This window comes from Jatropha curcas, chromosome 11, assembly GCF_041381405.1.
Source record: "Jatropha curcas cultivar XTBG-Jc1 chromosome 11, XTBG_Jcur_1.0, whole genome shotgun sequence".
Classification (NCBI taxonomy): domain Eukaryota; kingdom Viridiplantae; phylum Streptophyta; class Magnoliopsida; order Malpighiales; family Euphorbiaceae; genus Jatropha; species Jatropha curcas.
The window spans coordinates 23,127,973-23,200,061 of record NC_143161.1 but is presented as its reverse complement, the minus strand read 5'-3'; the positions used below and the strand labels follow the sequence as shown (position 1 = coordinate 23,200,061).

Below are 72,089 nucleotides of genomic sequence, written 5' to 3'. Positions count from 1 at the left end.
TAGAGGAAAGAGTCCATGATCAGTTTCTAAGATCGATCTTTTTAACCTGCACTGCTTTGCACATAGACAACATATTAACATGGGACCCCTTATTTATGAGCATATTGTCACCACCGTATTTGATAACCGGGCTATGATAGCAATTAGCGGTCTAGTAACAGCTTTAGCGACAGGACTGACTGAGTTTGATATCACGGATCCATCCTATCCACCTATTGAGAGTAATACTAGATTGGATATTGAAACTTTGAAACAGATGGGTATGATTCAATAGATTTCGTCGAGTTTTACCAATCCCTGAGGATGGAGATCCACTTTAGAGCCTCGGAGGAGGAGGAGAGAATGATTTAGAAGACCCTGGTAGAGCAGATATTTCTCTTGCAATAGTATAGATCACCAAGCGACTCGACCACCTAGAGTCTGGCCAGACTAATATTTTACGAGTCCTCGAGAGTCAGAGACAATAACAAATGGAGATTTATCGACTGCTCTGATAGCCCCATCCTATGTCTGCTAGTGAACCTTTGATATTCTTCCCTCCGTAGACCCACCACCACCTTGCACCACCTGATGCTTAGGACTATCTTCTACATATTTTGATTTTTCTTTATGTATCGTACTATTTATTTTTATTTGCATGTTTAGAACTTATTTCTATTTAATGTTGTGCTTTTATAACAAACATAGTACTTTTATATAAAGAATATTTTTATTTAATCCTTTTTTAGTTGCTCCTGCACTTAATTCAAATTTATTTTTACGATCAACATCGGCACCATGAGATATGATTCTCTCTCACCCTTAATTATTCTCTGATTAAAGACATTGGGGACAATGTCTGATTTAAGCATGGGGAGGGCAACATAAATTTAGAATTTCAAAAAATTTCAAAAATTTCAAAAATTTCGCTTAATACTTGTTACTTTTCCTAAAAAATATTGTGAAAAATTCTTTCTTTTTTTCAATAAATCAAGTAAATTAATTATTTTAAGGATAGAACTCAAAATTTTATTTTTTATTTCCAAAGAAGAAATAAACTTTCTTTCAGTAATTAACTCCGAAAATATTGATTATGCATCATTATTTCTTGTGGTTAATTCCAAAGAATTGGTCGTAATAGGTTGATTAGCTAGTAGGAAAATATTCACTCCTTTAGATTCTAGAACCTTCTTTATGAGTCTTTGAGGCGAAATAAAAAAGAATTTTGTGTATCCTTAAGAAAACGATGTAGGCATTCTTTGAATAAGTTACACCAAGGACCGTTAAAATTTTTCCTACCATTTGAATATTAATCCCTTGATAAGCCCTTTTCAATCTTAAAAATCCGAATTCTTTCTTAAGGAAATCGAAAAATATAAATCACCAAGCCTAAAAGCCTTTATCTACCCTTTTTATGTGAATTATATTTTCTGGTTAAAAATCAAAACTGAAAATGATAGGAATTCAAAATTTTTGAGAAAGAAAATTGATTCCCTGAAGATATCCAAAAACCAAAGGGAAATTCAAAGAAAAAGAAAAAGAAAGAAGAAAAAGAAGAACAAGAAGAAAAAATTCAAGTTCCCAAAAATGACAAGGGAATAAATAAAAGAAAGAAATTCAGGAAAATATATGAAGAGGGAAAGTGAGAAAATGTTATTGAAAAGGAAAGAAGAACTGTCAAAATATATTTTAACTAGAAATATCAATCACATATTACTTGAGCTTAAAATAAATCCATTTTTTTAGTAACCTCAAATTTTTCAAGAGCCCTATTATAACCCTGGAAAAGACCTGTTAATTATAAGGGATGCACAAATTCTTAATTAGTGGAGAAGAGTTCTTAAGGAAAGGCTTATGAAATCCAAAAAGGAGTTTACACCTAAAAACGTATTCCTATGAACTAACTACTTGTTATGGCCATTCTTTAAATTTTTTTTTGCAGTATTTATGATATCAGCATAGAGGAATTGAATATTGCATAAATTTTTATTCTTCTTAGGAATTGGGCTTAACAGATTGAGTTCTTGAATTTAATATTTAATTTGCAGGATTTTAAGAAAGAGAAAAGAATAGAGCTTAATTGCTTGAGGACAAGCAGCAATTTAAGCATGGGGAAATTTGATACGATGTAAATACTTATATATTTTTACATCAAAATCCCCTAAATTAACCAATAAAATGGCTATATTTATGCACTTATCTTAGAAATTTGTAGAATTATAGTTTTACGCAGAAAGGAACCTCGAAATTAAAAAAGCTATATTCTTCATAAAATCTGCGAAAATATTGGCAATTGGACCCGAAAAGTTCAATTTGAGAGCTAATATTACAAGCCCATTTTACAAGCCCAAATTGAAGTTGATTTGTGGAGAAAAGAAGCCCACAAACCAAACCTAGAAGGAGAAAAGCCCAAGTTCAACAAAAGTGTGAACTTAGGCTATCGCCTAAGTCATGGAAAAAGAGAAGAATGGACTTAGGCTATCGCCTAAGCCAAGAAGAGGAGGCTAGGAGACCACCTATATTCATTAGGCGATCTTCTATGCCCAAACCTACATTCAAGCAATCTCCTAAGGCCAACTTGTCTCCCAGGTGATCTCCTAAGGCTGTCTTAGCCCCAGGCGACCTCCTATAGGTAAGAGACCATTCAAGCAATCTCTTAAGGTACTAGACGATCTCCTATGATCAGGCTTATACTCAGGTGATCTTTTATGGGTGAAACACTACTCCAAGCGGTCTCGTACGGATGCTAGGTGATCTTCTACATGCCAAAGCCAAATCAAGCGATCGCCTACACTAGTTCCAAGGCTAAAAATCCCCATTCATTGAACGATAGATCATGCTTAGCTGTAATCTGATTGGACGTAGCCCATTTGCTCCACTTGTCAAATTACGCAGAGAAGAGTAGCCTCCAAGCATCTGAGTTCTATAAGTACCAATATAAATCAACAGAGATAGAGGCTGGCAAAAAAAAAATAGTATATTACTCTGTAAATATTTAGCGTAGTTTCATTTTCTGTTCGTAATCTTAGAGGTCAAGAGAGGACAGTTGTGTGACAGAGTCTCAGACTCAAATAGAAGCCATACCTTATCCATCATTCTCCTCTATTATTATCTGTTATCTTTATGTTCTTTGTTTTGTTATTATTTTTATAAAAAGAAACCTTTTTGTAACTCTGTTCCTTTTCTCTCAATAAAAGATATGGATTACTATTTAGTTGTTTACATTATTTTATCTAAAATGAGTGAGTAAACCAGCCATTCTAGGGATGAATTAATATCTGTTACCTTCGGAATGCTAGGCAGCTTTATTAAAAATTGAATCATCTATAATGTGATATAGATTTCTAGTTCAATTTATGCAAGACAAACTCTTGTAAAATAAAGCTGGATCCCTTTATTTACTTGACATTAGGTAGGCAAGCGAAGGATCAAAAGATGAAGTTCAAGCACCTGAACAACATAAATTGAGCATTGGTTTCATATCTAGAAATAGAATAAAGTCAATGTAAAAAGGGGAAAGCTTATTATGTATGCAACGTACGAAAGGCGTCATACGATTGTTATAGTTGACTATCTCAAAAGAGGAGATACTAACTAGAACACTTCGCCATTCAGAAAATATATCACCGGTGCTAACTTCACTGTCGCCCACTTCCAGATGGTAATGGATCAATCCTCACCATAATACTTTCTCATTTATCAATTCAAAAAGAAAAAAAATATATATTTCTAACTACTAACTTCTAACTGCTAACCTCTAACTACTAATTGCTAACTTTTATTTTATGTTATTTACTTTCTTTTAATTTTTACTCTTTTACTTTACTGCATTATAATTTCCTACAATTTACTTTATCACACTTTTATTTCATCGCATTTTACTTTTACGCACCTTTATTTTATTTAAATTCCAGTCATTTATTTTTCTGCTAATTAAATTTCTATTATTTTATTTTTCACATAACTCATCCCTCTTATTGATTTTGCCTGATAATTAAGTATTCTAAAGATTTTAGTACTCAATCCTTCCAATCCCAGTGGATACGATATTTTATATACTGCTTGTACGACCCGTTAATACTTGCAGTATAATCTCACCGCTAGTTATTAGCTGCGGGGGTGATCAAACCTCCCAACTCGGTTAATAATGAAATACTTTTGCTTCTAATTCTTCAAAGAAGATATCTTGGACGCCTTGTAAAAAAGGTTGCAGTCTTTCCTCGTCTGAAGGAAGTAGTGATCCTCAGTCGTTCGATGATGTATGCGGTAGAGCTCTTCCACCCCTCGAGCTGTTAAGTTTGTCTCATTGAGGCAAGCTAAAGCAACTATTCCACATAAAAGCCTCAAACAATTGGGATGCAATTGGCTAATAGTAATCCCATACGCGTTGAAAAATAACCTTGAAAAATAACCATAAGAGTGTTCATCTGCATGTTCGACTCGGGGTGAATCAACTTGTACTCTGGTGCAAGGCCATACTTAGCGGCTATAGTAAGCAACTCGCCCTCACTTATATCAGAAGGAATGTCAGCGAATCTTATGTTCTTCGATATACTCTTTGCTTCGCCACCCCGGACTCGTTCTCATCCCCAGACCCATTCGCCTCCATATTCTCATCCTCAGACTGCTCGACCAAAATGTCTACGTCTTCGTCACTAAACCAACCCATAATCTCACCTCAATAATAAATAAAAGAAGAACACAAGAAAAACTTACTGAGAAATTTTAGAGAGAAAAGCTCTGAAATTCTAGAGAAGGAAGCTCTGGAAATAATTTAGAGAGAAAAGCTCTAAAGAGAGAAAATGAGGATGTAGGACAAAATGAAGATAAAATGACCTCTATATATATATACAGAGGGGCGAGACATTAAAAAGACACACCCCTTAAAGACCACTTAAATATTCCTCGGCAATCGAACCAACGCCTCGTTTCCTATAAAAAAATGAGTTGTCCTTTTTTATGAAAAAAGCAAAGGAAAGATCTCGCATAGAAAAAAGCGCTACAAATAATATAAGTGTAAAAAAAAGCAATAAATGCACTTAATCAACACTCTTTTAGACATAAATAACCACCTAACTAAGAGGGACTACTGAAAATATACAATAGTAATATATAAAAGAATAATATAAAAAGATATTAGACTCTTAAATAAGCTCTAACTAACAGATAACATAAAATTCTCACAATCCTTATCCTAATAGAATTTATCTTGACTCCAATATATATAACCCAAATCTACTCTAAGCAGGGACTAATACACAATTCACCCATTACTCAATTTTTGAGAACATAACAAAATATAAATATACGTATATATATAGTATGTGGTTTGATTTAAGCGATTTTGGCCCTAAAACTATAATTCAAATGCATCGATTGAATTTTCAGCAGTTCATAGAAAACCCTTGATTTCTTTTATAGATGAGGAGTAAGGGTAGGGATGGCAATATGACCCGATCCGGCGAGCACCCGAAAACCCTTTATTTCTTTTATAGATGAGGAGTAAGGGTAGGGATGGCAATATGACCCGATTTGGCAAGCACCTGACCTGATTCTTATGGATTTGGGTAGTGTTTAAATGAGTTTGGATAGTAATCAAATTCGACGAGCACCCAACCAGATTTTTATGGATTTAATAGTGTTTAAACGAGTTTGGGACAGATTTAGGTAGTAATCGGATTCGGATACAGGAGGTTGGGTACCCCTTAAATTTAAAGCAAAACATTATAATAAAGAGTGGAATGACAATTGAACCCACTACCTCCAAACCATAAATGGATCACCTTACCACTACGGTACTTGGCATTCTTAATTGTATGTTACACCTAAGATTAAATATATAAATTATTTGTAACTGTAGTTATTTATATTTTTAAATTTTATTAATAAATAAAATAATATTCGTTTTGTCTTCCTTTATTTTAGTTTTATTTTTTTTATAAACTTAGCGAATCCACGTATAAAATATTATAAAGGTTAATATTAATATTAATTATAAAGATCAATATTATTAAGACAATAAATTCATTGAAGACAATAAATTCATGGTTACGTTTTCACATCATATTGGACAGTAATATAATTTTATTCATAACTAAAATTTAATAAAATTACATACATTCAATTATAATATCTTAATAATTTAAATTTAGTTTTTTTAAATAAAATATATTATAGTATTGTGTCTTAGTAATTTAATTGAATTTTTTGTAGTTTGATAATTAGGAAAAATTATTAACCATTAAAAAAAGTTTAATTCTTGATTTTTTTTATTTCGTTCTCCATTTATTTTTTCTTTCGTTCTCCTTCGTCCCTTTTCTTTTTTATTTTTATTTTTATTTTTTATATAAATACATATAAACACACGAGGAGGAGGAATTGTTGAATATATTATTGAATTAATTTGTGGGTTCAGCCGAGAAATATATGTTTGTTGTTTTATTTTTTTTCATTTGTGGATTTTGTGGATGTTTTATTTGTTATTTTCCATCTAAAATGATTCACTTTTTAGATGAAATTATTATATTATATCCTAGATGAAACAGGAGCTCTATTTGTTGAATTTATCTTCACTTTCTTTCTCCTCAGATTGTAAGAATCTAAATCTTGGAATCTGATAAGGCATTTTCAGGTTCAAAGAGACCCTGTTGTTCTTGCTTTTAAGTTTAAACTTGTTTATTCTCAGTATTAAAATAGACTTAATTAGATCTAAGGAACATGTATTATTTTACAATTTGTGTTATCTTGATGATAGTTTTTTTCTTTGTTATTGTCTCTAAACTCGGCTATAGGCTTCAACTAGTTTAATTTGATTATGTTGGTTGTTAATCAAATTATTATAATATCAAAGTTGTTATTTATTTATTTTGCAGATTCTTGTTCAAGTGTGGAGTCAAATGTTTTCTTGTGCAGAAGAAGATGATGTTGATTGTTAATTCTTGCAATCTTGGTTCTTGGAAAAATGCGAGTTCAAGAATTATGTTTATATTAATATTACTAGTATTGTTGTTTTAGAATGTTACAGTTGAATTATTTTACTATTTCATGTTGAATTTTACTGTATTTTTTACATTTTTTTTTTGAATGAATTTGTTATTAACCGGTTCGAGTAGTATGCGAGTAATTAAAAATGGATTTGGGTATTGTTAGTTTATTGCTTAACGGATTCGGGTAGTTGATTTCTAGCGAGTACCCGTCCTGTTGCCATCCCTAATTAGGGGTAAGCAAAAATTGGTTAAAATCGAAAAATTGATCTGAACCCATCTAGTCTAGTTATAATTTGGTTTGATTTAAGCGACTTTAGTCCTAAAACCATAATTTAAATAGATAGATTGAATTTTCAGTGATTTAACCCCTGATTTCTTATATAGATTAGGAATATGTAAGCAAAAATAGTTAAAAAATCAAGGAACGATATGAACCGATCTAATTTAATTTTCTAGTTTAGGTATTTTCGATATTCGAAGTGGTTTTGGTTTGAATTTTTAAATAACTATAATTTTAATTTTATGAGTGATTTTCATCCAAAACCAATCGAATTAATCAAATTGACCTAAAATAAAGTGAATCAATTCGGTTCGATTTCAAATAAACTGTAGTGCACTTCAATTTAAGAAAAAAAGAGAAATTGGGTCTCCAATTTTAAATTTGTTTTAAAACCAAACCTTCCATTTGCACAGCTCAGTTAGAGAGTTGTTTCATTGTATAAAAGAATTTACCTTAGATGCAATCCGACTCTACATATTCTACATATCCCCATATATCTAGGTTAACAATTTACTTGACTTTCTTTTTCCATTAAGAAAAATAAAAATAATACTGAAAAGGAATTAAAAAAACAAATATTATAATTTTCTTGAAAAGCAAAATTCATATATTTTTCATGCAATTATTCTAATCTCATTAGATTAAAATAGTATACAAGGAAACAAAAATAGAAGTTAGAGCAAAGTATTTTAAATTGCTTTTTTAGGAGGACATGATTTTTAAAATATTTCTAGCATAAATTACTATTTAGTCTTTGAAATATTTCTAGAAAGTACTGTATCCATATTTCTGCAAGAACTCCTATCATAACAATAGATATAGAAATTCAATATTCAAATTGTTTTATTTACAAATCTTGTATAAATTAAAATTTTCTATACTATTTGGTGTTTCAATTTTTTTTATTTACAAAAATAATTAAAAATTATTAAACTTTGAATCAAATCGATTTAATTCAATAATGTACACTACTTAATTTGATTCGATTTTCATCTTAAAATTCTCAATTTATTCGTTTCAATTTATTTGAGCCGAATACACTGTGTGCCTACCTTTATTCTCAACTATGTCCTTAGAACTATAATCGCTGTATCATGCAAAAGTAATCAATATTTTTAACTTTAGGCTCCTAGAAAGGAAGACCAGTTTGAGATGTTGATTGATTAGAAAGAGACAGTGTCGTTCAAACATTCTCTTACTTAATTTTAAATACTCACAATGGATAGAGAAGATGCTCGCTCCAAACACTCTAAATATAGATCGACTTATTGTAAACAAAAAATTTAATCCCAACTGAGTGGGCTAAGATATATACATTTACACTCCATGTAAGAATGCAACATTCGCTCTTAGTGCATCCTATAAAATTTTTACCTTGCTATATGGTTTGTTTAATTAAATTGTCCCGTCTCTTATTTGTATTCCTTATCATGCAGCAATATTTACTAAATTAATCCAATATATATAATCCCACATTTATTATATATGTAATATAATGCAAGTAGCCCACTAAATGGAGGCATTCACATATTACCTAATATTTTGGATGATCTACCTTGGCATTCTACTTGCTGCAAAACATATTAATTACTTACCAATTGCGTCAATTACAAGACCAACAATTTAGCTTTCATACATAACACATAAGCTATAAGCATCTCCTTATTGGTAGGTTTTTCTTTTCTTAGTTTTATATGAAACTTGCATAATTGTATCAATGCATTAGTAACACAATGGTAACTCTTATGGTGCATATCCACCTCCATGGCCACCACCTTCACCGCTCCCACCACCAGCTCCATATCCACCACCAGCACCATAGCCGCCTCCACCACCACCACCAGAGCCACCACCTCCTCCACCACTAGCTCCCCCTGCTCCACCTCCATGACCAGCTCCTTCTCCACCGCCACCGCCATATCCACCTCCATGAGCTCCTCCAACACTAGATCCTGCCCCACCACCTCCACCACTACCTCCACCACCACCACCTCCATATCCTGCACCACCAGCACCACCAGCACCATAGCCTCCTCCAGATCCAGCTCCTTCACCTCCACCATAACCAGCACCACCAACACCGGATCCTGCTCCAGCACCACCACCGGCTCCACCGCCGTCGCCACCGCCGGCTCCTTTGCCTCCTCCTGAACCATATCCAGCACCACCACCTTCACCACCACCATAGCCAGCACCACCAGCACCGGATCCTGCTCCAGCACCACCACCGGCTCCTCCGCCGCCGCCACCACCAGCTCCTTTGCCTCCTCCTGATCCATATCCAGCACCACCACCTTCACCACCACCACTACCATATCCCGCACCACCGGCTGCTCCAGCATAACCTGCACCGCCCCCTCCACCATTACCACCACCACCACCACCACCATTGTATCCTATAGCACCACCAGAGCCAGCCCCACCGCCTTCACCACCACCGCTGCCATATCCAGCGGCATTAGCACCTCCAGCATGGGCGCCACCCCCACCAGCTCCACTACCACCACCGCCACCACCACCAACTCCAGTAGCACCACCATATCCAGCACCACCTCCTTCACCCCCACCAGAGGCATATCCAGAACCACTTGCTCCTCCAGCATGAGCGACACCACCCCCAGTGCCGCCACCTCCACCACCTCCACCACCAATTCCAGTGCCACCATATCCAGCACCACTGCCTTCTCCACCACCAACACCAGCTCCATATGCATTAACCCCATTTGCCCCGGAAGATGCATATCCAATACCACCACCACCTCCCGAGCCACCTCCCCCACCAAAACCTCTAGTTACAATACCACCATAAGTGTGTGCTTCAAGAGAAGTTAGGGATCTTCTTGCAGAACATATACCTAAACCTAACAGCACAAAGAGAAGTATCGTTGGAAGAACTCTATTGGTAGCCATGGGAATGTATTTAAGTCCCATAATTTTGGTTTAGAAATGCACGTCGAAGGCAATGGTATTTATAGAAATTGGGGTTATGGTCCAAATGCGCGTTTGATCGGTTGGGATTGGGAAGTGCTTGAAGATTATGAAAAATTTTTGATGACCCCACAATGTGGTCCAATAGACAAACACGCACAAATATACACTCACACTAGTAGACCCACTAGTGTGCTTTTGCTGTCGCCCATAATTCATGTAATTAGTACATTAGGAATTAATTTGTTAGGCATAGCCTTATTGGACCTAATTTTCTTTCAGCGATATTGGCTTAATTAAGAAGATCACTATTTAATATCAACCCTTTTTTCTTTTTTCTTTTTTTTTTTGCCTGTTAATATGCAGTCCGTGAGCCCTAAATATATTTCACTTAAACACAAACGCGTTGTTATGTGGTTTTAAGCACATTTAAATGAGATATGAACAGATCAAATCAAGTACAAGAGTGTTTGGTTGGGCAACTGCACCATAAGGAACGAGAATATCTGTCAAGAAAGAATAGATGAAAGTGATGTGCGTTGAAATGATATAATATGTTGGCAAATATTTCAACACCACTGATAACCTTTGGGCCCTAGTCGTGGGAATATCTATTCATGCCTTTGGGAATCATCCTGCGGCTGGTGTATCTTTAGCTCCACTTTAAACATATAACTTAGGATTTATGTTTATTAAAGAATGAATTACTCTCCCAAGAATGAATTACGTGAAAACAGGCTATTGAAAACATTCTTTAAAAAAAGCTCATTCAGTTTCTCTATCCCTTATCGCACATCCTTTGTGCAAAGAGCTCACAATTATATGAAATGCTTAATTAATAAAACTAATAAATAAATAAATAAAGGCTGAAGAATAGTTTATGCTTTTAGTAGCAGGATGGGTTGTTACTAGAAGGAGTGAGCTACTGTGTCTGTGTAACACATCCACTAGGAGATGAAACAAAAAATGGAAATTGGGGAAATAAAACAAAAACTATAGCACATATTCATATTCAAATAATACTATTCTCTTTTCATACATTATTTTTAATTAATTTGTACCATTTTCTCTTTTGGTTTCGATAATTCAGAGGACAAGGACCACTTCTACATATACAATCTGTTAGCAGATTTATTAGTAATCTATAATATATATTGCTTAGTTGCTTATCCTGATAATTGCTATTATGTATTTGCAAAATCTATGTCATCAAAGCCATCATATTTAGATAATCCCCTTAAAATTAATACTTTCTCCACTCGATTTTGTTCACTTATTATTTCTTTTCTGGATGTCCCAAAATATTTACGAAGTTTCTAAATTTATATATTTAAAAATTATTTTTCTCATGATAATTTTTATAATTGTCTATTAAACGAACGACTTTTATTAATATTTTGAATAATTCGAGGTAAAAAGTGTACACCATCCTCCTCAAAAAAATCAAAGAGAAATAATATATTTAAAAAATTTATTTTAATTTCATTGTAATTAACCAATATAGTCTAATAATAAAATGTTTAATCATATTTTAAAAAATTCAGAACATAATAAATTAATAGAATTTAAGTTTTATTTTCAATAGTTGAATTAAGGTTTTCAATTTATCTCCTAAAAAGCAATATAATATAAGAACATATTATTAAGAATATAAAAAAACTATTAATTATAAAAATCATTGGACAATAATATTACAAAATCAAACAGAGAATATATATATATATATATACATATATATATATTCTCGAATTAAAATGCATAAAAAGTCTAATTAAAAGGATATTCAAAAGCATAAATATAATATATTTTTTCAATTAAAAGACATTAAAAATACAACTAAAAATGATTTTCAAAAGGATAAATAGACTTATTTTCTCCGATTAAAATGCATAAAAAGTTAATTAAAATGATATATTAGGAATTTCAAATTAAGCTAAGGTTATTTTAGAAAATCTCATAATTTCCTCCTCTATTCCCACATGTATATAGATTATAGATTATAAATTTATTTTATTATCTATAAAGTTAAAAGAGAGTAACATAATGTATATAATAAATACATAAATTATGTAATATGTAAAGCTCTACCATTTGATTTAAATTCTAAATTGAACAAAATTAAAAATAGATATAGTAAATAGAAGAATTTTTAATTTTCATGTATAGCCTTATTATATAACATTAAAATAATTAAAAATAAAATATATTTATTAATATAGTTAACGTTAATTATCTATTAAGCATAATATTTAAAATAAAATTTAATTGTTCATCAATAAAATTATTTTAGAACATTTCAAAATTTCATTAAGAATATTATCGGAAATCCCCGTTATTTCGCTTTCATTCCCACCTTTATATGTAATATAGATATGTATATATATGTCGTCAATCAATTATGTTTTAGCTGGTCTTTCAATATCATGTAGAAGATATGTAAAGAGCGGAAGATTTCGAGTTCGAATCATCTCGATCACAAAGGTGAATATATACATACACGTTCCACTCTTACAAGATTAAATGGAAAATATTTTTCAGCCAATAATTCTAAAACTGCATTATGGCGCACTAGCATATCTTATACTATCATTTTCCAGACGAATTCAATTGTAATTATTACACTTTATTGAACACCTCTGTATCGTGATAGTAATTAATTACATTTTTGATTTACAATTTGCTTGTTGATAATTAATTATAACCCAAATCGATAACTCACCATGCAACTTTCTATCTTTTTAGCAGTTGGAGATTTTTTTTTTCTTTCTTTCTAGAAATATCCTCATTTCAATAGAAAGTTTTCTATTATACTATTAGTGTTTATAAGCCAAAAAAAAAATTATTTGAACCATAAATAATTTTATAATTTCCTGAATTTAATGTTTTCTATTATTTTCTTTTCTTTCAATAATAAACTAAATAGAATAATAGAAGATCATTACTATATTAAAATAAATTATACAAAGGATACAGTTCTCTAAGTAGACATATAACATGCATGTATATAGGAAGGAAACTGTGTTGTGGATTTATTGTCAACTGGGCAGGGTTTTAAAATTTAATCTGTTTGCTAGCCTGATACTGGTTTGTAAAAAAAAAAAAAAAAAAATTATTTTCTTTCTCCTGCTTTAATAGCAACATTTTATCTTTTTATACGAATTAATAAAATAATAAACGCATTGATTTTCTAAAAATATATAATAGAATGCCTAAATTGATACTCTTAAAATTAAAAACTCTCTTTTTTAATTTTACTACAAAACCAATACTTATTTTATCTCGTATTAGAACACCACCATTAGAATAATTCTTTTGTTTCATTTGTTTATCCGTTGATACAATGAAAACCTTTTAGTTATCTGTGCAATCAACTACAATTAAAGTAAGGTTAAAAAAGAGAACAATTAATTTAAGCATAAAAATAAATTATATTTAATAAATATGGGTAAAAATCAAAAAAATATTAATATAGTCTTAAAATCTTAAATTAGCGTGTTTTTTTTTTTTTTTTTTTTTGAGAAAAAAATCTTAAATGAGCACTTAAAGTCGAACAAAGTAAAATGCCCGTTTGTTCTGTTAAAGTGAAAGGTAGAGAATATATTGTATAGGTTATAATAGACATTAATTGTGTTCTATTCTATCGTGTTTAATTGCTTCTATCAAACTTGTCACACCAAGTTCACAACTTGGGCAGCTTAATCATGCAGTGGCTAAAAGAACTCTATGGGAGAATCGCCTTTGAAATCATACCACAGTTCTCATATTTTGGCTCTTCAATATATATCTATTTTCTCGTATGTATCTATGCCCACGCACCACAGTAGGGTGCTTAAGCTGCAGCTCAGTTCCGAGAGTAAGCTCACGGTGCTTACACTGTTCAAAGTTCAAAGTTCAAAGTTCTAAAACAGTTGGTTCATAAAATAGCAAGAACAGAATAATTATTTTATAATAAAACAGCACAAAGTTCTTGCGCCCATGTGCACGAAGTAATGAAAAGTCGGCAGGCAGGCAGCAGCAAAGTGCATTACTTAGGTGCAGTCGGCAATCCGCATTTTATCCCCAACAATGCAAGCTAGATACCATTTTTAGATTTAGAACATAACTATAAGCATGTAAAAATATATATATATAGTGGGGAGTCACATGCTCTAGCTTTCTTAGTGGGACTACTCCTTACTTTGCACTTGCATAGCTTTCTTAGTGGCTTCCTTTATTTTTCCTTCTCCACTTCCCTCAGACTGATCAGTCGCTGCATCATTTTTATCAAACTAAATCATTTATGACGTCGCCAAGATATAATATATAAATATACTTAAAACATATGTACAAGATGTCTATGCAAACACTGATCCAACTAAATATTTTTTGAATAAATTTTAATTATAAATACAATCTCTCTCTCTCTCTCTCTCTCTCTCTCTCTCTCTCTCTCTCTCTCTCTCTCTCTCTCTCTCTCTATATATATATATATATATATATATATATATATATTAGTTATACTAATTTTCTATTTAAATCTAAATTCTAGTGAATAAATTAAGATATTTTATTATGTACTAAATATTTTTAAGGATTTTAATTTTATTGGTTGAAAAAATAAAAGATTTTAATATTCATTTCTTATATTATACTATGTAAGATACATATTAAATATGGTAAGAATATAATATTATTTAGTTATTACTTTTAATAAATTTTTAATTTGATTAGTTATAATTATTTCCTACAAGTAATTTATTTTTCAAAAATAAATATAATTTATTATTATGTACTAACGAATATTTATAAGATTTATTAATTTGCAGGAAAATATTTTTTACAATTTTTTATTATTTGGGGCGTTCAGGAAATTAAAAAAAAATATTTTTCTAGTCAAAGGAAAATTAAGTCATAGGAAAATTAAGTCATTTTTTAAGAAACACAACTTCTCATTCTCGAGAGAGTAAAATATTTTCTGGACATTGGCAAATCGTATAATTAAATCCATATTTTTTTAATTTATTAATCATCATAGTCGCTACCACCGGTCACCATTTTCCATCAACTACCACCACCAACCACCACCACCAACCACCGGTAGCTTTCATAATTTATACTTTTTTTTTTGAATTCTTTTCATATTTAACAATAAAATTTTTAAATTATAAAATTTCTATTATTATTAATATTTTTATGGTCTTATGAGATAAATGCTTTAATATATTTAACTAATTTTCAATATTACAACCAAACAATAGAAAATAAGTCATTTGAAAAATATTTTTCAAGGAAAATATGAAAATATTTTCTAGCAAGTTATTTTCCTGCAAGTTATTTTAAGAAAAAAAAAAACAGAGCTTAAATTAAATTATATTTACTTGCAATCATCCATACTATATATAAAATTAAATTAAAAATCAATGAGTACAAACAATGTGTAATGCACTTTCAAGAAAACTAGTCCATCATCCATACTATATATAAAAGTTGGAATAGGGGGATAAAGAGATTTCCTATATTATCCTTATAAAATTTAAAATACTCTAAGATAACCTTAGTGATACCCAATTAAAAAAATTTAACAGAAATATATATATATATAATTTGATTGGATGTTTTTTTATTTTTTTTTAATAGATAAATACATATATATAAGTAGGCATTTGAAAATTTAAAATTTTACTATTATTATCTTATTATGTCTAATTATGTTTTATTTTATTATATTATTATACAAATTATTAATAATAATTTAATAATTTTCATAATTTATTATTATTATTTATTATTTTTATTTACTATTATTGTAATTTATCTTCAACATTATATGAAACTGTAAAATAAAACGTAAAATAACATATATGATGATTTTTATAAATCAATTTGGCACTTAAACAAAAAATAAAAGCATCTAGCGTATAATAAAAACTATATGAACTAATACGTTGAATATAATATAAATAATATATTTGATATTTAAATTGCTATTTTAAAGGGAGAAATAAATAAATATTTTTTTTTTCAATGATATTACGCTGCAAGATATATAATTAAAAAAATATTTTACTATATATATAAAACCCAGTATATTTATTACAATCTAAATAAGAATTTATACTTTAATTATATAAATAAAAAAGCTAAATGAGTATGAAAAATGAACATATAACGAGTATAATCAACGTGCATCACATATCATAAAAGAACTAACATATATAAATGTGAGAAGCAGGGAGAAATAATAGTATTACTAGATTTATCCTTATTGATATTAGAGATAGTCTAAAATATCCTTATCAATGGCCAATTAAAATATTTTAATTTGAAAATCCTAAAATATCCTTCACCATGGCCAATCAAAATATTTGATTAAAATATATTGTTGGTTTAAAGTTGCAATCCATAATATTTTGATAAATAGCAAAATAAATAAACTGGAAATTATTTCTTTGATTAAGTTCAAAATTGCAGAAATTATAATCCAAAGAAGTGAAGCAATAATCCTAAGGATTCAAGATTGAAGATTCAAGGAAGACATCTTGAAGATAATTGAAAATTTTAGGTTAGTGTCTTGGGATTATTAGGCTTTATGTTAAAATAGAAAGATTAAAATGCATCTCTAAGCACATATTATTTTTCAATCTTTCTTTTTTATTTAGTATTTTAAAGTTGATATTTAGAATCTGATATTTTACACTTTGAAATATTAGAGAGAAAAGTATTTCACTAAAAAAGAGTTAAAATTATCTGTCGGCTGTGGTTTAGTTGATAACGTAGGCTGGACATGTGGAAAGAGTTTTCAAATTTGATCCTCAATAAATATACCTGTAGGAAGAGATAAAGAGTCTTAATTGTGACTAGCCTCCGAACCAGTTCAGATACCAGTGGTTTAAAAAAAAAAAAAGAGTTAAAATTAAAACATATGGTGTATTATCTAAAAGCATTTTAGGGGAAATTTCATTGGGCTTTCATTTGACTAAACCTAATTTTCCATTTTCAGTAAAAAGGCCAAGAGCCCATTTTCCCCCTCCTCTTTCTTTCTTTTTTGCTGCCCAGTTCCCTCCTTTTCCGTTGAAATTTCAACGACTCTTTCCTCTATGCAACGGGAAAATAGTGGCTGTGAGTATAAAAGATCCGCTTGATAGAATTGTAATTTGACAGAGAATCTAAGTTCAACTTTCAAAATTTTAAAAAAGTTTTCTTTCATACTTCTTTTCTTCTCTGTTTTTTATTGAAAATCTTTGAGATATTTTTTGAGATTGAAAAGATGATTTCAACAACTTAATTACTTTTGAAGAACAACTTATGAATTTCATCTTATTCTGATTTTTTTTAAATATGTTCTTCATGTGCTTAATCTTGCACTTTTCTCTATACGTTCAAATTCCTCATAATCTTTTCTAGATTAGAGATTTTCAAATTGAAAATCTGGTGTATTTAGCTTTGGATATAAAGCTAGCTGTGAGGGTTATTAAGCAATCTTCTCTTTACTGATATTAATATTTTGAACTGAGTTTTCTGTACTCTGCAAAACAGAAAGGTTGAAGGTTTACTAGAACCTTCAAAAATCTAGTGAGACAAAAGTCAAGTCTCTGTTAGAGATGTATTCCTTGTACTGTTGGTTTGTCTCTTACCCTTTGAAAATAGATGAAATAGTGGAGAACCTCAAGAGCAGTTTTTGAGGAGTGGATGTAGACAGGTTAGTACTGAAACACTATAAACTCTTGTATTCTTTTCTCTTGATATTAGGCTCTGTTTATTTTCGAAAAATAACTTACCTTTGGAAAATATTTTCCAAAGAAAATGTTTTCCTCGAAAAATATTTTGCAAATGATTTGTTTTCCGTAGTTTGATTGTAATTTTGAAAATTATAAGACCATAAAAATAAAAATAATAACAATATAAATTTCGTATTTTTAAAATTGTATCGTTAAATATGAGAATAATGCAAAAAAAAAAAAAAGTAAATTATGAAAGTCGATGTTGGCTGGTGGTGATCGGTAAGTGGTGGTAGTGGCAATCAATGATTAATAAATTAAAAAAATATGAATTTATAAGATTATATAAAGTTTGTCAAAGTTCAGAAAATGTTATACGCTTTTAAAAATGGGAAGTCATTTTCCTTAGAAATAACTTAATTTTCTTTTAACCAGGAAAATATTTTCCATTGTCCTTTTTTCCTGAACACCTCAAACAATGGATGATAGGTGTTATTTTTATAGTATTTTTAATATAGTTTTTATTAGAATTTTTAGTATTTTTAATTACTTTAATTAGTTTTTATTTAGTTTTATTTATATTTTTTGTTCAAAGCTTCCTTAAATCATATTTCATTTGATCTTGAAGAATTTTATAGGATTTTTTTATAGAAAACCAGCCAAAAATGCAGAAAATACTGTACCAAAGCCGTGCCAGATAGCATGGCCGTGTTGAAAACCAGATTTTGCATTGGGCCGAGAATGTCAGTTCCAGCCCATACCGCTTGCATGGACCCGCATGAGATGCTTTTCTGATGTACCAATCAAGTTTAAATCATATTTAGACGTTGGGAGAATCTTAATCGGAAAGAAATACAAAGCATAAACAGTTTCCTATCTCCAAAAGATTTCTTACTAAATAAAGATTCATTTTCTTAAACGAACACGAAGATATTTCAGAAAGTCTATATAAATAGAGAGACTAGCCATAGTCAAAGGGGAGCCATTCATTGTATATTCCATCTCTTGTTCTGTTATTTTCTACATAGTTCTCTCTCTCTCCAAGACTTCAAGCATTCAAGTTAGTGTCAAGATTCAAGGAAGCCGCCTAAGTTTATCGTTGACTAGTTTTTAATTCTAAACTCTCTTTTTGTTTATTATTCTTTATGAGATTATTTACAAGTTTAATTGAGTTTTATTTAATTACTATGTTGAATTAAAACTCTCATATTAGGGATTTGATGTAGCTTAATTTTGATTACAATTTATAATATTAGTTTGCTTTTCCTTGTTCATGATATAATTTATTATTGAACTTAATGCTTCCAGGCAGAGTTTCTCTCCTGGATTGGTTTATTTCATTAATCACTATCGGGAGAAGGGCTTTTGATATGAATAGGGTTATAAATTACATGAGAATAATAACTTGATGCGGAAGCTATATGGTTTGACTCATAGGGGTTTTCATAAGTTAATGATCTTAGGTTATGATTTCATAAACAAACCATAAAATTTAATGATTTAATTCATGTTTGATTGCGCTATTGGAAAATAGATAATTAGACCGGGTTAAAATAGCTAACAATATATCGGGAGAGCTTGTTAGTGATTTTAGGATTGTTTCCCTTACTTGAACAATAAAAATTAATTATCAAACTAATAAAATAAATTGGATAGAATTTAGTGAAGTCAAAATCCCTTGTAGCTTTTAAATTCTTGATTTCTTTTAATCAAAATTTGCCTTGCTTGATTTCTTTTTATTCTCTTTTATTTATTAAAGTTAGTTCTTAAATATAATTCCCTTTATTGCTATCTAAATAATAGTAGGTTAACATAATTTTAGCACTTCGGTATACAATCCCTGTAGAAATGATACTCTACTCATTCTATATTACTTATTGCGATTTTGTACACTTGCGAAACTCACTGTCATTGGAAAATTATGAAAATATTTTTCTGTAAGTTATGTAGAGTTTGGCAGATTTGCAGACATAGATTACGCTCATCGGCCTCAGAATAATATGTACCTTTTTGGTTAGCTCACCTTTTTCTAACATAAGAATCAAGTTCTTATCATTGCAAATATAAAATATGGCATGTGCCATGACTAATATTAAAGGCATTAATTCATTATATACAATTAAATATTAGATGCTTTTACTCACAATATATAGTAAAATGGTATCAAGGCCTGAAAGAGCCTCCTCCTTCAGTTCCTTCTAGGACCCTTTTACCTATATGAATAAGCAAATACCTCAACACTCATTTAGGCATTTAATCAAACACTTAGTGTGCATGACTTAAAATGCTTTAACATTTTTATTTCTCCTTGTATTTTGAACACCCAAAAAATGTAATATATTCTCCAACACTCATTTAACAATCCTATAATCTCAACTCAATCAACTATTCATCAATTAACACCATTAAAATTCATCAAAGATTACAATGAATAATGAATACCTCTTAAGCTCCTTAAACTTCTATAACCATACAAGTATGATAATCTCAATTTAAACAAATTCTTTCCGTTCCAACACTTAATAACATCATTAGAATGCTTAATTAACTAATTAAACTCACTAATTCAAAACAAAATGATCATTTCCATGATCATCTCAAGTTGGTATCCTTAGCCTTAAGTATGATTTTCTCAATTCAATCAAATTGAAGCTCAAATCATCATTGACATAATAAATACTAACTAATTAACACTTTAAATCATGTTTATATCACCTAATTTCATCAAAATCAATCTCCCCTTCAAATTCTCTGTCTAAAACCCTAGCCCAAACTTCTCCATATCATGCCAATGGCACAAACTAAGTAGAGATTTGTTTGCCTTAGTTGATTTTTAGCAAAACCCTTTGAAAATCTTATTGAATCGTTTAGCTCTTAAGTTCTTCTTCTTCTTCTCTTCTTAAGCGTCGGCCTCCTCTCTCTCTTTTCCTTTTTCTTTTGTTCTTTGATTTATGTTAAGTAGTAAGTATTCTTATAAGCTAATAACTCATGTGCAAATCACATGACTTCTTACTTCCTCCTCACTCCTTAAAATTTTGCTTATTTATGTTTTTCCTCACATTTGTTATAACAACTTCTCTTTTATGCTAATCAAGTCCATAATCCTTTATTAACACTTAGTTAATCTTGTTTAAGCCTTAACTAAACATCATAGATAATTTAACGCCAAGTCATTAAGTACTTAATCAAAACACTAATTGAGGTGCTTCACGTGCTAGCTTCTCGTCTGTGACATCTTAGGTGAATCTCACATTGGCTAAGCACAAGGTGTAAGTGAAGTACATAAGGAAGGGGCAAGCCTTAGACTAGCAAGAGGCCTTTTGGCCTATTGAGTAGGTTCTAGCCCAAGAATAAAACCATGCGGGTCTGAGAGGGTTGGTAACAGAGCTGGGATGCCACAGACTTGGTAATAGAGTCAAGCCTTGTCTCTCTGGCTAATGGTGGGGCAAACCTCAACGAGGATGCTGAGTCCCTAAGGGGGGTGGATGTGACATCCTAGGCAAATCCCACATCAGCTAAGCATAAGGTGTAAGTGAACTACAAAAGGAAGGGCAAGCCTTCAACTAGTAAGAGGCCTTTTGGGCTATTGAGTAGGTTCTAGCCCAAGAACAAAACTGTGCAGGCCTGAGTGGTTCGGCCTAAAGCGAACAATATCTTGCTAGGCCTAGGATGCCACATCATCGCTACATCTTGAGCACATTTAACATTATTCTAATTAATCTTCATAATCATTTTCTACTTTAATTAACTTATAATCTTCTGATTCACAATCTCTTACTACATATTAAGGCAGTCTTAATCAATTTAATGATCAAACAGATATAATTTTCCATCATAGTCTTAATTTACTCACTTGAGTGACTCACTCTTGAACACCACATATACAAATGTACTGAGAGCTAAAAGGTGCAATTATATCCTTTGTATCTAAGACAGAGTGGCAAGCTTCTCAGGTCCAGAACTTATTCAAATTCATACATTTGCATATTCACAATCTTATCAGATACTTATGTGCATAGTCTTGATTCAGCATATCATTGCCTAATATTGTCACAGAACAATTGCAAATGCATGTGTATTTACATTCATGTCACATATGTCATGTTCTTAAATATAGATGTATGACCATGATATGGTGTTTCAGGTCCAGGATGTTACAATATTATTCTTCTTTTTCATTATAGAAAAGAATATGCGATATGTTTTTCTCTTGTGTTACACTATAAAATTTTCGGCTATTACCGACGAAAATATCCCTCGTAAAATGAATAATTTGATTAGTAAATAAATTACTGCAGTAATTGCCATCTCGGTAAAAACTTAGCTACCAAAAAATTTCTGCGGTAATTGCCTTCTTGGTAAAAACTTAGCTACCAAAAAAAATTACATTGGTAAATTATCTACAAATTTGGTCGATAATGCTGATTTTGTTGTCGTTAATTTAATGGTTGAATCCTTTTTATATTTTGTGGGGTAATTGATCGCCAAATGTTATGATCGATAATGGCTGAGTATTCCATTGGTAATTGGTCGGTAAAAGGTCGATATTGTGTTGGTAAAATATTTAATTATTATTTTTAATTACTTTTCCATCGGTAATTAATGGGTAATCAGTTAATAAAATTTGCTGAAATTCAATATTTGTTTGTTTTTTCAAATAAAACCCTATTTCGAATTATCTGTAAAAAGACATTCAAATTGTAGATAAGTAAACATGTAAATAAGCTAATTCTTGCATAATATTAAACATAAGTAAACATGAGTCGTAATATTAAACACAAACAAACATAAGTTTCGAATGTATAAAAGTAGTATTATGTTTACTAGAGCCTAAAACAAATATCTAAGGATCCTGTGACTGATCCCCAATCAACTGATCACCAGAAAGACGTACATCTCCAACTGCATCGACATCATCTCTGTAGACAAGATCGTGTATAAGGACAATAGCAGTCTGATATGTAGCTAGAGGATCTGTAGGAGGAGTGGGACTTGATGTGTAAATGTTGATGAATCTTAGTGATCATATGTGATTGTTGAGCAAGCAACTCCAACTGCTGCATCACCAACCTCTCTAGTGTAGCGTATCGCTCTGCAAGAGACTAAACTATATCTGTGGACGTCCATACAAGCATTATATATAAATTGAATTGTATTATCACTTACCGAGTCTCTATAGACATTCCACTTAATAAATGGTAAGTTGCTAACAGCTGCTAGTATTCCATTTTCTTATTTATAAAAGCTTTGCTGGCTAGACAAGTTATTATTCCCAAACATCCTACTAAGTGATTAATTCATTTAAAATACCTTGACCTTGTAAGTTGTAATAATTATACCCTATTTTGACCTTAACCCCCAGGACACCCCTGTTTCAAATGTTTGTTATAATACTAACCTAATATAAAATCATGATTTAAAAAATGAATTAAATAATAGTGAAGACTCAAGGATCAAACTAACCCAAGTGTGGTAAATCAAAATCTAGCATTTCCGTTTGTGTTGAGAAAACTCAATCATGAGCCTCCTCTATGAACAAAACTTGATCCTAATTCCTTTGACCTAATTTCTCAATCTTGCATACAAAGAAGAATATCAGTGAATGGTAAGTAATGTCCATTGCCTTTCCATTTAGGGAATAAAGACTGATCCACGAACACCATCTTAGGGTAAGTAGAGATTGCAAACCCATGGTGAACAAATAAACACTTCTATTTAAATTCATCTTCCCTTTTTATGCTCATCCTTCTTGTATCACACATCTATGGTGATCCACAGCTTTCAATTGCTTTCTCTCCTTCTTTCCTTATTAAACCCACTAAAAAGAAATTGAAGGTGATCATAAATTTAGTGATAACCGGTAATCTAGATAAGGAATTTTGGCTCTTTTAAAAATAAGGTCTGATATGTTTTGAGATTTCAGTATAAATGATCTTTTATGGGAAGAGAATTCCAGGTGATTAATTTTCATTAATAATTAATAAATAAATTTTATTTCCTTGATTTTAATTTTAATTTGGTTTCTTTCTTTTGGAGATTTGAAACTGAAACTATGCAATATCTCTATAATGTTTTTTTCCTTTCTGGGTTTTTTTTTCTTTTAGCCATTTTACAATTTGTACACTCTTAATAAAGATATTACATTTTATTTTGCTTTTCTCTTAGAGCATCTCCAATGCAACCATGGATTGCTTTAATTTATTTGCCATTTCTAAAAAATTGAAAGTTAAAAACAAAAACTTTCTCCAATATATATGGGTCCCTATTTCGTTGCCAGATCAGTCGCTGGTGTATTGCTCTGGTTAGCGCGAAAAAGAGAAATGAATGTCAAGTCGGTCGCTAATATTGCAAAGGTTTCACATTAAGTGTCTATCATGGGCGATCTCTGAGCTATCGCTAAATAGTAATAATGTTGCATCGGTCACTAAATTCGGTAGCTAAAAAGCATTTCTTTTTGTAGTAAATGCTATTGTCTGTTTGGTCTGTGAGTGTAGTGTAAAAAAAAAAAAAAGAGACATTGTCTATCACTCTCTTTATTTTCACAGGGTCTACTAGACAGCGTGACTTAGCTTTTTATTCTTTTTTCCTATTTATTCTTTTTTTTTATTGTCTTTTATCCCTTCTCTTTTATTCGCGAGCGAACTTCTTCTTGCGCTAAAACTGATTTCTTCTTCGTGCATTGGAGAGCCACTTTTAAAATCTAATATCTACAGACAGACATTTAGCCACATCACCATCCACAATTTCTATTTATTAAGACACATCAGCCACAATCCATGGTTGCATTGGAGATGCTCTTAACAAATAACAAAGGCAATTCCCTTTTTTCTTTTTCCTTTTTCCTTTCTAAATTCAGTTTTGTGGAATTGAAAATTTTACATTTTTATTATCTGGGTTTCATTTCATTAATTAATTCAGGCACAATTCAAATGCTTAATTTTATATTTCTTTCCATTCTAATAAAATATATTTATATTTGTTGGTTCTTATTTTAATCTTAATCTTATATGATTAAGGAGAGAGAAAATGAGTTTAGAGCTAGGAAAGAGATGATGTTAATTGGTGAAAGGGGAAGGAGAAGTTAAAAAACGCATTGAAAATAAAACAATAGTGAAACATAACATTTTACTCAATTTCAGCTGGGTTAGAGTTAACCAAGGGTCATGCGTGGGTTCCACTTTGTTATATTTTTATTATTTTTCGAAGCTATAATTTTAGTTGGGTTACAATTATAACATAACTTTGAAATTGGAGTGTCTAACGGGGTTAAATTAGAATTTAGGTACAATTAAAATATAACACAAAGTTATATGCCCGAGATACATAAGGTGAAAGGGGCACCTCAATGTGTGGTGGTGAATGACTTGGCCCTGGTTCAATTTTAATAATTTCATAATAGTCTGAATCCATCAAAGTTAAGTTCATTCTTCTAGATATGCTCCTTGATCTCTATAAGTTGACTATATTTATACGCATTCAACTTTCCAACTTTCCATTAGCATTGGTGGTTTAGATGTAATTACTGTTATATAAATACCCCTTTTACCTCTTTGCTTCACCTGCACTTTATTATTCATTGCACCTTTCAGAAATGTACTTTTACTATTTACACCAATACTCGATTTGTAAATGGATTACTTAACATAGTATATAATCTTCCTTTTTTAGGTCATTGTCCCTACATCCGTTCCTTCATGTTTTATAAGAAAACATGTTGATTATTTCACTATGCAATTTCACCTTCATCTATTAGTGTACATAACAAAGTATACTTATAATATTTCATATTGACTTCCTCCATTAAACATGTTAATACAATTTTACTAATCATACATTTCTAATCTATTCCACAGGATTGAATACATTAGCATTTAATACGATACTTTCATTAATCATAAGGAAAAACCACTTTTTTTTTTTGGTGAAAAAAGAGAGAAAAAAAACAAAATCACACTAGGTGCACATCTTAGAATAAACAATAGCTACAACATCATGCAGCAACCATTCATTCAAACCCTCAGGACACTACTGCAAAACGTGAGTGCCTAACAAAAGGAACTCAACATTTCTGCCAGCCGATCAGCACCAAAGTTCACCTCTCGGTACACATGAGAAATTCAATAATAGCCACCTGCTGTCAAACTAAAGTTGATGGCTCGAACCAGTGGCAGTAGCCCTCCTGACACAGAAATTTGGCCTTGAAGCATCTGAACAACTACTAAGTTGTCACATTCTATCAAAAGACTTGTAACACCACAGCTTCGTGCCAGCTTCAGACCCTCAAAGATAGCCCAAAGCTATGCTTGAAGCACGGAGTAGACCCCTATGTTCATCGCAAAGCCCATTACCCATCTTGAAAAGCTATCCCTGATCAAACCACCTCCATAGCCATGCCCATTTCTAATCGATCCATCCGTATTAAGTTTGAGAGATCCCACTGGAGGGGGAAACCAATGCACCCATTGCTCTGTCTTCAACCCATTCCCATCCATAGCCACTAAAATCGAATCATTCACTATTTTGACCTCCTTAACATAAGATAGTGAGGATATCAGATTTTTCCAACAAAAGGAAAGAATCGAGTCGAACGGGCTTGGTTCATTTTATTTAGTAAATTGATTTTCTTTATTAACCCATTCGTTTATCCTCAAAAAGTGGTTCTCTTATTTTGGTAAGAGTTTTATCAATTTTGGATTCGCCACCCTTATTAGGAAAAATTTCTCGAATTAGTCGATTCTTTGGATCGACTAACTCGGTTTAAACTAGAGATAGGGTCCGGGAGTTAGGTATGATAACGCGAAGGTGTTAGGTACCCAAATCGCTCGGTTAATCCTGCCTCCTCGTTGTTCAATAATTCACAATAATTAATAATGCGATTAACTCAAATTGAGATGAAAAAACCCTTTTTATGCACTTTTGTAAAACATGTCATCCAAGCATATTTTTGCATTCATCAATCCAACACACAAAGAAAGGGGAAGGAGAAAAGAATTACAAACCATCCCTAATGCACAATCTACCCTTAAGCCTCCAAATTTCCCAATACCCAATAATTATTGCAAATGAGCATTTAGAGGAATCCAATTAGGACCCTTTACATTTTGCAATAAAACCAACATTAAAGCACAAGAGTAAAGATAAAATATAAAAACACAAAGTTAACCTTAATCACAGAATAGTAAATCAAACATTCCCAAACCACCATTACTCTCACACTCACAAAATGAAGATATGATGCATGTTAGGAATTCAAGATTAATAAATAAAGGGGTTGGCACAATAATAAACATAAAGCATTAAACTAAAAGGCATAAAATAAAGGACAGAATAATAAAGTGCTTGAACTATAAAGACAATAAATTAAATGATAAGAATTTAAATGATTGAACAAGATTTAAGCTTATGGCCTTGACGTTCATCCTTGAAGGATGAACAAATACACCAATCATTGCTCTTAATCTGGTTCTTATTATTTATTTGATCCATATGTGGCTTAATACACATCACAGACCATTTAAGGTTTAGAGCCTCTAAATCGAATAGGGTAGAAACAGGGGGATATGGACACTTGTGGCGTGAGCCACAGGCATGTGGCACACGCCATTGACTTTAGCCACATGCCACAGAGGCACAGAAACCCCTTTCTGGTTGATCTTAGGTTTCCTCACAACCAAACCCAGAACAGATGTTTAAAACACCGAAAAGGAAAAGAAAAAAAATGGAGAAATGAGTTTAAGCTTCTCAGAAACTACCTTTTGTTAATTCCTTTCAAGATTGATTCAAAAATGGATGAAGAAACCCAACTCCTTAGTCCTTGATCCAATAATCTGAGATTCATGATTAAAAATGTTTTTCTGGGATTTCTAGTATATGCTTAAGGGTTTTTGATTAAAGAATTTATGGATCACAATCTTAGAACAAAGGGAAAAGAATGGTTTCCTTTGATTTCTTAGATTGAGTTTTGAGATTTTAAGAGTTTCCTTAAGCTCACAAAAGAATCCTCCCTTTGCTCATCCCTCAATGTATATTTATAGGCATTTCAGGGTAAAGTGGCCTTATTTAGGGCTGACGTGGCAAAATGCCACTGACGGGCCCCGTAGTAGGGTCGATCCACTTTACTAAATCGGACCGGGTGGCATGCAAAATAAAGTGGTGCATCGGGAAGCGTGTTGAGCGAGCCCAATGCGCTTCTCAGGCCCAGTTTCGTGTCGAAATGCCCGGTAAGTCGAAAAGTAAAAACTGGTTAAACACATAGATAATCTCAGCCACAGACCATTGGTTCGAAAACCTTGGCGTTCGGGAATCCCGATCCAGTTTTATACAAAAAATGGTGTATCATCACTAAACTTTTTAGGGGCAAAATTTGAGCATCTACAGTTTGCCTCCACTTTGATAATATTTTGCTTTTCAAGCAAAATGTCATCAAAGTATAAAGTAGATGCGTGGGTAAGAAAATACTTACCTAATTTGTGTGGCATGCACGACTTAGGTGAATGAAGTGCACCATCTTGGAGGCTTTGTTGATGTGGATTGCCATTATGAGAATTGACAGGCGGATGAATTGTGCCATGGTGATTGCCGGTGACTTTTACGGCTGATTGCGTTAGTTGGCGGCTTTGATTTGAGAATACTTCATTGTGGGAGGTTGTCCTTCGGACGGTACCCAGGGGGACTTTGAAAACCTGCCTTGGGGGACTTACGGTACCATTACGGCATTTGTTGGGCGGATGAGTTGCGTGATGGCGGTTGTTGACGGCTTCTGCAGATGATTGCTCCAATTGGCAACTTTGATATGGGACTTTGAAAACCTGCCTCGGGAGACTAACGGTACCATTATGGCATTTGTTAGGTGGATGAGTTGCGTCATGGTGGTTGTTGACGGCTTATACGGATGATTGCACCAGTTGGCGGCTTTAATTTGAGAATGCTCCACTACGGGAGGTTGTCCTTCGGACGATCCCTACAGGGACTTTGAAAACCTGCCTTAGGGGACTTACGGTACCATTACGGCATTTGTTGGGTGGTGAGTTGCATCATGGTGGTTGTTGACGGCTTCTGCAGATGATTGCGCCAGTTGGCGGCTTTGATTTGAGAATGCTCCACTGTAGGAGGTTATGCTTCATAGGTGCCAAGTGGGGCTTTGAAGACCTGCCTCGGAGGACTTATGGTACTATTACGGCATTTGTTGGGTGGATGAGTTGCATCATTGTGGTTATTGACGACTTCTGCGGATGGTTGCGCCAGTTGGCGACTTTGATTTGAGAATGCTCCACTGCAGGAGGTTGTTCAACGGACGGTGCCCAAGAGGACTTTTAAAACCTGCCTCGAGGGACTTATGGTGTGCCATATGGGATGGCTTAGATGACCTGCCTCAGGGGACTTATGATGCACCACTCAGAAAGGGTTAGGGTGTGCCATTGGGACGGCTTAGATGCGCCACTTGGGACGGCTTAGGGTGCACCACTTGGGACAGCTTAGGTGCGCCACTCGGGTCAGCTTAGGTGCGCCACTCTGGATAGCTTTGTTTTGAAATGCTCTGCTCAGGGAGTTTCCTGCAAAAACAATACTAGCAATGCAAGGGAAGAGGCTTTTTGAGCGGTTATAGTTAGAAATTTCTGTGATAAGGCCCAGAAACGCGTGCTCGTGTGACATGTGATTTTGCATAAAATACGTGATTTGTGTGAGTTCATGTGTATTTGTGTGTAAACGTGAATTCACATGAATTCGTATGTGTCTGTGTGAAGTGTATGTTTTATTGAAAATTGTGCTGGGGCACACAAAACGAGGCTACTTACCTATGGCCAGCGTGTGTTGCCCCTACTTAGGTAGCGAGCCATTGATAGCTTGCCTCCTGAATATAGCTCTCACTTCTTTACAAACAAACTCCGTCACATCGCCCTAATAATTCTAGAAAAAGCCAACGTGAAGAACGTCCGGACCTAGAGCCTTCCATGGCTTCATTTGAAATAAGGCCTCCTTTAGTTCTTTATTATTGATCTCAAACAGAAACCTGCTATGCTACTCAAGAGTTAACGTAGGATACATGACTTGCACCATATATTAAGGCATAGTCTCAGTTTCCTTGGTATAAAGATTGGAAAAATAATCCCTAGCCATTTAAAGAAGGGTGATTTGATCATCAATCCAAACGCCTTCTTCATTATTTAACCCCTCTCTTTTTATTGCGTCTATGCCTCGTGATAGTTTGGAGGTGAAAATATGAAGTGTCTCGATCCCTATATTGAATCCATTGAGCTTGAGATTTCTAAAACCAAAGTAACTCCTCCTTAAGAAGGATCAAATTTAGCTGATCTTGAAGCTCCCCCTCTAGCTTAACTAAATCAAATGAAAATCTTCATTCCAAGCATCTATGAATACCATTAATTCGTCTTAAAAGGATTTTCTTTTGCTTAAAAATGTTACCGAAAACAGTAGTGTTCCAAACTTTCGCTTTGTTAGTAAACTCACCAATGGACTGCATGATATTATTAGAAGTTTGCCAACTTTCTTTAAAAAACCCATCGAAGCTTTCATAGGTTAACCAGGGTAAGAGAAAACGGGAAGGCCTATTTGAACCTCTCCTCTGGTGCAGGTTAAAAGTATTGAGCAGCAGCGGGCAATTGTTTAAACATATGCGAGTTAGTTGAGTAATAAAGGTCTGTCCAAACTAAACTCTCCATTAGATGTTGCAGATAGCCAGATCCAGTCTCTCCATCAAAGTCCCTCTTCTCCAAGTGAATTGACCACCAATAAAGCCTAAGTCCATCAACCCCGAGCTATGGAACCATAAGTGAAAAGCTCTACAAATACTTGATCTACGAATGGACCCACCAACTCTTTGCTACTATATAAAATGGAATTAAAATCGCCGATCAGAACCCATGGAGAATTAATGCTCGCATTAATACAGTTAAGGTTTTCCCACAAATCTCTTCTATTAATAGCTGGCAGGCTAGCATAAATAGTGGACACTTCCATAGTATGTAATCCATTCTCCCCAATGTTAAAGTGAATGAACTAATTACTGTTAAAGATAACCTCCACCACCACTAAATAATTCCATAGGAGCCAAATACCTCGAGCAAAGCCATTAGCTTCAACACGGTGTGAGTAATGATAATAAATCCTCTTGATGACAACATCCGCTTTGGGACCACTTATTCTAGGCTCCAACAAATCACAATCTGAGGTCTGTGGATATTCAAAAACATCTTCAAAGCATTAAGAAACTCTTTATTCCCGGCCCCTTAGCAATTCCACGCAAAAACTTTCATCAAAACACTAAATAAAAAGAAGTTCAAAAGGGGAATCCAACAATACCTCTCAATCTTGCATGTGGGACTAACCATTATCCTTCTTAATTTCAGCCTGTATCTCATTATCAAAGTCATCCATATCATCCGAGCTACCAATAAAGCTACCATCATCCTCATTCATTTATTCATTATTGAAAATAGCTTCTTGAAAATTCTCATCTTCCTGCCTATGGTCCCTAGGGTCAAGCGGCATAGGACTCACATTCAAAGGAGAAGAGCTATTTCGGTTATTGAATGTGATAGAAGAATTGGGCATAGGTTGAGAAATCAAAACTGCTGTGCGATTAGAGGGGTCCAAATTAGTGGTGGTGGGTGTGATGACTAGTTTTTCCATATTCCTAGTCTTATACTCAAAACATTCCCCAAAGGTAGCTTTAGGGGGCCTGGTTTAGCGATCTTTTGTTTTTGACTACCATATGTACCTGATTGCGCACTAGCCTTCGCCTTATTAAAATTTTGACGAGGTAGGAATGTCCCTCTACCTTCACTATAAAAAATTCAACAAATTATGACTACCAAATCGGTCTCAATTTCACATAAATTGGTCGCAAAAACTAATTTGCGACCTATTGGCAACGACACTTAAATGGTCGGTAAACCACTCGTCGCAAATTCTTCAGCAACGGATCCAATGGGTGCTAATTCTGGGAAAATCCATCGTAATTTGGTATCCAATCTGTGTCCATGGTTTCATCACAATTCGGTTGCAAATATTTCCCCTTTAAATGTCAATTGCAAATGGAAAAAGTTTGTTGGTAATCGGTCACAAATATTTCCCATCTTTTTGAATTTTGGGCGCTAGTCTGTTGCAATATGTGTTATACAAAAAACATTGGTTATCGCAAATCAGTTGCAAAATTGAAGTAAAAAGAAAAAATATAATTTTAAACTATGTACAAATACAAATTTTATACACTTGTTGAAAAATAACAAATATATATATATATATATATATATATATATATATATATATATATATATATATATATATATATATATATCCAAAAAGCATCGTAAACGTAATAAGTTACAAAATATGAAAGCAAAATCAATGAAAATAGCAAGCTAAAATGGTCCAAAGTCAAATCTATAATGTCGGACCGATGAAGTGGCTGTAGGATCTGGTATAGTGTTCTTTGGGTTTGATGTAGTGTCTGGAGGAGTCACTAACATATTTGTAGTATTAGCTATAGTATCTAGAGGAGGAGGAATGAAAGATGTCATCTGAGGCCCAGTAGTAGCCAGCGCTGGTGAATCTATAACAGTTTAAGGATCAGAGGAAGTAGTAGTCGTTTGGGAACTAGACATCCGTATCACATGTGATCTAAGCTGCGAGTTGTTTCTCCTGGTCATCAACAGCACAATGCTTGGGCTGTGGTTGTGATGGTAGAGCACCAGCAGCATTTGAAGCTAAGTTATAGTAGAAATGTGATGCCTGGGAGCCGGTGCCATACTCCTTCCTCTTCTTTTGGCCTCCTGTCGCATCTAAATATAAAGCTAACTCATCAACACTCGGCTGACCATCAAATGCAAGCTGAGAAGAGAGAACACGATTGCGAGCTGTACTGTAATTCTCCTGAAAACAACAGTGCAATGATTTTTATACAGTTGCTAGATGAAGTGAACACCTCCATTCAACGCATAAATAATAGAAGACTACAACATTAGAAAAATGTCTCATACTCACATTAACACCCATTGCACGCCTGTCGACAAAAGTCTCTCCATCATGGTCCTTTGTGTGAGTGTATTTGAACACCTCCATTGATGTAGGCTCACGACCATATTTCTCAGCCTATATCATAGTTTTATGCATAATATATTAATATTTACAATTATTCCATTAAACATTAGTGTGGTAACTCTAACTAACTTACCAATAGTTGAGCTGTCTCTATAGCGGAGATGGACCTGCCTGTGAGTCTCGATGGTCCTGCTCCATCACCGCTAATCTCACTATACTTGTTCCGTGCAAAGATCTCATATTTTCTTTTAAATGCAGGATCCTCCCAAGCCTTCTATCAGCTCTCCCATACCTTTTGAGATACGCACTGCTGCTTCTTCAGAGTAGCATAGAGGACATAATTTCTCCAAGCCACTTTAAGCATAGCTGTAATAACCTCCTCCCATAAAAAATGTTTCTACAAAAACAAATTACAATATTTTTACAAAATGTAAATGATTATATCTCCATAAATTTAGATAATTGATTAAAGTCAATGAAGATGTAACTTGAGTAACATCATACTTGAAACTCATCCCAGTAAAAGTCTTTCGCCTCTTGTGGTACCGCATCCCAAGTGTATCCATCTTTATCTAGATGTAGCTTTATGATCCTTATAATTTGCCTTGACACTTGAGAGGATGGATATATACTGTGAAAGATATCAAAGTGAAACGCAAGTTGAAAGACTCATCAAAATGCAAATAAAACCTTTCTTAAATACAGTTGTAAACAAGTACTTATTGTCCCACTACCAAACTAAGTTTGTTAAGTGGCTCAGTCGAAGCTACAAATGCAAAATTAAATAAATAAGTCAGAAATGCAAATAAGTACTTACTGGTGCTAACTAAAGTTATGATTACCTGGTGCAAATGGAGACTATGCAGTTGGTGTAGATTTTGCTAGTCTAGGAAATGGGGAAGAAGAAGGAATAGGAGGAACTGGAGCTGGCACAGGGGGCTGAATAGAAGATGAAGCACCAGGTGTACCAAAAGGAGGAGGAGGAGGTATAACCCCTCCTCGTCCATGTCTGCTACATCCTTGCTCATGACCTCCACGAGGTCCGCTACTGAGTGCGTCTGAATCAACCCACCTACCTCTTGCCATATGTACTATAAATGATCGAACCTACATATGTATGTATATGATTAAGCTTGAAACGGTAATATATGAAATCAAAGTATATTTGCAAAATACAATAATCATATTGCTCTAAAAAACATCATAGATATTGAATAAGTAATGTCTCAGAAATATGAAATTTATCTATTTATTATCTATAATACAATTTAGTTATGTATTTCCATCTTCAAGATCCTCATCTTCATCTTCTTCTTCTTCGTGTTCACCTTTTTCTTCTTCTTTTTTTAACGTACCCAGGATGATATGTTCTTCTTCCTCCTCGTCATCTGATGCACTTATGTCAATATAAGTTCTGTTTTCATCATCCAGTTTCTCAATTAAATCTTCAACTAGTTGCATCGGCTGTGTATCGATCTCAACCTCTTGAAATGGGTCAAAGATTGAGAGTGCAGCGGTTTGTTTGGTTTCAACTTCCAATACAACTGCTCTAGCCTTGAGTTTGCAAACCGCCATCCAATCTAGTCGAGCTCATTTTATCGATGGATATGGAACATAGTATACCTGCATAACATGCATCGCCAGCATAAAAGGTTCATACTTCGTATATCTTCTTCTATGATGAATATCATCTACAAGGTTATACTTTGGATGAACCTTTAAATAAAGGTTTGGAGTGGGATCAAACCATTCACATTTGAAAAATATTATGCGCTTTGTTAGTAGCAACGGATATTCTAACTCCAAGACCTCAACCAACTTTCCATAAAAATCGTTTGACACGTCACTATAGTTTGATCCCTTTACGCAAACACCACTATTCATTGTCTTTCTACTTGTCCCATATCCCTCGGTGTGAAACTTGTAACCATTTACGAAGTAACCAAAGTAAGCATTTGCTATCAGTAAAGGTCCTCTTGATAAATCAATAACGAATTTGTTCGAAATATTACTTTCAAAGTTTCGAGCCTGTAGGAAATAACAAAGACACACAAATTAACAATCAATTAAAATATAAGTATATTGTGTGGATAACTTGAAAGTTACTTACATAACTTTTGAACCAATCTGCAAGTTCTTTTTCTAGTCGTGCATCAACCACAGTGTCAATCAAATTGGGGTTTTATAGCCATAAATGGTCAATATATATCCTGTTGGGATGTAAATGGTCAAATTGGGATGTGGGTGATGTATTAAGAATATTAGTATCTATGAATCCGGTAACTTACTGTACAAATGGTGCAATCTCTTCACAGTTCAACAAAATATATGTTTGAGCTGCTTGTATCTCTACATCAGATAATCGTCTTTTTTTTTATTTTCTAATTGTTTGGCTAGGATAAGTGAAAAACTGTTAGATTTCCTTCTAACTTGGATTCAATCCGATCTCCCCCATCATCATTGCGCGACACTCTTTGATGCTTGGTGTAAACATGTGCTTTGAAGTAGTGTGAACAAAAGGTCGATGCTTCCTCTACCAAATATGCATTTCAAATTAATGCCTCAACCTTAGCCTTATTACGAACATTCTTTTTTTATTTTGTGCAAGTGCCTGTAATTTACAACGAAAATATTGGATTTAAGAGTTAAGATTATAGATAATTTGTTAGAGTGTGATTGTAATAATTCACCTCTTACCTCTCAAATGGATACATCCATCTATATTGTACTGGTCTCGTAATACGACATTCATATGGGAGATGAAACGGTAAATGTTTTATAAATCAAAGAATCCAGGTGGGCAAATCTATTCCAATTTGCATATCACTATTGGGATTTCTTACGCTAATCGATCCATATCATCACATCGGATTACAGTCGTTATCAGTTCCTTGAAAAAGAGACTCAATTCTGTCATCATTTCTCAAAGCCTGATCGGCAACAACTCTCGAAAATCCACCGGAATCAATCTCTAAACGAAAACATGACAATCATGGCTCTTCATGCCAAATAATCTATATTTTTTACCCATGCTTGATACATATCCATTCAAAATCCTCAATATTCGAACCCACTCATATAACACTTGCCTTTATGGCTTTTCTAAAGCATAACAAGCCTTTGGAAACTTCCCTGTAATTGCATATTGTTCAAGTTCTAGTCTATGAAAATTTTCCTTCATATCCGCTTTAGCTTTTGCATTATCCTTCGATTTCCCCTTAATATTCATCATGGTGTTAAACAGATTTTTGAATACATTCTTTTCAATATGCATGACATCAAGGTTATGATGGATTAGAAGTGTACGCTAATATGGCAAATCCCAAAAGATGCTACGCTTTTTCCATCCATTATTACACCCAATCTGACCATTTGCTTCTTCTGCACCTAATTCTGTCATTTTCATAAGTCCAAGGTCTTCTATTTCCTGCAATATTTATACTCTTAACCCTCAGAGGTGGAGGAGGATCGTAAACAACTGTGTTCTTTCTAAACCATTATCGATTTTGCCTCCAAAGATGGTCATCTAGTAAGAATTTGCGGTGGCAGTCAAACCAACATTGTTTCCCTTTGTTTTTCAATTTAAATCCATTAGTGTTCTCCACACAATAGGGATAGGCAAGCTTGCCCACAGTAGTCCACCCAGACAACATTGCTAATGCTAGAAAATCACTAATGGTCCAAAGTAAAGCGGCTCGCGACATGAAATTTTGATTCGCAGGAATATTATATGTTTCAACAGCCGATTCCCATAATTAATTCAACTCGGCAATTAAAGGCTACAGAAACACATCAATCTTATATTTTGGATTAGTTGGGCCAGGTAGAATAACACATAGAAACATGTACTCCTCTTTCATATAAACGAAAGGTGGTAGATTATATGGTGTGGCAATGATAGGGCATGATAAATATTATTGTCCTGATTACTCGAATGGTTAAAACCCATCCGTATATAGACCCAATCTCACATTTCTAATCTCAGAAGCAAAAAAAAGGATGTTGGTTATTAAAGTGTTTCCATACTTCAAAATCAAACGAATGAGTCGTTATACGATCCTCATATTCATGCTGAGCGTCCCATCTCAGGTGTTCAACCGTCGCATTAAATGCATATAGCCTTTGAAGGCGAGGAATCAGAGGGAAGTAATACAACTTCTTGAAGGCCTTCTCTCTTTGTACTCTCGCAGTCCCTCGACCCCACCTTTGGTATCTAGAAAGATTACAAAACTTGCATACTCTTAATTCAAAGTCAAAATCCCAATATATCATACAATTTTTTTGACAACAATCAATCTTTTCCACTAGTAATCCTAAACCCCGAACTAATTTCTTTGTATGATAAAAATTATCCACCATGGAATGCCCTTCGGGTAACATTTCTTTTGCAAATTGTATGAAATCATCATAACACATTTCTTTCGCTAATTGCAACCACAGATAGAATTGAATGGTTTTGACATCCAAGCCACAATTCACTATTAGGGGCACTCAGCATGTCAAACAGTTGTTGTGCTACAAGGTTGGGTGATTCCTCCATGTTGTCCCAACAGAATTTTGGCCGAGTAACATCGAGTACCATATCATTGCATCTTCTGATTACAATTGGCTGAACTTGCGATAATTGACCTACCGATGATATAGTAAATGGGCGATTGGAAATACTAGAAACCCTCAGTTCACCATGATATATCCATTCATAATAGTTGTCCACAAATCATTTTTGCATAGATGAAGCTTAACTGTATCAACATTAAAGAATGCTCTGTCTTGACACTTCTTATGATTACACGGACACCTCAATTTGCAACCATCCATATGACTCGGATTATTAACTGCAAACTATATGAACGTATCCAATCCTTGCAAAAATTCTTTTCTTAATATCTCATTCACCTTATATCTCCGGTACATCCATTCCCGATCTCTCTGTATTTTTTTAGGTAATAAAGAAGTTCTGTTTTTATTATCCAAAAAAATGAATGAAATTATAAGAGTGGATTATTAATTGTGTTAAAGCTATAAACTCCCCTTCAAAGTTTATATCCTTAAAACAAATGAAATTCATGTTTCTTTTACATTTGGTACGAACTTAGCGCATCCAGAAATGTCTCCATTCAGTAACTCCTTTATACTATGTACTTATCAGAATTTCAACAACATCTCCTTATAATTCTCTGAATACATAATGCAGATCGATTAAATCCACTATATATGCATCCAGAGAACATAGGAGGAGATACAACAGAAATTCTAGATAAGTGCATATGTAAAGGCTTATCATTTCATCCTTTTTCTATTGACAGACATTCCTAGACTGCCCAACTTGCACAATTTGGTGTCCAACTAAGTGAAAACAACAAGAAAAACACACTTCTACAATTGAACAACTTGTAACCCCAACTTATGGCCACTACTAGGCTTCCATTTCATACAAACTCAACATCCCAATCGAGGCTCAACCACATTGAATAAAATTATATAAATATTACTTAAAACGCCAATCACATTGAATATAATTATAAAAATATTGCTCAACAAATAAAAAAAAAACACATTATCTCGATCCTTTGTGTCTCTATCAGTTTCAACTCAAATCACATGCAACTCAATCATTTTACTAAACCATTTAATTTATTTTTACTCTAAAATAACAATATTGAAACATCTTATTGAAAACATAACTGAAAACCATTTTTTTTCTTACTCTACAATCACTTCACATTTTACAAAAAAAAAAAAAAAAAAAAAAAAAAAACAAACAACTCAAATCAATAAAAACCTTAATATTAAACATAATCACAACAAAGTCATAGTCACCTCCAATGTTTCTATATTCACAACACAGCAAATTCACAATCAAATTTTATGATTAAGCACAACATTAATTTCACAAAAATCATAAGTTATATGCTCAAACAATTTATAGCAAAAAACAAACCCTAATAAAATTTAAAACATAACTAAAGAGTGATTAAAGCATCAAAAAAATGAATTAGAACTACTACTTAAACAACAATCACAACAAAATAAAAAAAATTAAAAATGCAAAAAAAGAAAAAGAAAACCTGTGATTGTGATTGGGGTCGCGCGAGAAGAAGGTAGGGAGGTAAGAACCACCGACGACAAGAAGAATCTCGCCGAAAACCACCTCGACAGTCGTCGGACTACAAGGAATAGCAAGGAATAGGAAGGGGCACATGGGAGAAGAGAGAAAATGAAACTGCGAATGTGGTCGCGCGAGGAAGGAGAATTGGGTTTTTTAACCCTTAAAATTTTGCAACCGATCAACTTGGTCGCATTTTTTAATGACATGTCAAATGACATTGGTCGTAGAATTAAATCTATGGTCACAAATTCATCGCAACCTATTAAACAAAGAAACAGACGTGTCACTTGGCGATGCGATGAAATTTGTGCTGATATGATCGATCGCAATTGTAAACATTTAAATATGGTGGTGAATCTATCGTAAAATCATTGCCATATGTGCCCGCCAATTTTCCCCGCAAACATTTGTGACCGACTAGCAGTCGATCGCTGTAGCAGAGTTGTCACAAATATGTCACATAATTTATCATAATTTGAACACTCTCATTGATCGCAAGGTTGTTGTAAATCGATCACAAAATGGCAATTGAGCATGGTGATAGCTAAAATCGGTCGCAATATAGCATTTTTTTTTTGTAGTGCTTGCCACAGAGCATTGGGTGTTCCTTGTGTAAGGTTCTCGTGTCTGAAGCCAATTTCAAAGTTACGAGTATAACACATTAAACCTTATCATGTCCCTTATCATGCAGATGGTCCGTTGTCTTGTTCCCTTCATTCATCTCATATAACACATTAAACCTTGATTCGGTATTCCATCCCTCGTCGTCACATCTTCCCACACCGTCTTTGACCCGCTAAGGTCTACGCCCTCTTCTACTTGCCACCATCCATGGACCAAAGTCCATTTATGCTTGAGTAGGGCTTGAACTATTTACCTAGTCATTCTCCATACCTGTTGTGGCTGTCTCTAGACGTGCCACGGGCCCTTTGTGTAGGCGTATGCTATCCCGGTGTCCATAGCATCCACAAAGGAAACAAATATCCGAGAGGTTTTCATACTCTACGGTTTGAGTTCTACCATTGAGCAGAAACTTTGAGATAAGAGGTTCCTTAAGATTAACAAAAACTACTATCCTAGCAAAACGACCCCTTAGAGTATCCTCAGTATTATTATCCACTTTTACCACCCTTCCTATCACATTCCCTATAGAACATAATACGATTTTCTCGTATAGATACAATGGCAAAGCAGGTAATCATATCCAGACAATAGCCGAATCCATCTGTGTCTTGTTAACATCAATTCCTAGAGACCAAGGTTGGACTAGAAGGTAGCTCCCCAACATGGTCTGAAGACCATTAATTAAGGCACAGTGATAATCCATCTCCCTTTCGAACTTGATTAGGAAGAAATCGTTCCCTAAGTCAATAATATGAGTCATACCAGGTTCCCACAAAGATTGTATCTTCAAAGAGAGCGCTTTATACCCAATCCTTCTTCCCAAAACCCTAACCACGACTGTATTGTTCCACTTTGTAGCCAAGATTTCCTACAAAGAGCCAGATATTATGATCGATGGCAACAGTCCAATCCTGTCTATGGAAATATCTTCTTGCGTGACGATCAAGTTATCAAAGTCAAGAGTAACATTATTCAACTCATCCCCCTTATTTCTGGTAAGCATATCTTTAAACGAAAGATTGTTCTTATAACTCTCCTCTCTAAAATAAAGAAAAGGATAATGGTTTACAGTGTTGTGATGTTTATTAGAAAAGTGCATAATTTATACAAGTACAAGTATCAATCTCATCCTATAATTAAGCTATCTCATCCTGTAATTAAGCTATGTCAATCTCATATTTATAGAAAGGATATATAATGACAGATGGTAAAGATAATTACAATTAACTGATTAATATTTTCCTTAATACTCCCCCTCAAGTTGGAGAGTGTATGTTCTGTATTCCCAACTTGCTTCTCAAGAACTGAAATTGTTCATGTCCCAAAGCCTTTGTGAAGATATCTGCTAACTGTAATCGTGTAGGAACATATTGTGGTTTGACCAATCCTGACTGTAACTTCTCTCTAACAATGTGACAATCTATCTCGATGTGTTTTGTTCGTTCATGAAAAACAGGATTCGCCGCTATATGTAATGCTGCTTGATTATCACAAAACAAAGATGCCGGCCCCGTCTGACTTACTCTTAGATCACGAAGCAAATAATGGATCCAAGTCAACTCAAGGCATGTATTTGCCATAGATCTGTATTCTGCTTCTGCCGAAGACCTAGAAACATTAGTTTGTTTCTTTGACTTCCATGAGATCAATGAACTTCCCAGAAATATGCAATAACCTGAAATGGAACGTCGTGTTGTACGACAACCTGCCCAATCTGAGTCACAAAAGGCTGACAATTTCAAATTATTTTCGCGCGGCAACAGCAAACCTTGTCCCGGAGTACTTTTAATATACTTTAAAACCCGAATGGCTGCTTCCCAATGTGGTTTTCTTGGTTCATGCATGTATTGAGATAATGTGCGGACAGAATAAACAATATCCGATCTTGTTACCGTTAAATAGATCAATCGACCGATCAATCGTCTGTACCTTGTTGGATCATGTAATTTTTCTCCATCTGTGAGCGTTAATTTAACATTTTGTTCCATTGGGAAGCTCTCCGGCCGTGAACCTATATGGCCAGAATCTTCCAAAATATCTAGCGCATATTTGCGTTGGGACATAAAAATACCCTTTTTAGAATGAGAAAATTCTATACCCAAAAAATAACCAAGCTTTCCCAGATCCTTGATTAAAAATTTCTTGAATAAGAATTGTTTAAGGGCCATGATTTCTTGCATACTATTCCCAGTCACAAGGATGTCGTCTACATAAATAAGTACTGCAGTGAAGGATGTATCTTGCTGTTTGGTAAATAAGGAGTAGTCTGCTTTTGACTGTGCAAAACCGGCGGATTCCAATGCCTCAGAAAAGGTAGAAAACCAATTATGGGATGCTTGTTTTAGCCCGTAGAGGGACTTGTTGAGCCGACAAACCATGTTCTCCCCCTGTCGGTGTAATCCGGGAGGCAGTTCCATGTAGACAATTTCCTGCAAATTTCCATGTAAAAAAGCATTTTGTACATCCAATTGATGAGTAAACCAATTTCTGGCAGCAGCAATAGTAAGTAAACAACGAAGAGTTGTCATTTTTGCTGTAGGAGAAAAGGTTTCCTTGTAGTCGAGACCTTCTACCTGTGTATATCCTTTTGCAACGAGGCGAGCTTTATATCGCTCAATTGTACCATCAGAATGATATTTTATTTTGTAAACCCACCTGCAGCCGATAGGCTTGTGACCGGGGGGAAGAGGAACAAGAGACCAAGTGTTATTGCACTGTAATGCTTGTAATTCAGCATCCATAGCTGCTTGCCAATGAGGGAATTGGACAGCTTGGGAATAGGTGGTAGGTTCAACCTGGAATGTTATACTGGCTAAAAAGGCATGATGAGATAATGAAAATTGTGAAAGAGATAGATAATGAGACAGAGGATACCTTGTATTTCGACGAGGACTTGTGCGAGGGGATGAATGATTGACTGCAGCAGACATGAAGTACTCTTGATGCCAGGCTGGAGGTTAGCGGTCGCGAGTTGAGCGACGAAGATTTTGGAAATTGTCATTCAGTTGAGGTGGTGAATAGCTGGAAGATTCTAACAAAGGGAAAGATTGTGGTGATGACGAAGTGGAATTAATGGGCAAAGGGCGGTTGTTTTGAGGAGATTGTGGAGATGTAGATGGCGCTGGAGATAAAGGAGAATCTTGTGGAGATGTAGATGGCACTGAATTATGCGGGGGTGGGGATGAATCTGACGTAATATGTGGTTCGGATATCTTGGATTCTGCTTCTGGGAAAATTGGCAATAAAGGAAAATTATGTGCCACAGGATTAGGAGAAGATTGTGATGACTGCATATTATTTGGAGACGCAAAAGGAAAAGTATCCTCTTGGAAGTAGACATCTCTGCTAATAAGGAATTTTTGTGTAGAGAGGTCATATAATTTATAACCTTTTTTGCCATGAGGATATCCCATAAAAACGCACCGAATGGCACGGGGATCAAATTTTCCTTTTGGGTGAACGTTGGTTGCGTAGCACTGGCAACCAAAAATTCGCAAGTGATCAAGTGAGGGTGGCCTTTTGTAGAGCTTTTCATATGGTGATTGATTAGATAAAAGAGGAGTTGGAAGCCAGTTAATTAAATATACGGCTGTAAGAATACATTCCCCCCAGAATTTAAGAGGTACATGTGATTGAAAAAATAAAGAACGTGCCACATTTAGTATGTGACGATACTTGCGTTCGACTACTCCGTTTTGTTGTGGAGTATAAACGCATGTATTTTGGAACTCGATGCCTTGATTGAGAAGGAAATTTTGTAAAGGCTGAAATTCACTCCCATTATCTGTGCGAATGATTTTAACGGAAGTGTTAAACTGTGTTTTTGTAAACTGAATAAATTTGATGAGTAAGTCGGATGTTTCTGATTTTTGTTTCATAAGAAAAACCCAAGTACAACGAGTAAAATCGTCAACTATGGTGAGAAAAAAACGTGCCCCAGAATGCGAAGGAACTTTATGAGGTCCCCATACATCGCAGTGTAATAATTCGAATGGAATTTTAGTTGTGATAGAACTAATTGGAAAAGGCAATCTCGTTTGTTTTGCAAGAGGACAAATACTACAATTATTGTGAAATGAGACTGTTTCTTTATTAATTGGTAATGAAGAGGAAAGTAATTTGAAGTGAGAAAAAGAAACATGTCCGAGGCGTGAATGCCATAAATCGGGACTATTTGAGACTTGGAAGGAAGCTGGAGAAATGGAATCCCGCATCATGTAATAGAGTCCCCCATGTTGTTTACCCCAGCCAATCATCTTCCCCGTCGTTAAGTCCTGCAAAATACATGAGTCAAGAAAAAAGGTGACAGAACAATTAAGATCTTTTGTAATTTTGCTGGCTGATATTAAGTTTAAACGAAAAGTGGGTACGCATAGGACATTTTTGAGTGTTATATCCCGATTGAAAACCATGTTGCCAGTGTGTGTAATCGGCGCAGATGTGCCATTTGGTAAATTTACTGTGTGAGAGAAAGATGGTTGACGTTTTGACAAGAGGGAAGGGTGCGATGTCATGTGATCGGTGGCACCACTATCTAAAATCCAAGAATTGGTAAAAATAGAATTGACATGAGATATGAATGTTGAAAACAAACCTGCTGCATTTGCAAAAATATCACTATTACCAGAAGAGGAATTCCGATTCATGGTAGATAATGCTTTGGCCAATTGTTGAAGATATTGAGGCGAAAAACCCATGAGGGAATTGTCATCATTCATGCTCGAATTTTTTGCCATATTTGCCGCAGATTGTGGCTTGCTTCATGAACCTCGATTCTGTTGCGGTGGTCCACCTTTGTTGTTTTTCAGCCTACAGCGATCCTCCATGTGTCCGCCTTTGTCACAGAATTTGCAGTAATATTTCAAAGTTCTGCATTCTTCAATTGTGTGACCAGAACGATGGCAATGATCACACGTTTTGTTATTTTTGATCCCGGATGCCTTGCTCTGGATATTCGCGGCAATGGTGAAGCTCTCAGTGGGTTCTGATGACAATTGTCTCTGTGTCTCCTCTTGAATTACCAGGGAATACGCCTGTCGTACGTTGGGTAATGGTGTCATCATGAGGATATTTGACCTTACCCCTTTATATGATTCATTCAGACCCATAAGAAACTGCATCAACCTGTCCTCCTGAAGTTGTTCCTGATGTGCCTAGGCATGATTACAAGTGTAGGGATCTCGATAATTTTCGAGTTCATCCCATAAAGCTTTGAGTTTGGTATAATATGAGGCCACGGACATAGAGCCTTGTGAGATTGTTGCAATAGATTTCTGAATTTGGAATATTGCCGGTGCATTCTTTTGGGAAAATTGATCTTTGAAGTCTGTCCAAACTTGGTATGCTGTTTTGGCATGAATGACACCTTCTGCCAGGTCTGCTTCAACAGAATGAGTAAGCCAAGAAAGTATTAGGCTGTTGCATTGATTCCACAATGCGAGTTCCGTTGGTTTTTCTTCTTGGGACGGGGCTTCTAGCGACCCATCGATGAACCCTAACTTATTCTTCGCAGTAAGAGCGTGAATCATAGCCTTACTACATGATCGATAATTTTCTCCATTTAATTTAACTGGTACGAGCATGTGACCAGGTTGATCTGAATGATGAACGTAATATGGATGCGAAGGATCCATATTACCAGCCTTTGATGATTCCATGTTATGGGCTTTTGGTGATTCGTCGCCCATTGTTGACTATGGAAAAGGAAAGAAAACAGAAGCTTCAAGAGCACCAGGAAAGTTGCTCTGATACCATCTAAAATAAAGAAAAGGATAATGGTTTACAGTGTTGTGATGTTTATTAGAAAAGTGCATAATTTATACAAGTACAAGTATCAATCTCATCCTATAATTAAGCTATCTCATCCTGTAATTAAGCTATGTCAATCTCATATTTATAGAAAGGATATACAATGACAGATGGTAAAGATAATTACAATTAACTGATTAATATTTTCCTTAATATCCTCCTCCGTAGAAACTGTGTTCTCACAGTGCTTGACCTTCTTGACAGCTCTTTTCGCCTCTAAGGGTGGTGCGTGTTGGAAAACATGAGATGGCTCAGTCATAGAAAGCGGAACCCTAGCAGAGTGATATTTTCCTGTGAATTTTTCTATTTTAAGGAAAACCACTTATTAGTTAATACGATAGTCATCCATTACATGGGCCCTACTCATCTTTTGGGGCCTCGCCCCTAAATAGTTTTCTTTGAAAAGAGAGGATCAATGTCATGGTTACACTCATCATTTGAGTATAATTCTCCATACATTTCATGCCATGATGGACTTAAGGGATATCCATTCTTAGGACCTTGAGACGAAGATGCCACTTCGAACCCCGACTGTCTAGATTGAGAACTTTTCGACAAGTAGGTTGAGCCTCCTTTTTAAGCACAAGGACATGTGGTTTAGGTCAAGGTGGGGCTAATGAAATATTGGCTAGAGGGGTCTTCCTTTAGCCTACTCATTAAGTCTATAGAGTTCTTCTCCTAAGGCTACCCTTTACCTTCATGTAGTCAGAGTTTTTTATCTTGGTTTTCCACTCATCAGCTTCGTCCCTTAGTAACACATCTTAAGCACATGGATAAGATATATGGCCCATGAAGAATATACACATTGGTGTTTTATAACCCCTAGAATTAGAGCGAAGATTTTCTCTTTCAATGATCATCTATAACTCACTTGTCCACCATGTCAATGGATAGTACCATTCTAGGAAGGTCTAGATAAGGGAATTGTGGTTAACCTAGTCATTGAGAAAATCAAATAACTTCAAGGTAGATAATTCTATTGACAGATAATATATAGTACCCATACAGCTCCGAACACATGTTTTTTACACCCTTATACTATTAGAAAGCAATTAGAAAAGGTGTGATTTGAATCAACATTCAATCGGTCAAGAATCGGGTAAAACCCTTAAAGTCGAAAAGTGACCTTTGTAGGCCCTATAAGCCCCATTCTCACACACTCTAATTTTTCTAGCTATATTGATACTGAATAATCTCTCTCTTCTCTCTCCTATTGCAATCTTTTTACAAATCTAAGCTCTGCACTTTCCTAATTAATTTTCTCCTTTAGCACCCGAAAATAAATTAATTAATTTTTGGTTTTTCAATTAATTAATTATTTTAAATTAATTAATTTTTGTCTTCCCAAACTAATTCTTTTTGAATTTGATAGATGTTATTTTTATAGTATTTTTAATATAGTTTTTATTAGAAATTTTAGTATTTTTAATTACTTTAATTAGTTTTTATTTAGTTTTATTTATGTTTTTGTTTAATTCTTCCCTGTATCTCATTTCACTTGATCTTGGAGAATTTTACAACATTTTTATAGAAAACCAGCCAAAAATACAGCAAAGAGTGTTCCTAGGTTCAGAAGCTAGCACGCCCTGGGCGTGTTGTCTAGCACCCCTGTGTTGTGTTGAATTGAACAGAGACTCAGAATCTAGCATGCCCGAGCTACAAGAGGTTGTCGAACTTTGAACGTGCTCTCTCCAGCATGGCCCGTGCTCTAACTACCTCGAAATCCCCAAGCCCTAGCATGCCCAAGTCGTGCCGGAGAGCACGCCCGTGCTACAAGAGGCTATCGATCCTTGAGTGTGCTCATCCAAGCACGGCCCATGCTACAAACACTTCAGGGACTTAGAACCTAGCACGCCCAGACCATGCCAGAGAGCACGCTCGTGCTGAAGGCCAGATTTTACCTTAGGCCGAGAACGTCAATTCTAGCCCGTGCCGCTTGCATAGACCCACATGAGATGCTTTTCTGATGTGCCAATCAAGTTTAAATCCTATCTAGACGTTGGAAGAGTCCTAATTAGGAAGAAATACAAAGCTTAAATAGTTTTCTATCTCAACAAGATTTCTTGCTCAATGGAGATCCACTTTCCTAAACGAACACGAAGATATTTTCAGAAAGTCTATATAAAGAGAGAGACTAGCCATGATTGAGGGTGATTTTCATATTCCATCTCTTGTTCTATTAAATTCTACATAGTTTTCTCTCTTCAAGACTTCAAGTGCTGAAGATTGGTGCAAGATTCAAGGAAGCCGTTTAAGATTATCGTCGACTAGTTTTTATTCTAAACTCCCTTTTTGTTTATTATTCTTTATGGGATTATTTACAAATTTAATTGAGTTTTATTTAATTACTATGTCGAACTAAACTCTCATACTAGGGATTTGATGTAGCTTAATTTCGATTCTAATTTATAATATTAGATTTGCTTTTCTTTGTTCAAAGTATAATTTGTTATTGAACTTAATGCTTCCATGCAGAATTTCTCTCCTGGATTGATTTATTTTATTAATCACTATCGAAAGAAGGGTTTTTGATATGAAAAAGGTAATAAATTACATGAGAATAATAACTTGATGCGGAAGCTATATGGTTTGACTCATCGGCATTTTCATAAGTTAACGACCTTAGGTTATGAATTCATAAACAAACCATAAAACTTAATGATTTAATTCATGTTTGATTGAGCTATTGGAAGATAGGTAATTAGACCAAGTTAAAATAGCTAACAATACATCGGGAGAGCTTGTTAGTGATTTTAGGGTTATTTCTCCTACTTGAACAATTAAAATTGATTATCAAACTAATAAAATAAATTGGATAGAATTAAGTGAAATCAAAATCCCTAGTAGCTTCTAATCCTTGATTCCTTTTCATCGAATTGTCTTACTTGATTTCTTTTTATTTTCTTTTAGTTATTTAAATTTTTAAAATAATTCTCCTTATTGTCTAAATAATAATAAGTTAACACAATTTCGGTACTTAATATACAATCCTTGTGGGATGATACTCTTCTCATTCTTTATTACTTGTCGCGATTTTGTGCACTTACGAAAAAGCCTGTCAAATTTTTGGCGCCGTTGTCAGGGATTGGCGTTACCAATATCAATACTAATTACCTTATTATTAATTTAGACATTTATTTTTATTTTCACTTTTACCTTTTCTAGAAGAGTATTTTAGGTATTTATGCAAAGAAGATCCGGTAGAACTGAGCCTTTAGTCTTTGATCCAGAAATTGAAAAGGCTTCTCACAGAAACAATGCTACTAGGAGAGTACAAAGGAGAGAACAAGAGCAACAAGCAAATATGGCTGATGATTTAGACATAGAGAACGATCCTCTATCAGGGGATCATCAGATTTTACCACCACGGCCCAATCATAACAATAGAAGACCTCAACCTCCTGTCCGCACCTTGCGAGCCACACAACTTCTTCTCTGAATGGAGCCACCTCAAGTATCACTAGGCCTAGGGTGGAAGCTAATAATTTTGGGATCAAACCTGCAATTATTCAAATGCTTTCCACCTAAATTCAATATGGAGGTCTGCCCAGTGAAAATCCTAATGCCCATATCACATATTTCTTGGAGATTTGTGATACATTCAAGCAAAATGGAGTTTTTGAGGATGCCATAAAATTGAGACTGTTTTCTTTCACTCTAAGGATAAAGCACGGTCTTGGTTATAATCATGCCTTGCTGGAAGTTTTACTACATAGGAGGAACTAGCCCAAAAATTTTTGGTGAAATTCTTTCCATCTTCAAAGACCACAAAGCTTCGCAATGAGATAATGACTTTTGCCCACTAGGATCAAGAGAGTTTGTATGAAGCTTGGGAGAGATTTAAGGACCTATTGAGGAAATGCCCCACATCATAGCTTACCCAAGTGGTTACAGGTGCAAACATTCTATAATGCATTATCTCCTAATGTAAAGATTACTTTAGACGCAGCTGCTGGTGGATCTTTTGAAAGAAAGGAACTTGATGAGGCATATGATTTGATAGAAGAGATGGCAAGCAACAGCCATTATCAAAATAGTTCTGAAAGGAAGAAGCCTGCAGGAGTTTATGAGATTAATACCATTACCGCACTCAATGCCAAAGTGGACAATATGGTAAGGAAGTTCGATTTATTGACTATTAACTCTATTAATACTATTGTGCAAGCATGTAACAGGTGTAATGGACAACATGGAATTGGAGAGTGCATGTTGGATTCTTTAAATTTGCAAACTTTAGAGCAAGTCAACTATGTGATGAATCAAGGAAGAAAGAACTACCCATATTCTAACTCTTATGATAACAGGTTGAGGAATCATCCTAGTCTTTCTTATAGGAATCTAAACAATGCCTTGAATGCACCACCAGGTTTTCCTTCTCAAGAGAAGAAGACTCATGATGATCTTCTTACTGCTCTCTCTAAATCTCACATAGAGTTCATGAACGAAACTCGGGAAAATCACAAAATCCAACAAGCTGCGATAAGGAACTTGGAGATTCAACTAGCGCAATTTGCTAACATGATGGCTTCTAACCTTAAGGTATGTTACATAGTAACATTGAGAAAAATCGCAAAGAACAGGTACAAGCTATCACTTTGAGGAATGGCAAACAATTGAAGGGTCCACCCAGGAAGGAGGACGAAAAGAAGGAGCAAAAAAAGATCCCCATCATTGACCTTGATGTTTTCAAAAAGCTTCAAATAAACATCCCTTTTACTGAAGCCCTGGCTAAAATGCCTAGTTATGCAAAATTCTTAAAGGAGATCCTGAGCAAGAAAAGGAAGATCGATGATCAAGGAACGGTAATGTTAATAGAAGAGTGTAGTGCAACCATTCAAAATAAATTACCTCCAAAGATAAAAGATCCAGGAAGTTTTTCTATCCCTTGTAATATTGGAAATCTTGATTTTGAGAAAGCTTTAGCAGATTTAGGTGCAAGCGTTAATCTTATGTCTTATGAAGTTTTCAAAATGTTGGGGATGGCAGAGCTGAAACCAACAAGAATGTCTTTACAATTCGCGGATCGATCAATCAAATATCCAAGAGGAATTGTAGAAGATGTGCTCGTCAAGATAAGTAAATTTATTTTTCCTGTTGATTTTGTTATTCTTGACATTGATGAGGATAGAGAAGGATCCCTAATTCTTGGAAGACCTTTCCTTGCAACTGCAAGAGCATTGATTGATGTCTATGAGGGTAAGTTAACCTTAAAGGCAGTCAAGAGGAAGTTGATTTTTATGTTCTTAAATCTTGCAAGCTTCCTATGGATTATAATGATTGCTTTAGAATTGATGTTATTGATGATTGTGTAAAAGACACCTTAAATGTTAAAAATAAAGTGACCATTGATAAAGGTGACATTAATGATCAAAGCATCAAAGGTGAGGAAGTAAGTGAACCACCAAAGCAAGAATTAAAACAACGTCATCTCATTTAAAATATGCATTCTTAGGTGAGAATAATTCATTTTCTATTAAGCACATCATTATGCGAAATCTGAAGGTCGGCCAACAGTTATTACCCTATAACTCTAGGCTTTGTCTTTTTCCAGGAAAATTGCGCTCTAGGTGGTCTGGACCATTCATAATCAAAGAAATTTTTCCACATAGAGCGGTTGAAATAATGAATGGAGAACGGAGCTTCAAAGTCAGTGCGCATCGATTGAAAGTTTACTAAGATGGACGTTTTGATCCAGTCAAAACCACTATAAGTCTTACCTAAATTGGGTCTAGTCCTCGAGCTTAACGACGTTAACCAAAAGCACTTATGGGAGACAACCCATGTTCTTTCCTTTAAATTCTCTCATTTTGTTTTATTTTGTTACTTCTTTTTTATTATTCTCCCAAATTTTTAATCATTCTTGTCTTGTATTATTAGCCCAAATATTTTCAGGTGAAACTAAGATTCAGGCTCTAACACGCCATGGCCGTGCTAACTAAAGGGAGACGTCTTTCCAAGTCAGAGGCTAGCACGCCCCAGCCGTGCACCTCAGCACGCCCGTGCCAGGTAACCAAATTTTGTCTCGCAGGTTCAGAGGCTAGCACGCCTAGACCATGCCCCCAACAACACGCCCGTGCCATAGGGAACTGTCGATCTCTGGACGTGCTCACCTCAGCACGCCCATGATGCCACCACCTTGCAAGGTCTAGAGCCCAGCATGCCCAGGCTGTGTTCAACAGCATGCCCATGCCATGCTGCAAAATTACTTTTTGAAACGATGTGTTATGACTTTTCGGTTACCGCGAAAACCCTAACTCCTTTTCTTTTTAAATACCATGCCCTCACGTCTCTTCACCCTCAACTCTCTTTCATTTTCTCTCTACCAAAACCTTAGCAAACTTCTCATTTTCCTCTCTTTCTTTGATTTTCACCATGCCTCGATGATACAAGAGAAGTAGATCTGCCACTTTAGTGGCAGCAAGAGTCTGACCCGCGGCTCCTCCATCACCACCTCCTCCCACGGCTCCTGTTCCACCATTCGAAATCAGCCTGCGCAAACAACAAGAAAGGTACACTAAACTCTTTCTCCGGCCTATTTTGGCCAATCGCTTCATTGATGAAAATGCTTTAGGAAAAATAGGACTTAGAGATGCTATATTAGAACCTCTTAAGCAAATTAGGTGGGAGAAATTTATTGCTATGAAGGATTTTGTGTATGCACTACGGATTTTGTGTATGCACTAATGACCTTAGAATTTTTAAGTTCTTATTCTGTTGTTATTTTTGTATTGCCTGATGAATATCCAAGTAAGATTAAGTTCAGACTTTTTGGTAGAAATTACGAACTATCGGTGGATGAGGTTAGCAATATATTTGGTTTTCCCACTGAGAATGCTCTTAAGCAAATACCCAAAGATTTTAATGATCATGGAACATGGACAAGACTGACTAGGGAAATTGGGTACAATCCTAGATTATCGAAAGCCTCAAACTTAAGAAACCCAGTATATAGTTATATTCACAAATTTTTATCTAACACGATTTTTGGACATAGTGAGAGTGATGAGGTGTTAAGCCTGAATGAATTATACTTTATTTGGGCAATTGGACCAGGGAATACTTCTTAATGTTGGTTTTTGGTTATGCCAACGATGGTCTAGAATTGCAAGGGAAGAAAAAGGAGCTATTATGATGGGATGCTTTGTGACCCGTATTGCTTCTTATTTGAGAGAGTGGAACCTTGTTCAAGCGGTATATGAAATTGTGGAAGTGGAAAGAGTACTAGACTTGACATAGATGTCATGGTGCATATGAGGTTAGTAAAGAAGGCAGGGGATGCGTTCCATATTGTGGGATCCTAAGAAACAAGACCTGATGTTGAGGAAACTGAAGAGGCTGGTGATACTAATATGGAGGAGGATATTCCACATACCTTCCTCGGTTTGGTACTTTTTTTGGTGCAAGTACATTTGGAGCTGGTCCTTTTTTATAGGAAGCGTCCGATTTGTCTAACGAAGAGGTTCTCACACGTATGTTGTCTAGAATGGACATGTTTGATGCTCGCTTTCAAGGAATGGAGACCATGATTTCTGACTGGTTCCAATCCATAGAAATTATGCAAGAGAGCCTCGACTCTCGAATAAATACCATACAAAGCCAATATCAGGGAATCGCCAGTCAGCTCCAAACTGTGATACATTATGCTGTAGCCGTATCCACCTCCACCACCTGAGGAATGATTGTTTTTCATTGTTTTTTGCTTTGTTTTTAGTTGATTGGTTTGTACTTCTTTTATTTCTTCATTTTTATTCAGACCATTTTCTTATTCGTATTAAGTATTTCGCATATAATGTGTTTTGTTTTTAGTGATTTTTTTTCGTAACTTTAAGAATTCCCAGCGCCCGGCTCTTATTGTATCTTTTCTTTCATTTTTATTGTATTTTTCAATACAATGGTGGTAATGGTTTCTCAGCTCTCATATTCTTTTGCCACATTCTTGGTAATGTGATAAGTTTGGGGAATTGATTTTACACACTTTGGGGACAATGTGCTAAATTAAGTTGGGGGAAGGAAAATTTTAGTGTTATTTGTTGCATTAGTTTAATATGGTTGGAATAATTTTGAGCAAGCTTGAAAATTATCATAATTTACTAACTTGTGATAAATTTAGTTGTTTTTCTAGTCTAGTATGTTTCAGCTTTAATTTAAATTTTTGACTTAACATGATTCTTTGATTTAACCATTTATTTTTAAGATCATAAACACTAATTTTTGTGAATTTTATGGTACGTAGGTATTTTTTTAATCAAAATTTTTTTAACCTTGGCATTCCTAAAACAAATCAGAATTCCCTTTGAGGTAAAATTTTAAATGCTCACATTTAGAAAGAGATGATTTAGGTATTCTTTGTTGAACTTCATATTTAGCCTAGGCCACCTAAGTTAAATTATGATCTTTGCAACCAATTTGAAGCTTATAACTAAAATTTTTCTCGTTTACCCTTATTAAGCTTAGCCATTAAACCAATTTAAATTCTTACCCTAAGTGCAATAATGTATAATTGAAGGATTTGATTTTATTAAAACATAGCAATAAAAGGGAAGAAAACTTTTAATACTAGCAAGTTGAGCAATTAGAAAACTCAAAGAGAAACACCCCATAAAAGAAGCAATCAATCAAGAATTCAAGTTTGGAAAATTGAAGCAAGGAAGAAATTGTCAAAGTATTATGAAGAGACCTTGCCAAAGTAGCTCTAATTTTGAGCTAGTGAAGAACTTCAACTTAATCTCCCTTTACAAATAAAAATTTACTTTAATGTAATGAAAATCTTGAGATTATGCATTCTTTGTACTCTTTGTGTATCCTTTTATCATTTCCCTTGTTTAGCTAAATTATGCCCCTAAAACCCATTATAACCTTAATAAAGACCTTTTGATCTTTTTAATTGTGTGCATTTTGATTGTGGAGAAGGGATGACTAATTTTGCCTATGGGAATGTTGAATTTATCTTATTAAACATCTTATTGAAAAGTTAATAATTTTTGTGAAAATTCATATTCTATTTGTCATAACTTGAATAATTATTGGTGTTGAAAATCTTATTAACTTGTGTTTAAATTAAGGAAAGTGTTTTGTTGAGAATTGAATTTTTGCTAGAATATAATTAGCATAGGAATCACTTGATTTATTCTCATGTTAATAATTTTTGATATTTTTGAAATTGGAAATATTTATCTCTAATCATATTAAGCTAGCTTTGTTAGTTTGTTTAGCTTGTGTTTTTCTTTTATTAGTTGTGTCGCTTGAGGATAAGCAATGATTGAAGTTTGGAGAATTTTGATAGATGTTATTTTTATAGTATTTTTAATATAGTTTTTATTAGGAATTTTAGTATTTTTAATTACTTTAATTAGTTTTTATTTAGTTTTATTTATGTTTTCATTTAAAGCTTCCTTGAATTACATTTCACTTGATCTTAGGGAATTTTGGAGCATTTCTATAGAAAACCAGCCAAAAATACAGCAAAGAGTGTTCCTAGGTTCAAAAGCTCGCACGCCCTGGGCATGTTATCTAGCACCCTCGTGCTGTGTTGAATTGAACAGAGACTCAGAATTTAGCATGCCCAAACCGTGCCAGAGAGCACGCCCATGCTACAAGAGGCTGTCGAACTTTGAGTGTGCTTATTCCAGCACGGCCCGTGTTGCAACTACCTTGAAATCCCCAGGCCCTAGCACGCCCAAGCCCCGTGCTACAAGAGGCTGTCGATCCTTGAGCATGCTCATCTAAGCACGGCCCGTGCTGCAAACATCTCAGGGACTCATAACCTAGCATGCCCAGACCATGCCAGAGACACATCCATGCTAAAGACCAGATCTTAACTTGGGCCGAGAACGTCAGTTCTAGCCCATGCCGCTTGCATGGACCCGCATGAGATGCTTTTCTGACGTGCCAATCAAGTTTAAATCCTATCTAGACGCTGGAAGAGTCCAAATTGGGAAGAAATACAAAGCCTAAACAGTTTTCTATCTCAACAAGATTTCTTACTCAATGAAGATCCACTTTCCTAAATGAACACGAAGATATTTTCAGAAAGTCTTTATAAAGAGAGAGACTAGCCATGATTGAGGGTGATTTTCATATTCCATCTCTTGTTCTATTAAATTCTACATAGTTTTCTCTCTTCAAGACTTCAAGTGCTGAAGATTGGTGTCAAGATTCAAGGAAGTCGTTTAAGCTTATCGTCAACTAGTTTTCATTATAAACTCTTTTTTTTGTTTATTATTCTTTATGGGATTATTTACAAATTTAATTGAGTTTTATTTAATTAATATGTCGAACTAAACTCTCATACTAGGGATTTGATGTAGCTTAATTTCGATTCCAATTTATAATATTAGATTTGCTTTTCTTTGTTCAAAGTATAATTTATTATTCAACTTAATGCTTCCATGCAGAATTTCTCTCCCGGATTGATTTATTTCATTAATCACTATCGGAAGAAGGGTTTTTGATACGAAAAAGGTAATAAATTACATGAGAATAATAACTTTATGCAGAAGCTATATGATTTGACTCATGGAGATTTTCATAAGTTAACGACTTTAGGTTATGAATTCATAAACAAACCATGAAACTTAATGATTTAATTCATGTTGATTGCGCTATTGGAAGATAGGTAATTTGATCGGATTAAAATAGCTAACAATATATCAGGAGAGCTTGTTAGTTATTTTAGGATTGTTTCTCCTACTTGAACAATAAAAATTGATTATCAAACTAATAAAATAAATTGGATAGAATTAAGTGAAATCAAAATCCCTAGTAGTTTCATCGAATTGTCTTGCTTGATTTCTTTTTATTTTCTTTTACTTATTTAAATTTTAAAATAATTCTCCTTATTGTCTAAATAATAATAAGTTAACATAATTTCGATACTTGGTATACAATCATTGTGGGACAATACTCTACTCATTCTTTATTATTTGTCGAAATTTCGTGCATTTGCAAAAAAGCCTGTCAGAATTAATTTAGGCCCTGAAGACGAAATTGAGATCCATATTCATTATTGGAACAGTTCCCAAATACATGGATCCACAAAGCTAAGATATGTTTCTATAAGACCTAACCTTTTGTTTGGAAAGAGGTGAATTTATGAGAGAAAGAAAAGATGGGTGGAAAATAAGGAATCAAGCATGCTTTCCCTTGTTTGGGAGATGATGGAACATGTGGAAGGAAGGAAATTTAAAGCTAATCTCTTTCCACTTACACTGCAAAATGGAGAGAAAATGAGAGAGAATGTGAGGAAAATAACCTGCACCAATTAATTCTGTAATCCGTACTGCCATCATGTCATGTTATCTAGAAAAATCAACTTTAAGTGATTTAATAATAATTTATTTAAAAAGTTATAATGTTTATAAGTTACAAAGAACTTGCTTAATTTTTACCAATCAAAAGAAAGAATTTGCTGAATTGCATATTATTTCTTGGATAAATATGAAAGAGAAAAGTCATATTATATGTACCGTACACATGCAATGACATTTATAAATTATAATGTGTTGCTTTTGTAATATATGATTTGCTTTTTTTATTTAGGCTATTTTCTATGTCAGCAAATTTAAATAAGTTCATCAAAGAAACATCTCGTGAATTTTGTTTAAATTGGTGTTTATTATTTTTTTTTTCCATTTATTTGTAAGTAACATATGATATGCATGCATATTTGAAATGGTAATAGTTTTATTTTTCATTCATTAATTCATTAAAATTAACAAAGTAATTAGCCAATTATAACTTAATTACAAGATGTGCAATTATCTCTAATTTATACATATATAAAGAGTAAAAATATAAATTTATAATAACATTATTTTCTTTCCTCTGATCTTTTCAAATAAAGGAAAATAATTTTATTTTCCTTCTATTTGAGAAAAAATGAATAGTGCAATCATTTTTTTATTTTCCTCTCTTATTCTCATTCCTCTTTTATTTTCTTTCCTCTCCTTCCCAAACATATTGTAATTCTCTTTTCTTCTACTCCTTTGCAAATCTGGCTTGTGAAAACATGAAAAATTAAGTCAATTCAGCTCATAGAATTGCATGATTCTGATTTTCGATCTATATGTGGACTAAATATAATAGAAAATTCTTAAAATAATTTAGTTATATCTCGGGGATAAAATAGTAATTTTCTAAAATAAATTTAATATTAATAATAAACTTGTCATAGTTATTTTATAAATGTATTATAATAATTTTTTTTTTTTGAAAGGAAAAATGTATTATAATTATTAAAGTCTTAAGATTATATTTGTTAAATAAATAAATTTAAGACTTAATTCAAAGTAATTAATTAAAAATAATAATAATTGCTGGAACTCGGAACCTTCAAGCGACCTAAAGCCGAACCGAACTGAACCAGAAACAACACCAGCTAAAAGCCAAAAGAAAAGAACCAGACCGCACAAAACCCACCCCTCTATCCTTCATCGCGATCAGTGATTCTCCACCGCTCCATCCATGATTTCAAGTTGCCATAGACCGCGATCTGTCGAATTTGGAGCGTTTTGCCTGTAACGTTGCAAAACTTAGATTTTCGGGTCACCACGGGCGTTGATTCTGCTGGCCGTCGATGGCAGTTTCCGGCACGTGGATGCCAGATATTCATAACGACACAGTTTTCATATAGATTATGAATTGCGATTGACAACCACTAATCCACTTTTATGTCATTTTATAAATAATTTATTGCAATAATCGATAAGCATAATTAGGGATAATTCTTTTCAAAAAAAAAAAATCTAGGGATAATGACATCCACGTCAATGATAGTTTCATAGCAAAGCTAATACATTGTTTTTTTTTTTTTTTTTTTTTTTTTTTTTTTTTTTTGATGAGTTTGTCCAGTAATCCTTGTCGTGGACTTGGATCGAATCCATTCGTTGAAGCCCAACTCGTTACAATTTCCAAACAACAAGATATCTGTATCATCGCTTTTGACATTACGTGCAAGGAATTCTCCAAGTGGATATATATAAAGCTGGTATTGAAACTCTCTCTGACGACCACAAAAAAGTTTAGTGCAATGGAGACTCAGAGCACCGCCTCCGCCTCCGCCCAAGAACCACCCAGGTTTTGCTGTCACTTTAAATTTTCTTTTTTTTTTTTTTTTTTTTTTTTTTTTGAGTATTGAAGTCATTACCTTAATTAGTTTATCATTTCTACTTTAATTTTGTTATTTTAAATATGTTACAAGTTAGATCTCAAACACTTTTGATATGGAAATATTGTTATTAGTATATAATATATGTTATAAACGCTCGAAATTGATTTTTTTTTTTTTAATTATTTGCTTACTGGTTTCTCAGTTATCAGTTTATGAAATATATTTAATTTGATAAAATTAAATTTTATTTATATTAAATTTGACAAGTGTAGGTTTGTGAATAATATTCATAAAAGATTATATCCAATAAAATGCCAAAAAAAATATTTTATCGTATATATATATATATACATGAAGATGGTTGAAACTATGACAGACAATTTCTTCTATATATTTAAGTAGGAGTGTAATTGGTGGAGCCAACAGTATCGGGAGCAAAGCAATTTGCAGTTGCGGCGAAGGGTATACATGTGTGATCACTAGGACCCAAGGACCTGATGCCGGGAAGACCTACAATTGCACCGGAGACTGCGTTTGTGTTCTGTACGCAAACAATCTTTATTATCTTCCAAATTGTTTATGAATTAAAAGTTAATTATTATGAATAAATTTAATATAATTTTTAAAATCAAATATGAATCTGGTAAATTTTTCATTAATCATAAGTAAAAACATTTAATCAAGGACAAAAAAAACTAAATAATTAATGTTTTAAATAATTTTGTGGAATTCATTTCATTATAAAAATTTCATTTGTAAATATGTTTTTAATGTTTGACCACTATACAATTTATTTTGGGTTAAATCATTAAAAAAAAAAAACTCAAAACTTTTTGGGTAGTTTTAATTCTACCCTAAATTTAGCTTTATTCTCTTAGTACTCTAAACTTCAATTTTAGTTACAATAACATCCTAATTTGAAATTGCATCCGATATTAAAATTAAAATAATATTTTAATTTAATGAATTAAATATTATTTTCAAATTGTAACTAATATTAAAATAAAAATAAATATATTTATCTTAAAAATAAAATAATTTTTATTTATTAATATAATAATGACAACAAATAATGATTCATAAAAGTAAAATTATACCGTAATGAATAAATCTTATTTTTATAAGAGATCTAATTTAAGTATAATTTCAATAAACTCTAACTAAAATTCCATGCTTAAAAATAACAAAACAAAAATCTAAACTAATATTTTATGCTTATTACTAACTAAAATTTATTATTTTATTTGGCATTTTATGAATTTTTAAAAAAAATTCTAACCAATATTAGTGATCGTGTTGTTAAACCCATAGGTCGTATGAAAATAATATTTTATTGATTAAATTAGGTACAATTTGAAATTAAGGTGATATTGTAATTAAAATTAAAGTTTAGGGTACTAGGTGACGAATTTGGATTTATAGTATAATTAAAACTACTCACAATATTTGTGGGTTTTGTTTAATGATTTAGCCTTCATTTTGAATATGTAACTTTATTAATTAATTTTATACATAGAATTAATTGGTTTTAATAATTTATAGTCTTAATATATTTTGCAGAGGCGAGAATGCGGATGGAGACTCAAAGGAGAAGCTAGAAAGACTTAAAGCGACCGGTGGTGCATATTGTGAGTGTGGTGAAGGATGGAGCTGTGTGATAACGAAGGTTGGATCTGGTGCAGGTAAGCCAGCCTTTGAATGTGCTGGAGATTGCACGTGCGTTACTACGGCTTAAGCTGTTATAGGAGTACGCTTGTTGATTGTATTAAATGAATAAATGGCTACTATATAAGCTCTCTTAATACATTTTGGTTTGTATTTTTGGCAATAGTTGAACTTTTTGTATTGTAAGTGAAGTCTACTGTTAAGTTTGTGTGTACTTCTCTTTTCATGTCTGATAGGATTTTTTATATTTATGGACTTACTCAGAATTGGACTACGATCAGTAGAAAGTTAGAATTAACCTACTAATAGTTGTCTTTTACCATTATAAGCCATTGTAAATATTGTAAAATCTGGTTAAGTTGTATCCATTAAAAATCAAACTAAAAATTAAAAGTTTCTAAACTTACTGCTATAGAATAAAAGCGAAAATAAAAGTTTAACTAAAAGGATAAAGAAATATGGGTTGCTTTCCATTAATACTTTGTTTGAAGTCCTTAAATTTAACTTTTGAAGAAGTATTCATCAAATAACGCCTGTCACATATAGTAGCTATCATGTAACGTCACACATAAGTTTTGGTTAAAAATAACCTCAAGATTTGCTAGTTTTAGAGAAAGTCTCATCAATAACATGGCTTCAAATGATGAATTTAGGGAATGAACTGTTTTATGTCATGAAGAAAATAATATGTTGAAGGTGGTGTAATTGGAAAGAAAGGATCTTCCGGTAATATATGTATAAGTACTATTGATGAACTCAAGTCAGTAGCCTCAACTATTTTCTCATCCACCAGTACTATTGATGAGCTCATCTATTTTAAGTAATGAAGAAAATAATATATATATATATATATATATATATATATATATATTTATAAGTACTAGTGTTTTTTATTTGTCTTCATTTAAAATCTCTCCTACTAGTCCTTCCAATTGTACTTTTTTTTTTTTTTATGGTCTTCAATATTTATGTTAGGAAGCAAGAAAGTTTGATTTACCCTATATTCAAAGAAGTTGTGTTTTTCATATGTAGACTTTACTTCTTCTAAATGTGAACTTCCCTTAAAACTTCCTCACAATCCAGCTTGCATTCCCCATCTTAATCATGTAAATCAAAAAGAACATATTATTGTTAATCATAGAGTTATCAAAACCTTCTTCAAATTTTCCTTGGTAGTCTAAATTTAGTAATTTAACTATTATTTCTTTATGATTCAACTTCTTCTCTTCTTGACACTCCATGGATCTCTAACAATAGGTTGGAAAATATATAGAGAGCATTTGTGATTCCAACCTTATAGTAAAAGATATCAATTTCAATGATAGTTAAAATTTGCCATACCATTTAATAGGTACATTGCATATTCACGACTTTTTATGTAGAAGATGAATTCAGTCAAAGGCAATTCTTAGTGAAAAAATTCTCTTGATTGATCATTAATTCTAAGATAACTCAATAATTGCAAGCAATAGAAAAGTTATAATATTTGAACAAGCGTTGTAGATCAATCTTTTCGTATTATTAGATTAAGTAAGACAAGCGCTATGAATAATCCCTAACTAGAAAACAACCCTAAGCAAGCGATAGAATTTAATTTTCTAATAGCAATAAGGACTAGAAAGACCTTGTTCTAATTAACAAACTCTACAAGCGAGGTTCATTTAAATTAGATTGTGAATTTTTCATAATATAATCCAAAAGTCTGGTTACAATCAGATTATATTATTTGCTACTTGAATTAACTCAACTAAATAATTACGGAGTTAATCTTGTTGATTAGCTATATGGTATCTTATTAAATTGAACAACGGGCCATATTAAACAAACAATAAGATAACAATAGAGATGAAGTTTCTTCATATATGCAAAAAAATAGATAAATATTGATGGATTAAAGAATAAAATAAATACGTTAAGATCTCACAATCATAGAAGAACCTTTACTTCGAATTCAACCTTTGTTGAAAATAAAAAGTTTAGCCACGCATGGCTATAGAGAAAATAAAGAGAACAAAAGAAGAACCTAAGGAACGACTGCTGTTGAAAAGATTAAAAAAGTTCCCCCTATAATAGACTTAAGGGTCTATATATAGGAGAGGGAAAAATCCTAAACTAGAAAAATAATCTAAAATTAATTATAAACTAAAGTATTTAAAATCCAAGTATCTTCCTAATTCCCTAATTGGTGCTCCAGTTGCTTTAACTGATTTTTTGGAGTAAGCTCGAAGTAACTCTAGGTGGCAAACACCTTAATCCCCACCAGCCCTGGATGCGCCTATGTTAGCCTTGCCTAAGCTTAATTTGTCAACTTCTTGGAGCTTTTTGGCAGCTTCTTGAAATTCAGCTCCAACTTAGCATATTTCTCCAAAACTTCAAGAATTGGAAACCACATGCTCCACCGCTTGTGCAGGCCCCCGTCAATTCCTTTGAGTTTCGGTCTTGCGACCGTACTCCCCAGGCGGAGTGTTTCACGCGTTAGCTGGGCCCCTGATCCGCGTAGACCAAGGGCGAACAATGCCGGAGTTGTTGTCATTAGAAGTTGAATCTGTTGTCCGTCGGAGTCACACCCGGCTGTGTTTTCGCCGAAATCCCGAACCCTGGAAGGATCTCGAAAAACATCTTTTTAATATATTATTATTGTTTTGGAAAAAGGTGATAAAAATCGTTTTTGGATACGCGATGTCGATAAATCGGTCTTATAAATTGTTTTAGTCGCCACCCATTTTTTCGGCAATGGGACCGTTTCCAATTTTATTTTATAAAGGTGACTTCATTTTAAACCCAATTTTATTTAAGGCCGAATTGTTTAGAGAAACTGGTCAGGCGTACCAAGTACGATTCTAGGTAAGGGAATTAGGTACGTCGGCCCGTTGGAAGCCGACGCCCGGAAAATCGGCCTCTTTTAACCTACAATTTCTAATCGATTTTATTTTAGAAAAGTCAATTTATTTATTTAAACCCAACCCGAGTAAATTGAACCGAGTTCCTATGTGAAAAATTAATTAATCGTCCCAATCAAATCTAATTATCACATAGCAATTATTCAAATCAAAGCAATTAAATCAAAGCGATCAAACCAAATAAATAAATAAAAAGACCCGCTCTTGCCTTATGGTTCAAGGCGGGCAACAAACCGAACCTAAAATACATTCTACCCAATTTAAATCCAACCCATAAACCCAAAATCATGCATATTTATTATTTAACACTAGAAGTGCACAGTGAATAGTGCACAGTGAATAGTGACGCAACTGCACAGTCGCGTGACGCAACTGTACAGTCGCGTGATGCAACTGTTCTTGGATGAACAGTCGCGTGATGCAACTGTTCTTGGATGAACAGTCGCGTGACGCAACTGTTCTTCCAGGAACAGTTGCGTGATGCACTGTCCTAGCCCAGAATTCATTTTTAAATGTTTGATTTACATTATTTCTTACTTAAATACGATTTAAAGACATATAAAATGGCCAAATATGAACAGAACATAATTTAAAGAAACTTAGATTACTAAAACCACAAAAATATTACTAAAATCACAAAAATATATAAAAAAATACAAAGAATGTTAAGGAAATTACCTAATCCTCAGATTGATGCTTGCAGATGGATCAAATCTCTTAACAAATGATAGCTAAGATTTCCAGAAGCCTTTTTTTCAAGGATTTAATTGTGGTTTCTTTATAGTGTGTTTTTTAGGGTTTCAAAATCGTGTTCTTCCTCTTTTTTTTTGTTCTGTTCTGTGTTTTTTTTTTGTTCTCTTTTTCTGTTCTCCTCTCAAAATTGTGAGAAAGAGATGTATTTATAGGGTAGGTCAGGACACAGCTGCGTCACGCTACTGTAGCTGCATCACGCAGCTCATTTTCACAGTGGGGTGACGCGACTGGCAGTGGGGTGACACGACTAGTAGTGGGGTGACACGACTGACAGTTGGGTGACACGACTGACCCAACCAGAAACTTAAAATTGGTTTGATTTATCCTTGGATTAAAAGACTTCTAGATGGCATTAACCCATTCATTTTGCATCTTCGTATCATCATTGGATCAGGCGGGGCATAAAAAACATGCGTCAACAGTTTGCCCCCCCACTTTATCATTAATTGTATAAACGATTAATGTTAAAGTGGTCCATTGACGCGCCTTCAATCTGGTAATCATCCTCGAAGCTTGGTTTGGTCGGTTCGAAAGATGTTGGATTGATTTGATCATCTGGCCACCTATTCAGCTCAGTTTGATCGGCTTTCATCGGCTCCAGTCGGATCTGTGAATAACTCCAAAGCTCGGTTTGATTGGCTTTGAAAACACCTCCGAGGCTCAGTTTGATCGGGCTGAAGGATTTGAATGCCCTGGCCAACTTTGCAATATACCATCATTGACCGGGAAGAGAACCCAAACAGCTTCGTAATACACCATCACTGTTCGGTCACTGAAATTGTCCTGATCAGCTTCGCAATACACCATCACTAATCAGGATTTGAGTCAACTTCGAAATACACCATCATTGACTCGATTAAGGATTCCAAAGCTCAGTTTGATCGGCTTTGTCATCCACCTCCTCAGCTCAGTTTGATCGGCTTTAGAGGATTTGAATAGAGATTGTCTTGATCAGCTTCGCAACACACCATCACTAATCAGGAAAAGGTCCAAGCAGCTTCGTAATTGTGACATCCTACTGAGTCGAGTCTTAGCATAGAGTTGAGTAGTCGAGTTGAGTCGAGTGGAACCAAACCCGGTTGGGGTAGAATGGGTTATTAAGTGGAGTTACTTGAGTGAGAGAAAAGATTAAAGCATGTGGGTGAGGATTGATTTGCATTAAAAGATTGAGTTTGGGTATTAAGTTGTAGCCTATTTACAATTGAGGTACCATTTAGGAAGTTTTACATAAAATCCCTTGATTTTTGATGGCCTACCCATAATACTCATTTTCACTTTCCCATTTGTCATCTTTATCTTCATCTTCTTCATTTTCTTCCTTTCCTCTTCCACCTTATTTTCAATTTTAATGGTAGTTAAGCCTTAACTTCAATTTTTCTTCTATCCAAGTAAGTAAACCTTCTTGAAGTTCATAATTAAAACATTTGGTGCTATTGTTTTAGAATTCATAAGAATTCTTATGTATAGGTGAAGGGAGTTCTAAGAGTGTAGAGAAAAGAAACTAAAGAGGAGCTCAAGCTTTTGGAGTAAAGGTTTGATATCTCTTGTTATTTTTCATTTTCTTTGTATGAGATTTGTGTGGTGTGTTGCTAGTGAGACTATATTGCTTCATGTTGAGTGGGAGGACTGGTAATGGTGAGAAACAGGGGAGAACAGGGGAGGTATTGAATAAATGAAGTGAATATTGAGTTTATGTTGAAACAGGTTTTGCTGGAAATTTTACCAGTAACTTCATCTTGATTTTGACCCCATTTAATGATGGAATTAGGAAGTGTCATAGAAGAGTTATTTGTTCCTCTATGTGTTAGCTTTACATGGGTTTTTGAATCATTCAAATTGGAGTTGTATATTGAGAGATATGACCAAAAGAGTACAGATAGTGCAGGCTGGAAGCGCGCGCGCGACTTGCATGACGAGTTCGCGTTGCCTTCTCGCGCTCGCGAATTTGAACTACGCGCTCGCGACTTTCACTTGAAACTCTCTGACTCTCATTTGGCACATCTCGCGCTCGTGACTTTGAAGTGCGCGCTCGCGTACTTGGCCCTTGGCCTGTAAGCGCTCGCGACCTTCATCGCGCGCTCGCGAAATTGGCCTGAGAACTCACTGTCTCTCATTTGGCACTTCTCGCGCTCGCGACTTTCAAGTACGCGCTCGCGACTTGTGCCCGATAATTCACTGTCTCTCATCTAGTACATTACGCGCTCGCGACCTTGCAAGGCGCGCTCGCGACTTGTGTTTTCATGCATTTTTGGACTTCTTTTTCAATGCAATTGTATTCCTTTGCTTCACTTATATGCCTCCAATCATTTTAACATCAAATACAACATTAGAACATGTATCAAAACAACATGCAAGCATGCAAATGATGTGAAATCAAATAAACATTATGAATTATGAAGTTATGAACTATGACTATGATGTTGTGTGATATTATTGACATACCAACATTATGCTCCATTGAGGTTAGGTAGAAACCATGTAGATAAGGTTATGTCGCGACATAGGATAGCAGATCTGCATCTCATACAGTTTGATACTCCGGCTACAGGCCATTGAGTGGATATGATTATATATGGGCCATAGCAGCCAAGCATACAGTATTCATCTAGTTTCATACAGTTTTTCTTATCACTTCGGTTTCACTATAACCTTATGGAGCCATACAGATATCTTGACATAACATTTCATGAATTATACAGTATTATAAACAGTACAAAGGATAATCAAGGTATCATGAAAGTATCATGGTGTGTGCTTATATGTGCCATATGTGTTTACATGGTTCTTTCTATACATGTATGTGTTTAATTGTTTCTTTATATGTTGAGATATCCACTGAGCTTTATTTGCTCAGCGAGTTACCTGTTTAACTCGCAGGTTTTGAGTTTGGACCGTAGAGAGTCAGCTTACAAATGCTGCAGTTCATCTGTAGAAGACTCAGTCTTCAAGGTAGCTACTCATTTTAATATGTATCTTTGTCTACCCTTTTTATGGCATGTACAGGGCACTCAGTTGGGCCCATTTCATTTTGTAAACTAGTATCATGTTTTGTAAATATAAATTACATTATTTTTGTAAACAACATCAGCATGCTATTATATTCAGTATACATTACGATATCAGCATGACAAGACATAAAGTCAACCAGTTTGTAGCGTCTCGGTCCGGTTCATTCGGGTTTACGGGTGGACCGGGAAGGGGGGTTACAAATTTTGGTATCAGAGCCCTAGGTTTAGTTTCCCCGGGCTTGCATGCATAAGTCAGTATAGTGTACATGCCATGTCTACCCTGATGAACTAAGCAGTTGTTGTTCTTTTAGGAGGATGTCACAGGAAGGTGAGAGCGAGTCACACGCCTCCAGAGCAGTGGAGGGTGAGGCTCCAAGAGCGCCAGGTCAAGAGGTGTTGTTAAAGCAACTTGCGGATACTTTTCGACAGATTGCAGGGGTGATGCCTCAAGCACCAATAGTAGTAGAAAGAGAAAGAAAGCCCCCACTAGAGAAGCTTCGGAAATATGGGGCGAAAGAATTTAGTGCTAACAAGGATGATAGTCCAGAAAGAGCTGAGTATTGGTTAGATGGGACATCGAGAGTTCTGGAACAATTACAATGTACACCAGAGGACAAGTTGGTTTGTGCCACATCATTGCTCATAGATGAAGCATATACATGGTGGATTACTGTTCAGCAGCGGGTATCAGCAGAGCAGCGTACATGGCAATTTTTCTTGGATGAATTCAAGAAAAAGTTCATCACAGAGGCTTACCTAGATGCGAGAAGGAAAGAATTCTTATACCTGAGGCAGAACAGAATGTCAGTTTCAGAATACGAAAGAGAATTTACCAGACTCAGCAGGTATGGTAAGGGGATAGTGGCTACAGAAGCCGAGAGGTGTAAAAAGTTTCAGGAAGGCCTGAACGATGAGATTCAGATGGGAGTGGTAGCTTCCAGATTCAGAGAGTTCTCAGCTTTGGTAGAGGCAGCTCAGGAGATAGAGCGCATTCAGGCCAGTCAGCGTACCAGACGCCAGCGGTCTCAGCAGAGGAGAGACCAGACTCAGAGTGCACCCAGTACCTATCAGTCAAAAAGCAAGAGATTCAGAGGTGCTAGTAGTTCAGCTAGTGCTAGACCTTCCTTTAGCCAAGGCACAGTTAGGGGTGCTAACATGCCAGCGGTATCAGTTGTGGCCAGTTCTGCCGGTGGTAGTCGAGGTTCAGGCAGAGGAATTGGTAGAGGCACCAGTAGAGGTGCAGAGTCAGCCGGTTATACTTTTCCACCTTGTGAGCATTGTGGCAGACGGCATGGTGGAGATTGTTCTTTGATGACTGGTAAATGTTGGATATGCGGAGCATCAGACCATCAGAAGAAGGATTGTCCGAAGAGGGCAAAAGTTCCTACACAGTTCATAGCAGGCAGAGGTAGAGGTGAGAGCTCCGGAGGGCAGAGATAGCAGTCAGAGACTATGGACAGACCTGATACAAGAGGTCCAGCCAGGGTTTATGCTATGCAAGCCAGAGAAGATGAGGAAGCTCCAGATGTAATAGTTGGTGAGTTTTCCTTATGTGATCATACAGTTTATGCTTTAATTGATCCTGGCTCATCTCATTCATACATTAGTGTACCTAAACCTTGGGTTAAAGGGTTAGAAGTTGCATATGTGAGTCAGGGTATGTTGGTTACAAATCCATTAGGCGATGTAGTAAAAACCCATACAGTGGTCGAAGGATGTCCAATTGTTATTCATAGAAAAGAGTTTCCAGGAGATCTTATGGAGTTGCCATTTAGAGAATTTGATGTTATTCTGGGTATGGATTGGCTATCCAGATATCAGGCTATAGTTGATTGTGCAAAGAAAAGGGTGACACTATATACAACCGCAGGGGAAGAGATTACAGTAGTCGGGAAGCGGCGAGATTTTCTGGGTAATGTGATATCAGCCATGGCAGCAAAGAGATTAATTCAGAAGGGTTGTGAAGCATACTTGGTATGTGCATTACAAGCAGAGAAAGAACAGTCCAAAGTGTAAGACATACCAACAGTGTGTGATTATCCAGATGTATTTCCAGAACAGTTACCAGGGTTACCACCAAGGAGAGAAGTAGAGTTTACCATAGATGTCTATCCTGGAGCAGCACCAGTATCAATTGCACCTTACAGAATGGCACCAGCAGAGCTAAAAGAGTTAAAGATTCAGCTACAGGAGTTATTGGATAAAGGCTTTATCAGACCTAGTGTATCACCTTGGGGAGCACCGGTGTTATTTGTAAAGAAGAAAGATGGATCATTCAGACTGTGCATTGACTACAGACAGCTGAACAAACTGACAATCAAGAATAAGTATCCATTGCCTCGAATCGATGATTTGTTTGATCAGTTAAAAGGTGCAGGTATGTTTTCTAAGATCGACCTTAGGTCGGGATACCATCAGTTGCGGATAAAGGAAGAAGATATCGCTAAGACTGCATTCAGGACCCGATATGGTCACTATGAATTTTTAGTCATGCCATTCGTTCTCACAAATGCACCAGCGGTTTTCATGGATCTCATGAACCGCGTGTTTCATTCATATCTGGATCAGTTTGTGGTGGTGTTTATAGATGACATTTTGGTCTACTCCAAAGATAAGGTTGAACATGATAAACATTTGCAGATTGTACTTCAGACACTGAGGGATAAACAGCTGTATGCCAAGCTCAGTAAGTGTGAGTTTTGGCTGGAAGAAGTTTCTTTCTTAAGACATGTGGTGTCATCGGAGGGTATCAGAGTGGACCCTAAGAAGATTGAAGCTATTGTTGATTGGAGACCACCCAGAAATGTCACAGAAGTTCGAAACAGGTTTTGCTGGAAATTTTACCAGTAACTTCATCTTGATTTTGACCCCATTTAATGATGGAATTAGGAAGTGTCATAGAAGCGTTATTTGTTCCTCTATGTGTTATCTTTACATGGGTTTTTGAATCATTCAAATTGGAGTTGTATATTGAGTGATATGACCAAAAGAGTACAGATAGTGCAGGCTGGAAGCGCGCGCGCGACTTGCATGACGAGTTCGCGTTGCCTTCTCGCGCTCGCGAATTTGAACTACGCGCTCACGGCTTTCACCTGAAACTCTCTGACTCTCATTTGGCACATCTCACGCTCACGACTTTGAAGTGCGCGCTGGCGTACTTGGCCCTTGGCCTGTAAGCGCTCGCGACCTTCATCGGGCGCTCGCGAAATTGGCCTGAGAACTCACTGTCTCTCATTTGGCACTTCTCGCGCTCGTGACTTTCAAGTACGCGCTCGCGACTTGTGCCCGATAATTCACTGTCTCTCATCTAGTGCATTACGCGCTCGCGACCTTGCAAGGCGCGCTCGCGACTTGTGTTTTCATGCATTTTTGGACTTCTTTTTCAATGCAATTGTATTCCTTTGCTTCACTTATATGCCTCCAATCATTTTAACATCAAATACAACATTAGAACATGTATCAAAACAACATGCAAGCATGCAAATGATGTGATATCAAATAAACATTATGAATTATGAAGTTATGAACTATGACTATGATGTTGTGTGATATTATTGACATACCAACATTATGCTCCATTGAGGTTAGGTAGAAACCATGTAGATAAGGCTATGTCGCGACATAGGATAGCAGATCTGCACCTCATACAGTTTGATACTCCGGCTACAAGCCGTTGAGTGGATATGATTATATATGGGCCATAGCAGCCAAGCATACAGTATTCATCCAGTTTCATACAGTTTTTCTTATCACTTCAGTTTCACTATAACCTTATGGAGCCATACAGATATCTTGACATAACATTTCATGAATTATACAGTATTATAAACAGTACAAAGGATAATCAAGGTATCATGAAAGTATCATGATGTGTGTGCTTATATGTGCCATATGTGTTTACATGGTTCTTTCTATACATGTATGTGTTTAATTGTTTCTTTATATGTTGAGATATCCACTGAGCTTTATTTGCTCAGCGAGTTACCTGTTTAACTCGCAGGTTTTTAGTTTGGACCGTAGAGAGTCAGCTTACAACTGCTGCAGTTCATCTGTAGAAGACTCAGTCTTCAAGGTAGCTACTCATTTTAATATGTATCTTTGTCTACCCTTTTTATGGCATGTACAGGGCACTCAGTTGGGCCCATTTCATTTTGTAAACTAGTATCATGTTTTGTAAATATAAATTACATTATTTTTGTAAACAACATCAGCATGCTATTATATTCAGTATACATTACGATATCAGCATGACAAGACATAAAGTCAACCAGTTTGTAGTGTCTCGGTCCGGTTCATTCGGGTTTACGGGTGGACCGAGAAGGGGTGTTACAATAATACACCATCACGGCTTGGTGGGATTTGAGATTGTCCTGATCAGCTTCGCAATACATCATCACTAATCAGGAAAAGGATTGACTCGATCAGCTTCGCAATACATCATCACTAATCGAGAAAAGAACCCAAACAGCTTCGCAATACATCATCATTGCTTGGTGGGATTTGAGATTGTCCTGATCAGCTTCGCAATACATCATCACTAATCAGGAAAAGGATTGACTCGATCAGCTTCGCAATACATCATCACTAATCGAGAGAAATGATCCAAACAGCTTCGTAATACACTGTCACTGCTTGGTGGGACCTATCGGCTTCGAGAAACCATCACCGGTTGACCTGAAAAATCGTTCAACAGAAAAAGAGCAATATCTGTGTACAAACAGACCTTGCCTTTTTGTTAGAAGAATGTTGGGACATCATATGCCCCCATGCATTAATTATAAATTTCAAAAGATTACATCAGGGCAAAAGATTATACTTTTGCCCCCAGTCCGGAATTCCGACTTAGGACCAAAAGTATCATCTTCTTAGGCAGACCTTCAATGTTTATTGTCAAAATTTGGTTTGAAAGGTTTGCAAAAATTTAGTAAAAATTTTAGGCCAGAAGAATTTTAAGCCTGAATTTTCAAGTATACCCTGCCTGATGCAGTGTTTGAGAGAAAACTTACCTGAGGGTAATTTGGGCAATTTGATGCTCCTCCCCCCTGTACGGTGAGTAGACAAAATCGCTGAAGTGTACGAACTGCATATCGACATCAAATTGTTTGAACGGGTCACTATGGGCTTTAAACGGACCATTTGGGCCTTGTGGGCTTAACGAGTGTGATGGGCCCTTCCTTTGGGCTT

At 34.7% G+C, this 72,089-nt stretch overlaps 3 protein-coding genes, 1 non-coding gene and 1 pseudogene across 5 annotated transcripts; 1 reads left to right on the top strand and 4 right to left on the bottom strand.

Moving 5' to 3' along the window:
- Nucleotides 1–8,706: 8,706 nt before the first annotated feature.
- On the bottom strand, nucleotides 8,707–10,206 carry LOC105637392 (uncharacterized). Its single transcript, XM_037640457.2, has one exon. The coding sequence runs from the start codon at nucleotides 10,174–10,176 to the stop codon at nucleotides 8,989–8,991; it is 1,188 nt and encodes a 395-aa protein (XP_037496385.1). The 5' UTR covers nucleotides 10,177–10,206; the 3' UTR covers nucleotides 8,707–8,988.
- A 25,008-nt stretch (nucleotides 10,207–35,214) lies between these two features.
- On the bottom strand, nucleotides 35,215–36,685 carry LOC149492763 (uncharacterized; annotated as a pseudogene).
- Nucleotides 36,686–44,423: 7,738 nt separating this feature from the next.
- On the bottom strand, nucleotides 44,424–45,350 carry LOC149492762 (uncharacterized). The gene is made up of 2 exons (XM_089715944.1): nucleotides 44,831–45,350; nucleotides 44,424–44,746 (listed from the first exon to the last, which is right to left on the bottom strand). Exons 1-2 carry the CDS (start codon nucleotides 45,348–45,350, stop codon nucleotides 44,424–44,426), a joined length of 843 nt encoding a protein of 280 aa, XP_089572070.1.
- A 3,891-nt stretch (nucleotides 45,351–49,241) lies between these two features.
- Nucleotides 49,242–49,349, bottom strand: LOC119371050 (small nucleolar RNA R71). Its single transcript, XR_005178607.1, has one exon. It is a non-coding gene; the product is annotated as a small nucleolar RNA R71 (small nucleolar RNA).
- A 9,037-nt stretch (nucleotides 49,350–58,386) lies between these two features.
- On the top strand, nucleotides 58,387–60,458 carry LOC105637390 (hypothetical protein). Of its 2 annotated transcripts, none has more exons than XM_012220838.4 (3): nucleotides 58,387–58,545; nucleotides 58,982–59,122; nucleotides 60,140–60,458. In XM_012220838.4, the coding sequence occupies exons 1-3, from the start codon at nucleotides 58,499–58,501 to the stop codon at nucleotides 60,312–60,314; spliced, it is 363 nt and encodes a 120-aa protein (XP_012076228.1). In that variant the 5' UTR covers nucleotides 58,387–58,498; the 3' UTR covers nucleotides 60,315–60,458. The 2 variants fall into 2 exon arrangements, with proteins under 2 accessions (XP_012076228.1, XP_020536280.1); XM_020680621.3 differs by having other exon boundaries at nucleotides 58,417–58,545; nucleotides 58,979–59,122.
- Nucleotides 60,459–72,089: the final 11,631 nt, after the last annotated feature.

What these genes read in the sequence shown, in the direction of transcription:
- LOC105637390 (XM_020680621.3), top strand. Translation starts at nt 58,499, where the DNA reads ATGGAGACTCAGAGCACCGCCTCCGCCTCCGCCCAAGAACCACCCAG. An exon ending in TCCGCCCAAGAACCACCCAG is followed by an intron (nt 58,546 to 58,978) that starts GTTTTGCTGTCA and finishes TATATATTTAAG; the next exon opens with TAGGAGTGTAATTGGTGGAG. An exon ending in GGAGACTGCGTTTGTGTTCT is followed by an intron (nt 59,123 to 60,139) that starts GTACGCAAACAA and finishes TATATTTTGCAG; the next exon opens with AGGCGAGAATGCGGATGGAG.
- LOC105637392 (XM_037640457.2), bottom strand. Translation starts at nt 10,176, where the DNA reads ATGGGACTTAAATACATTCCCATGGCTACCAATAGAGTTCTTCCAACG.
- LOC149492762 (XM_089715944.1), bottom strand. Translation starts at nt 45,350, where the DNA reads ATGGGCGACGAATCACCAAAAGCCCATAACATGGAATCATCAAAGGCT. An exon ending in TTATCGAGATCCCTACACTT is followed by an intron (nt 44,747 to 44,830) that starts GTAATCATGCCT and finishes AATCATATAAAG; the next exon opens with GGGTAAGGTCAAATATCCTC.